We start from the raw sequence: 72,089 nt of genomic DNA on the forward strand, positions 1-72,089 counted from the left end.
AACGTTTTCTTAGAATGAGAGAGAAGAAGGTCATCATATTCTTACCTCACAATTTTTCAATACATCATAGATTTCGCTAGGATCCCATAATCTACTCCTTTTTCCAGGTTCACTGATATTCTCTTCACGAACAATTTGTAAGCCCATTTCCTGTATTAAGTCATGCATCTCAACTTTTCCATTGGTTGTGACAATCAGAGCCTTATCTTTAAGGTTTTGCATGCCAACAGTTGGATGGAATTCATAGCTCTTTAATAGCTCTTCTACAAATGCTTCATTTTCACCCTTTAAGAAACATGCAATGTCTAGGAAAGTTTGCTTCTCTTCATAGGCTAATCCATCATAACTCAATCTCAACACCTTTTGAATTTCGTCATTTGGACTCCTTGCTCGTAGTTTTGTCAACACACCATCCCATAACCTTTTATCTTCAGAGTGAACATATGAACCCAGAACTGTTAAAGCCAAGGGATTGTGCCGAGTATATTCTACAAACCCTTCTATGAGCTGTTCATATCCGTGTTCTGGATAGTCTGATCCAAAGGCCTTGCGGATGAAAAGTTGACGCGAATTGTGATAACTCAATCCCTTGGCCTCAAGTATTTCATAACCTTTTCCCTGAAGCAATTTCCTATTTCTTGTTGTTATAATAACTTTACTGCCTTCTCCTAAGAAATTACATATGTTTTCCTGCAAACCCTCAAATTGGTCAAAACTATCAATATCATCAAGCACAACCATAGCTTTTTGCCTACCGAGCCTTCTGGCAACAAAGGCATTTCTTAAAACATTTGACGTGTTACTTGGCATATCTTGCCCTAGCAGCTCCGAGACAAGAGAGCTACAAACACTTTCCAATCCAAGTTTTTCTGTTTTTCCCCTAATATTTTCCAAGAAGCAGCAATTGTCATACCGAGAAGATAATTTGGCAAATACAGCATTTGCCATTGTGGTCTTCCCTACACCGCCCATCCCCCAAATTCCAACTCTTTGAAATTTTCCTAGTAACTCTTCAATGGGTTCGATCATTTCATCCATTCCAACCACATCTTTTAATGTTTGTCCACGATTATGTATTTGTTCTAGTTTCGTGCTAATATCAGTGATAATTTCTTGAATTAAATTGGATTCATCCCTGTTAAACAAAGCAAAAAAAAAAAAGAAATAAACTGAGTAAACCATCTATTTTACACAGCAAGCTGCGACTTTGGGTGGGATACCCAGGGAATCCTTACAATTTGGTTGGATGACTTTGATAGGGACATACTTACGTGAAGTCATGGTAGTGCCTGCCGCTTAAATAGCCAGCTTCAGAAAGAGCTGCTTTCCATCTATTCACCCTTTCTGGGTTATTCATGAAATCTTTCTCATGTTGTTCAAATGCCTTCTCATAAACTCCGGTCTGCTTTCGAACATGTGAGGGGTCAACTTTGTAGAAGATGGGGATAACAAACTGGCCCTCATCCTTTCTGCACTGCATGATTTGGGCGAGTTCATCCAGGCACCATCTTGAGGAAGCATAGTCTTTTGAGAAGACTATTATAGATACGCTGGAATCCTTGATTGCTTGGATCAGCGATGGTGTGATTTCATTACCTTTCTCTATTTGCTTATCGTCACGAAAGGACAAAATGAATTCTCGTTTGAGAGCAGCATGAAGATGGCTGGTGATGTTGTTGCGGGTATCGCCTCTAAAACTTACAAATACATCATACTTTCTCGGAGCATTTGGCCTAGAGCCAGATCTTGAGGAAGCAGAAACCACCGTAGTTTTTTTCAGGGTGCAGTTCATACGCTCTCTCTACCCCCCTTTCAATAGACTTGAAGCTGCAGCACCCGTGGGACTCTGATTAATCTCCCGAATCTCTCTCTGTCTTCTTTGCTGAGAAATGGCAAAAAGCATGGATGATAGAGTATATGGCAGCCAATAGACTTGACTCAGTTTTAGGTCTTCAGAGCTGAATGACACGGCAACTGATACTCTTTTTATTTGTTTGGTTTGCCAACGACACTTTTTACTCTGTTCACATTGGAATACATTTCCGATTCTTACCCCCTTTCTTTAATTTCTTTTTTGGCCAGACCCCTTTCTTTTATTTCTGGCCTTGGAAAATTTGGACATGCGAATGAAGTAGATACATATTATAGATAATAATTTGAGGAGGATCCAACTGAAAACATCACTATTTTAACATACTTTGAGTAGTATTATTTATGACTCACAAATAGTATTGCTTATGAAGTCTAAGTCTTTGCGGAAGTTGCAAAAGGTTGTACGCAATCAAGGTCCAACAAAATGTGTGGCCTACCTTTAGAAGTTGATATTGATGCTTCAAGCCAATTGCTCTGTTACTTCTCTGCAACTTCTTGTCTTATTAACGTGGCCAGGGGAAATAATAATTAGTCCTTTCATTTTGATTCATATTTCTTTTTCAAAAATTAAAGGAGTGTCCAATTTTATCATTATTTAAACTCATTTGATGTAACCTTTAAAAAATGAATTAACATTAAATAAATACTCTTCCGGTCCTTAATATAAAACCTCTTTAACTAATTTAATTAGATTAAGAAAGTTAGATAAGTTAGTTAATTAAAAGAAATATGACATATTTTTTTCTAAAACACCATAATCATCTTCCTTAATATCCTTCTCCCTCTTCTACTTGATTATAGTCGAGGAAGTATCCATAGGGATAATTTAGGAAAAATTGATAAATATGAGAAATAGGTCTTATATTTAGGACCAAAATCAACTCAACAATTAGATTCTATATTAAGGACCGGAGGAGTAAAATATAAAGAAAAGACTAAAATTTCTTATTTTATAAAAGGGATCAGAGGCAGTGCTTTGAACTTATTCGCCTTTTCATTTAGATGCAAAAAAAAAAAAAACCAAAGAGTCAGGATATGGGATGTTCCCCGGCACAATCAATCTAGCGGTAACTTTGAATCAAAGTTCAATTGCTAAGCTTTCCATGCAACTCTCACCAACTAACGGTAGGGTTATAGTTGTTAGTTATTCCTGTACTTAATACAAAAGTTATTTTATTAATTTAAGTAGAGAGAAAACCAAATAAATTAGTTAATTATAACAAAGATGATATGATTTTTCTAAAATATCTTTATATAATATTAGATTATATGTTAGTTTATAAGTCAGATAAATTAGTTCAAGGAAAATAATAAATAGGATCAAATTTAAGATTTTACATCTAAAATCAAATCTAACTCCTAACTAATTCTTATATAGGAAAGGGAGAGTAATTGTGAGCGATAATTGGGTCAATTGTGTTTGAAGATGTGTTAAATAATAGGTTCTAATATTTGTTATTTTTTGGACCAAATTAATATCTATTATTTAGAAGTCAAGTTTTTGGTGGAATTGCATGCATTGGCTTCCATTTGAAACTGGTCCATATCCTCACCCGAAAAGTTGTGCATAGAGGGAGAAATAATACTAAAAGAAAAAGCTTTAGAAAGATAGCAAATTTTTTTGTAGTCACATCCAAACTAACCCCTCATTGTTACATTAGACCAGGCAGAAACACACATTATACAAAGATATAAGAACTTGTAGGAAGTTGGAAACACCTTCGAACCATTTCGGGTTTACTCTAAATAGAAAATTTTGTTTTTCTAATCATCAGTAATCTTGAACAGAAGACAGAGTTTTTTTGAAGGAGAAAAAACTCTTAATTCGCATATCTTAAATATACATAAATGCTATGTATTGCATGTTTGCAAACTCAATTTTTTTCTCAAAGTATAATTTGATGCTACATGTACTGTAATATGCAAGAGACCTTATTGCCAAATTAAAATACATAAGGTTTAAGAACTGTTACACAGGATAATAATGCAAAAGCCCCACTAACACCTAGTGGTAATCTACAAATTAAAGTTGGGTTGGCAAAGTTATAGCTCATTTCGTTCATGCTCTGTTTTCAAGTCTTCACTTAATTTTCATCTTCAAACATCAATATACAAATCAGAGTCAATGTAATTATATTCAAAACTTTAATCTACTAAAACTCACTTTGAAGGAGTAAGAGCTCACGCTCTGTTTTGTTTACTCTGTTTTCATCCACAGACACCAACATGCTCACCCGTTAAAAGCAACTTGCCTTTTTCAACATGGGACGGGACGGATCCGGGACGGGACCGGGACGTCCCGAAATATATTTTTTTTTAATTTTTTTTAATTTTTTAAAAAAATCTGATTTTTTAATTATATTTTTTTGAGCTTAAATCTTATAAAAAACATCTTTTTTATTTGTTTGGGCACTCTTAAACAAAAGCTCAAAATATTACATATAATAGTTATTAAAAACTCTAAACAAAAGCTTTTAACACAATAAAAACTTGCTAAAAATCCTAATCATCAACAATCTCAAATCATTAACAAATATAAAAACTTTAAATAAATATATCCATAGTTCCATACAATAGTCTCAAATCTTAAAAAAATATGAAAAAAATGATATTATATAAAAAAATTAAAAAAATTAATTTTTTTTTAAAAAAGGAACCGGGACGGGACCGGGACAGGACGACCCCGTCCCGTGTCCCGTCCCGTCCCGGTCCTTTTTTTGTCCCGTCCCGGCTTGTCCGTCCCGTCCCAATAAGACCGGGACCGGAAGGGCCTGACCGGAATGGGCCGGCCTTGAACACCCCTATCTGTTCCTGATAAATAACATATGAAATAACATGTGAATCAATAAAGAATAACAATAATCTATCTGAGAATAACAAGTTCTGATTGTAAAATTATAAATCTCAATTTAGGATTAACAATACTTTTTTTTTAGTACATAACATGTGAATCAATTAATAATAACAACAATTTATTTGAAAATAATAAGTCTTGATTATGAAATTATAAGTCTTGATTTGGGATTAACAACACAGTTTTTCAATAAAATTACCAAAGAGATGTTTTGTCATTTCTCTTAAATTTTAAAATTTTAATTTGGATTTATTTCATTCTCTGTTTTTTTTTGAAGTGTTATATACTTGAATTGAAAAATACTAATTTCAACTTTTTTCCCTCAAATTTTTCTTATTTTATATATTATACATAGCATATTAGTCGAAAAGCCTAAGGTTGTACCTTCAATTGTAGGGTCCATTGCGTCTAGATGCGTGCTGCTTCATGCCAACTGCACTGTTACTTCTCGGCAACTCCCCCCCACTTAACGTAGCTAAGTCGAACGTTTCATCAAAATTCAATTGCTGTCAACTTCCACCCTTGGATGGCAGGGTCATTGTTTTTAGTAACTTATATTCTTTAATATATATATATAATATAAAAACTACTTAATTAATTTAAACATATTTAAAAAAAATTAATTAATTACAATAAATATGACATAATTTTTTAAAATATTTTTATAGAGCATTAGATTATATATTAATTTATAGTATAAATAATTAGTTTGAGAAAAATGATAAATATGATAAACAGATTAAGATTTTATATTTAAAACCAAATTTCACCCTCAATGAGTCAATTAGTTCTTATATCAAGAATTGAACAGATTAATTGTTAGTGATGATAGGCTCAATTTTATTTGAAAGCAAGTTAATTGATGGGCTCTAATATTTGTTATTTTTTGGACCAAATGAATACATATTATTTAGAAGTCTTTGGCAGCATTGCTTGCATTGGCCTTCATATTAAATTGATCCATATCCTCACCACAAAAGTTGTGCATAGAAGGAGGAATAAATGACCCTTAAAACTTTAGCTTAGTTTGGATGTGAAGGAAAATAAAAAGAAAAGAATATTACGAAGGGAAATCCCAAAAAAGAAGAAGTAATTTTCTAATTATTTTTAGAAGTTTTTTTCATAGTATTTTCTTCCCTTATTAGTTATTTTTAACCATTTTTTCCTTCATACAAACCAAACCTGTGTTATAGTAGACTAGATAATATAAACTATATAAGGACATAGGAACTTGTAGGAAGTTGAGAACTCCTCAGAACCATGTCAGATTTCCTCTAAGTAGAAAAATTAAAGTGTTCTTCTAATTATCAGCAATCACGAAAACAAGACACAGTTTTTTCTTAAACTCTCAAATTTACATAAATGCTATTATGAATCAAGTATTTATACTCATTTGAAATTAAGCTGTAGCGTTGGGCCCTGACTTATCAATGAATTGCGCAGTCATTGCCAATTCATGACTTGATCTGTAATTATGTTTATTGTGATTCATTATTCAGTTATTACTAGTATGCTGTTTGCTATTATCTGCAGCTGAGGTCACATTAATTGAGAACAATGTCGTTATATACGAGTTTGTACAAGACTTGCATTTCTTCGTCACCGGTGGTGATGATGAAAATGAGCTCATTTTGGCTTCGGTTCTTCAGGGTTTCTTTGATGCAGTCACCTATTTGTTGAGGTATTATAGGTTATATTTTGCTTTCAACAATTGAAATAAGAGTGCCTTGTTGCTCATGTTATTCAAGATTTAAAATGAGCTCTTTTTTAAATTTCAAATTTCAGGAGCAACGTTGACAAAAGGGAGCCGCTTGAGAACTTGGATCTAATTCTTTTATGTCTTGATGAGATTGTTGATGGAGGGTATGCTTGTGTTTCTTAGTTAGAATTTTTCGTTCTCATTAAAATTCTAATTATTTTCTGATTACCCTGTTACCGTCTTCCTTTAAGGATGATACTTGAAACAAATGGATCTATTATTGCCGAAAAGGTTACCTCTCATAGCATTGATGCTGACGCTCCCTTATCTGAGCAGATAACGTGATTGCAGTTTAGTTTTTGTCCTTGCTTCCTATTTCATTTTACTCCGCAAAGTCACATGAGTCGCCATATAGACTGGAGGTTGCTAAATTATTACACTTTGGTGTTACGCAATTCTCAAACTGCCTTTTTTTTTTTTTTTTTTTTTAATTGAATTCACATTTTGGCGAGCTATGTTTCATTGTGCACTAGTCATTCTTGACTTGTGATGTGCTGAAAAATCTTGGATGTTGATGACCGAATATCTTTGATCTTCAATCTAATGGTGAGATTCTGATATTGCAGACATTAACTCAAGCATGGGCTACAGCTAGAGAACATTTGACAAGAACCCTTCTGAAATGATGTTTACAAGAACAGGAGTGGGTTTATCCATATTTGGATTGTCTTAGTTTTTCTTTGTTAGCGATAGTTTTTTTGTCCAATTTGTTGAGCTTGAGACTGGAGGATCATACCATTCCGGCGACTCCACTGATCGAAGATTCTCGAGAAGTGATTTATTACTTTTCTCTAAAATATGTTTAAAATTATGTGCTTATTTGAGAGCATAATCAATTTTATGATGAAAGAAACCCGGTTCGTGATTGCATGTAGTTTAAAGGATTCTACGTGTCAATTTCACTTCGTAGTCTTTGATCGAATATAATATTGTATTATGATGCATATGCCTGAAATTTGTACCAAGGATTTCTAATTTGATTATGGAGTATGTGAAGCTGAAATATTTCCAGATTGATATGTGATGGCAAATACTAAGAGCTAAGAAAGCAGTTAATATCTAAAGGATATGCACGTTGTCGTTACATGATCTTTGTCTTGAGGAGAATAAAACTGGCGACATTTTATTGTGGTCCAATATGATTTCGTGTTGCCGGTTTAACAAATGGAATCGTTGAGGATCGACTGAGTTCATTTATTTTGCCGCTTGGTTGGTAGTTAGGGAATGAAAGAATGATGTTTGTTTTAGATTCTTTTCTCTGGAGAAGGTGAGGACAAGGAATGCAAGTTTGTTAAGTGGAGGTCCATATTCTTGCCATAAAAGAATGTTGATTGGCCTTGAATGGAAATATCAAGAATCGTTCATCCACTTGCCCGCCACGTCCCAAATACAAAATGTAAACTTATTGGAGACTCAAACTGCAATATGCGGCGATTAGGTTCCATCTAGTTACTATTGTTATTGGGAGAATTGCACGCAATTAGGTTTTCAGCAAGAGATTTAATTATTTTAAAGTCCTAATGACAAGTGAACAACAAAAACTAGTTTATCAACAAAATTTAGGATAATTAAATCACTTTTTGAAATTTGATTGCAATCCCGCCCTTGTTATTTTGGTTAGTAGTTTTATAAAACTGATTTGTAGCTAGCGTGAACAACTGCCTCTTGTCTTAACTCCAGTAAATCAAAATCCATTAAGAATCGTCCTTAGCCTGGAAAGGTATGATTGAAGAATCTTTTCTTTTGGTTGTCGCTTTGGCAATTATTTTCTATAAATTATTTAGTGTGAATAGTGTTGTAAATGATCAAATCATAATAATTCAATATTTGATCGACATTGTATAACAGTCACTCCAATCTTGAAAATCAACTATCATCAAACTATCAACTATTAATTATCAATAATTAACTATCAACTATCAACTATCAACTATCAACTATATTCTTGAAAACTTGTAATACCTGATTCATTTGAAAAGATTTAAATTCAAATTAATTTTGAATATGAATAATTTAATTGGAATTTGAATATATTAAATTAAAGATTAAAGAATACATTTGGTCTTTTAATTTATATAAGGTTTTGATTTAATTTCTTACTTTAAAAAGCATACACTTGGTCCTTTAACCCTAGAGTTGTTAGGTTTAAATGATAATTTTTCATCACAATCATTGTTATTTCAAAAATTAAAACTAATCTATTAGCATTTGAGAATATTTTATCAGGAATTAAGATATCAATATCATCATTTTTTTTAATAATTTTAGAATTAAAAGAATAAAAGTATATTTTTTTTAAAGTTAAGAGATCACATTGAAACTCCTTATAAAGTTAAAGGACTAAATTCATACGTTAACATAATTGAATAGGGAGTATCATTATTAAATGAAATTTAAATTGGAGACTCAAATGAAGAAACTAATAATTAATTTTGGTTTTAAATAATATCTTAATTGGGATTTAAATATGTTAAATTAAATGAGGAGTATCATAATTAAATAGTAAGTCAATTGGAGTCTTAAATAAAAAAATAAAAAAATAATTTTACATTTTCATCTATTCCCCTTAAACTTCTCATATCTAATTCAAATTCCATTTGAATAAATAAAAAAATTGATACTGTGAGAAGTAAATCTTGAGCTACTTTAAATAATACAATTTATTAAAATTTCAAATATATTAGTATGTGGGGGAGAAATTTTTAGTTAGTTTAAGAAATATGTTAAAATTAGTTAAAACCAATAAATACGTAAGAAATAAACACTTTTTTTTTAAAAAATATGTCTTTATTTATAAAAGGGTCAAGGCTGAAAAAGATAAAAGTGAACAAAAAAGAGAGAGAATGTATGAAAAGAAAAGATAACAAGAGATAATAGAATTAATTAGGAATAAATTTGTCAAAAAATACATTTAATGTTCATGCAATCTCAAGGCCAAAAAAATGTTCATACAATTCCAGACTGCATTTTATAAATAAATAAAAAAAAGACCAAACCAACTCAAAAATTAAGACTAATCATATTAATTAATTATTTTCTCACGCATAACAAAGCAGTATAACCTGTAATCCTTATAACAAACGGGAATTTAAAATTTACAACAATTACACACACCACATGCTTGTCATAAAATACCTCTGAATAGAATTTCTCAGGTCAGGCTACATTCTCCAGCATGTTATTGACCATTTAATAAATATGACCGACTTTTAACGAAATGTGAGAAACAGTAACTTGTTACTTCTGGTCTCTGCCTATTTTCCGTATTGTTTTAATAACTGGACATCACAATCAGTGTCTCTTGTATCAAGATCTGCAATTTAACGTAATAACAAATTGAAGATCATTTTCAAATTACAAACTCACACACACACATCCTGGTTTCAGTGCATTACTTCCTAAAAGCAGAGAGAAAGAGAAAGCAAGCATAACAAAGTGAAGAAAGCAATTATTTTGACCGAAAACAGGAGAAATTCCAACTCACTAGACTTAACCTTCTTAATGTCTGACATCACTTTTCTTTTATGTCCAACAACAGTATGAATACGTTTTCACATTAAGCAGCAGCATCCGTCGGTTTTTACTGTCAGCTTTTCTTGGCCGAGAATGATGACTAAATACATATAACATGTCAAACTGCAAAGATGAAAGAATATGACACTATCAGTTAATAAACTTTTTTGGGTATAACATTAGTGATATTAATGATTGAATATAAGGTTTGCATCAGAAAGAAGATATGCAACTAAAACTCAATTTCAGGAATTTAATTTTCTTGGTTACCCTCCAATCTCGGCTTGCAGCAATCTGCATTTGATGTGATAGTAATCAGCACATTGCCCATCATTTGATCGGTACTTGGTTTTGAAATCCAGAGGAAATGAAAGCTTCACTGCTTCACCACAATTTACACCTACAAATACGAGGGGCTAAATCATGAAGAATCTTTCCTTAGCCTCTGTTGACTGTCGCAGAAGTTGAATTATTTTGTAAATAGACAGAAATCTAGGAAAATAGAAGGATTCTGGAAAATAGTTTCGTTCTTAAATATAATCATCTTAAGATTTGGTTGGTTATTTCACTTCAACGCTTTTTTTATTTTTAGTTACGGTATCTAACGAAACTAGGCTAAGCATACCAAGTTTCCTATTATGTTATGCTTTACTGGACTTCTGCATCAAGAAACATGTCAGCGTAGTTGTTTGACATGATACATACTCATTGTAAGAAGCCAAGAAAGTAAAATCCCAATTTCGGAAATAACAGGATATAAACACATCAATAAAATTAAATATATTGCAAAGCAACACGTGTTTATTTAAAACATCATCTATATTTGCCTGGGGTAGCTATGGTATACCAATGTCAAACTTAATTAACGAAATGTAAAAGAGAGATACATACCAATCAAGTAATGGATTGTTGGTAGTTTATTTATGATGAGTATGTTTCTCTGTAGATTCCAAATTCAATTGGGACAGCAAAAGTAGCAACTCATGAGTAGCATAATGAGACGTCTTGGACATGGGGAATAGATTGAACGATACCTAAGAGTCCTTCAATTTCTTTGTTGAAGGGAGTTGATGTTGGTCATCATCAATATTCTGATGCCTCTTTTTTGGCATACTCACCTCCCCTTTCTTTTGTTGGAGGAAGTTTGTGTACTCTGAGACATATATCGGCCGAACTCCACATTCTTTGATCAAGCAATTACCAACATAAAACCCATTGATCAAAACATCATAAAGATTAAAGACAAATCGAAGCCACTTGTTATAACCTTTTCCCAGTTTTAGTATGTGTTCACAATAGAGGGGATCATACCATAGAAACACATCATCATATGAATTCAATTTTTCCATTGAATAGTGCCATCCTCTTGAGGTAAACGAATAGCATCGACATGATGAGTGACATTGATCCCTTTCTTTTGAGGAGAAGTGAGGTATGACAAAGCAGAAAATGAAACCTATTAAGTTTTCAAAATCTGGAGCAACCTGAACACACACACTCAAATCTCTGTACCCTGTCATTGAACTTTTGTAAGTAAACCACTCTGGAATAGTACTTCCTTCAAAATTGCCACATTCTCCTTGCTTTAATGAGAATCTAACATATTGGAGCATTTTATGAAATGAATTCTCATCAGCATAATGATAGGACTCTTTTTGGGTACCTAAGTTTGGCTGGCATCCCATTTGTTGAATGAAGTCGTGATATTTCGAGGCATATATTGGGCAGACTCCACATGCTTCAATCACAGAATGAACGAGCTTCTGTGTAGATTTGGCAACAGAGAATTCAAATGACACCTTTGGCCTGTAATTGGTGTTTTGGTTGTTCGTTGCTTTGGGGAAGTTTATGAATTCGTTAGGATCACACCACAAAAAAACATGACGTGATTCCGAATTTTCATCATCATAAAATTCTGAATGTAGATTCGCATAAAGACCAAAACTTGAGAATCCGCACCGCTTACCATCATAATGAATTTGGCATTGCACGTCATCCTTATAGGAATGCCGAGAAAGAATACAGCAAAAGATGAAGCCGATTAGGTCGTTTGTGGCTGAAGGAGACTCAATAGTTATACAGTTGGAAGCCTCTGTTCTCTCATTAGATCCAAACCACTTTGGAACTTTTATTCCAGGGTAACAGACAGCAGCGCGTTGGTTTGTGTACACCAATCGCTTCAATAAGAAATAAGTAGTTTCCGTCACATGAGACAGAAAGCAGTTCTCCAATTTCAAGCAATCTCTCAGAAGTAGCAACTTCAATTGTAGTGCAAAAGGCATTGAAATAGGTACAATCTTCAATGATATGCAACCACTAGCGAAGACGGTTTCTGTGGATGGCGGCAGTTCTGGCAGAGAACGAAGTCTTGTACAATTGGTCAAGCGTATTTCTTTTAGATTTGAGAGATACTTGATACTAGCAGGCAAGCTCGCTACAATACTTCCACTCAAATCCAGTGAAGATAATGAAGATAAGGAGCCGATGTTTTCAAGCAATTCATACACCTGTTCACAACCACCAAGACTAAGCTTTCGAAGGTTTTGGAGATAACTAACTGAGGAGCTAACTGAGGAATGGAGGGTTGAACCCAACATTATTTCATCTGCCAATGATGGAGATTCAATATGAGAAGTGAATTGTAGCGTCTTTAATGATGTGCAGCCGTAGGCATGTAATTCGTCAATGGATGGAGGAAGTTCTGGTAAAGATTGAAGGTCCCTGCAATAGCTTACATCAAGAGACTGTAGCCTCGAGAGATGCTTGATATTGTCTGGAAGTTCCGTTAATGTGCATGACCCTCTCAAAGAAAGTGATACGAGATATCGCAAAGCATCAAATAAGCTATGGAGCTTTGATTTGTCAATCACTCCCGTGCAATAATTAAGATGAAGCCCCAAAAGAGATCTCATGCAACAAATGTCATTAATCGGAAGATTCTTTAGTTCGGAACCATCAAGAGAGAGACACTGAAGTTCCTCCATATGCCCACCTAAAAAGTCTATATTCTCGACTTTTAAGAGAACTAACCCTAAAGAAATTAGTTTGTCCGAAGAGAATGAAAATTCCTTGAGACTAGAGCAATGATAAAGACGTAGTATTGAGAGCGATTTTGATTGACTCTCTGCTTTCAAACTCTTTAAGTTTTTGCAACTCCCAAGATTCACATCCTTCAATCTCGGAAGAGATAAAATATATGGATGAAGATGGCATAAACTATCACACCATTCAAGATTTAGCTGTTCAAGTGTTTCAGCGGTGGACAAATCTGGCAACTCCATCAATTTTCTAGATCCCCAAAGGTCTATATTCCTTAAATTCACCAAGTCCTGCAACAATTAAAAAGAGAAATATTACATAGGAAACAAGAGTCTTAAATTTGAACCAAATTGTAAAAAAGAGAAAAATTATAAGACTCATATTTGTATGTCATACCTGCTTGCCATCCCATAGTTTTTGAAGGCGGCTACGAGGCATGCGAAGTTCAACTAGCTTCTCGGCACAGAATGACAACGGTAAGGACTTTAAAGGAAAATTGTCCCATCGAAGATACCGTAATAAATTAGGAAATGATTCAAGCATTGGAGGAAGATTCACAATACACGACCTCTTAGATGAATAGACTTCCAAAAACCTTAAATTTGTCATCTTTCCAAAGGCATCAGCACTGAACTGTAATTCCTTTATTTGAGACAAATCTAAACTTATGCCTTGAATTGCATCACTTCCCTGAACAACACAAAAGCCCAAAAGAAAATAAATAAATAGCTTTATATTAACAATTTCTTTTCATTCGTTTTCAAATGTTTAATTAGAAAGGTAAATATTTTTCTTACTAGATTATGTTTTAGAACGTCGAAGATCTCATCGGAATTCCATAGTCGACTACGCCCTCCAGGATTGTTACACTCTTTGCGAACAATTTCGAAAGCCATTGATTGAATTAAATCATGCATCCATACCGCATTATGACTAAGACTTATCAACGCCCTATCCACAAGAATTCCCAAACCAATGCTTGCGTGAAAGCCAAAGCTCTTTAGCATTGCTTCTACATATTGTCCAGATCTACCTTTAAAAAAACAAGCAATGTCTAAAAATATCTCCCTCACTTCGTCATCGAGTCCATCATAGCTCAATTTTAACACATTTTGAATATCTTCATGGGCCATACTTTCTAATTTACTCAACGCATCTTCCCATTGATCTGCAGGTCTGGAATGTAGAAACGAACCCAAAACGGTTAAGGCCAATGGGATGCCTTTGGCATAAGCAAGTGCTCTTTTAACTGGTTGTTCATATTCACTTTCATAACCATCTTTGTGGAAGGCTTTGAGCTTGAAAAGCTCAAGTGAATTGTTGTTGCTCAATGCCTTGGCCTCATGTATTTTATCAACTCTTCCAACAATAAGCACATGCTTATCTCGACTTGTTATGATGACTTTACTGCCAGGACCCAAAGGAGGAGCTTCACTTTTCAACTCATCTAACTGCTTTGTGTTGCTAACATCATCAAGTACAATCAAAACTCTTCTACGATTGAGCCTCCTAATAGATGTATCCTTTGATAATTGTCGGAAAAGTTCATCACGTACATATTTTAACCCATGCCTTTTTGACTCTTCCCTAAAATTTTCTAAGAAGCAGCAACTATCAAATTGAGAGCGGAGCTTGGCAAACACAACCTTAGCCATTGTTGTCTTGCCTATCCCGCCCATCCCCCAAATCCCAATTGTCGAGGATTCTTCGAGCAATTGCTCAATATGATCCAAATTCTCATCAATTCCAACGATATTTTCTAATACACTTCCTGAGTACCTATGGTTCAGTTTGTTGATGATGTCATTGACAATATTTTGAATGAGTTTTGCTTCATCCCTGACATAAGAAAAAGAATTGTGGAAGAAAATATTAATGTATCACATGAAAATTATTTAATAAATAATATATTAAATAAAGTGACAAATAATTGATGATGATTTTTTGCATCACAAGATTATTATTTTTAAAAAAAAAGAAAATTTTCTTCATAGTTTATCAAATTTGTGTGGATATTTTTCCTCCATTTTCAAAATTATTAAGAAGGATTAATTCAAACATAAGAAATGTATACATAATTTACTCTACTATATGAGTTATTCGTAGAGTGACAATTAATTCAAAAAAAAGGTTACGTTGAAGATTTAAAAAATCAACTTTCATCTGATAGGCGAAAAAAGGGGGAAAAAATCAACTTTCAGAGCTAAGGTATCCAATTTTGAGATGACACCATTTAAATAACGTTTTTTTCATGTAAACCCAACAATGAAAAGAAATTAAGTTTATATGTCATGTATACATGAGTATTGCAGAACATGATCCAACATCATTATTCACTGCCAGTTAATTAGTTGTCGGATAAGCTAAAATGGAAAGAAAAAAGCAATTTATGTGAATATGAAGACCAATCACAGTAATAAGTAGAAGTATGAAACTCTGATTCAGATACTTGGAGTTAGAGAATGGAGAGTGACCTGTAGTTGCAGGAGTCCCATCCTGCTAGATTTGCAATCTCAAAAAGTGCTTGTCTCCACTTCTCCACCTTCTCTGAGTTTTTCTCCAAATGTTCTGCGAATGCTTTCTCATAAGCTCCCTTTTGTTTGCGTACATCAGATGGGTCGATTTCGTAGAAGATAGGAACAACAATTTGTTCCTGATGTTGTTTGCAGCAAAGGATCTCAAGGAGCTCATTCAAACACCATTTTGAAGTGGCATAGTTTTGAGAGAAGACCACCACAGAGATGAATGAATCATGAATTGCTTCAATGAGTGATTGGGAGATGTCATCGCCTTTTGGGAGCTTATAATCAATGTATGTCTCAATATCTCTGAGGCACAAGGCAGTATGGAGATGGCTGGTAAAGGATCTGCGAGTGTCCTCTCCTCTGAAACTCAGAAACACATCATATTTCTTGGAAGAAGAAGAAGATGATGGGGAAGCTATGGGAAACATGGTATTCTGATTACACTCTCGGATCTCTCTCTGTCTTCTTTGCTGAGAAATGGCAAAAGTGAACTGGTGATGGAGTATGTATGGCAGCGGCCAGACTTTATTCACTTTTTCAAGTCTCCAAAGCCAAATGACATACTTTTACCCTTTTCATATTGGAATTAATAACAAATTTCATTTCCATCCTAACCCCACCACCTTTCTTTTGGCGACAAAAAGCAGGGTCCATTGCTTGTGAATTACGTTGTCCGTCCCTCATACGATGAATTAGAGGGAAAGGTCCTACCCTTAATGGTAGGGTCCATTGTGTGTGAATGAGTGTAAGTTGTGTAACTTTTTCGCATGTGAATGGTTTGTACGTTAAAAGATGATGTTGGTGCTTCAAGCCAATCAAAATTCAATTGCTCTCAACTTTCACATATTAGTGTTAGGGACATTATTGTTGTTACTGACTTCTATTTTTCAATATAAAAAGTATTTACTAATTTAAATATATTAAAAATAAATAAATTATTTAATTATAATAAACATGACATGATCTTCTTAAAATATATTTTATAGAGTATTAGATTATATATATATCAATTTATAATATAAATAAATTAGTTTGAAAAAAAATGATAAATATGACAACCATATTAAGATCTTATATATAATATTAAATTTAACTCCCAACTAGTTCTTATGTCAAAAACTGAATAGAAAAATTATTAGTAATGATAGGGTCAATGATCTGTTTGAAATTGTGTTAAATGATGAGTTCTAATATTTGTTAGTGATGATAGGGTCAATTAAAATGATGGGTTCCAGTACATTTCGATGCTGCTTGCACTGTAACAAAATAAATTGGAATATGTAAGAGGCCCAGTTGCCAAATTAAAATGCACAAGATGTGAGAACCAATACACAGAGCAATAATGCAAAAGCCCCACCAACACCAACTGATCATCTACAAGAATAATTACCACAGTTACTATAATTAATTTGAAGGTTGAAAGCGTAAAAATACCCATAAACTTTTATTTAAAGTGCATCCATCACCATAACCTTTGTGGAGGTGCAAAAGCATAATAGTATAATAAAATTTAATTTTTTTAAAAAATAGAATAATTAATTTATTTATACGTTTGCGGGTATTTTTGTAGAGTCATCCTTTAAATTCATTTTTTTGGGGCCAAAAATCCTTTAAATTCATTGAGTAAGCATTTTCTGTTAATGTGACCTATGATGTTAACATTTAGTAACTAAAAATATACTTTGCGTATTTAAGAGACTAAATTAAAACTTAATGTAAATTTAAAAGACTGAACATATATATTAATCATAAAATTATTGGCATTATCATAGTATAATAAAATTTAATAGCGTTTATCTGTTAAAACTGGAAGAATTAATTTATTTGTATGGTCATTGGCACTTTTACAAACGTGAAAAAACATATGAGATTTGGCACACTTTGATTAAAAGTTTATAAGTATTTTTGTATCTTTGCCTTTTCTTTTTTTTTGAATTAGCAGCATTTTGATACTTTCATAGCATTAGCGTGGGTGAAATCATTTTTTCTCTGGTCTTGCAAGTTTTTATGTATTTTTGCACTTATGAAAAGATTATAATGATGAGTATACTTTGAGTAAAAATTTATAGGTATCTTGGCACGTTCACCATTTTAAGTATAATATAATATTATGACTTTTGTGAATTTTTGAAACACACTCTTTTATTTTTGACCTTTTCTCAATCTGTTTTCAGATTTTACATAGAGTGACTTCTATTTGTTTGTTTTTGCTCATTACTTATCTTGACTTTATGTTCTTTTTTGTTGGTTTAATTTAACTTGAAATGGGTTTGCGTGCTAAACGGATTGATAGAAACTAATGATTTACTAGATCGGTCTAAATCTAATTTGAATTGGAAGAATATTTTAATTTTAAATATAAAAATTCAGTTTACATTATCTTTGAAATTTATAATTAAAGGAGGAGATTTCTATTAATGTGGTGGTTTTTAATATAAATTATTAAAGGAGTATTTAGGTAAACCCACAAATATTTTTTGGAAATAATTAATAAAATTACCTAACTCCTATATTGAAAATTGGAGGGAGTATATGTTATTTTTTGGGGCACATTAATTATGAAGTCAAGTCTTTGGGAGCATTACATTTTCATGAAAGCTTCTTCCGGTTTTTTTAAAAAAAAAACAGAGAGAGAGAAGAAAGCTTCTCCGTAACTAAGGTCCAACAAAATGTGTGGCCTACGCTGAAAAGTTGATGCTGACGCGCTCATACCAACTGCTTTCCTATTTCACTGCAACTTTCACCAATTAATAGTAGGGTCAGAATTTTAGCTGTTAGAGATGATAGTATGATCAATTGTGTTTGAAAGCGTGTTAAATACCCCCGTCCCTTTTTATAAATAACATTAAAACTCATCACGAAAATCAAAATATTGGTTAAAATTAATTAAAAACAATAAATATGTAGAAATTAAAAATTCTTTCACTAAAATGCCCTTATTTATGGGAAGAGAGAGTATAAAAGAGAGAATAAGAAAATTATTATAATAAAGAGAATTAGGAAAGAGAGAGAATGTGTGATGAAAAGATAATGGTTTAGGAAATGAGATTATAAATATATTGAGTATTAAAATGAGTAATTAATGAGGACAAAATGAAAGATTCACTACAAAAATTTAAAACAACTCGTAAAAATTGCATATATTTAGAAACAAAAGGCAGATAGTAATTGTTGCTTATAAAATGGGACAGAGAAAGTAATGTTATAATTGATTTCTATTACTTTTTGAGCCAAAACAATGTCTGTTATTTAGAACTCAAGTCTTTGGCAGAATTGCATGGTTGGCTTCCATATTAAAGTGGTGCATATCCTAATTGGAAAAGTTGTGAAGAGAGGGAAGAATAAATGAACCGTCACGTACTATTAGACCAAGTAATTGGACTAATGGTATACACTATACAATAATGTATAAACCTGTGGGAAGTTGAAAACTCCTTGAAACTATTTTGGGCTTACTTTAAATGTAAAATTAAAGTGTGTTTTTAATTGTCAGCAATCCTAAAAATAAGACACAGTCTCGTTGGGGAAAAAAACAACTCATAATTCACATGTATTAAATTTACATAAATACTATGCATTGCAAGTTTGAAAACTCCTTTACATAAATTTACATAAAGTTTGAGAACCGACACACCGACCAATAATGCAAGAGCCCGAGCCTGAAGAAGTAGAAGCCATTGCTGTTTGTTTCAAAGTGCAGAAAAAACAGTTTACGCACAATGGTGATGACGGAAATAGTCTTTGTGGAATCGCCCGTTTAGTATGCCAGTTAAATTCAGTTCTGTGAAAAAGCGGAGTATCCAATGTACACAATTATTAAAAGTGACAGAATATCGTTGGATAAAAACCAAAACATAATTTTAAAAATATTTTTATAATTTACAAAATAAATATATGAAGGAATTTGCTTCGTTTTACAGAAAAATGCTTTTTAAAAGCATTTTTAACAGTTGCCAAACACCTCCTAATACACTGAACAAAGCAACTTTAATTCGGTGGAAATTTTGAATCAAAATTTAATGGCACTGTTCTTCCCCTCACTGCTAACTCATGGTGGGGTCACGTTGTTAATGTTAGTGACGCTACTTCTACTCATGGTAGGTACAAACAACGGAGTAATGGACCCAATTTGGTGCTCCATGACCACGCGAGGTTTGTACGGTTTAAATATAATTTCATTAGCCAGTATTTAGAATGTTTAACTCATAATTTTTAAATAAAAAGCTGTTTTTTTATAAAACTGAGAGTTAAAAAAATATCTTTATTTTTAATTCTGTATAAATTAAAATATTTTTAAAAAAATAAAAGTTAAAAGAAATGGATCTGGCAGTCCAGATCACCCAAACTCATTTCTAGGGTCAATTGCATATGAAAGTGAAAGCTTGCTAAAGAACACCCTTTCCTTTCTTTTTATACGAGACAACTGCCACTTCTATCTTGTTTTATTTATATGAACCAATAAAATGTATTGTTTTCTACAAGTCAAATATTGTTAAAATCTATTATAAAGTATATGAATCAGATCTGATTTTAGATTTAGTAATTTCAATCTTCTTTTTGTAACATTCTTCCCAATAATTACTCTTTCGATTTTTTATAGTCATTTTCATCATTAACATTGAAATTAAGAAAAGCTTAAAATTCTTTTTTTTGGGGGGGGAATCGAAGAAGCATCCAATTTTATCATTATTACTCATTTGGTGTAATTTAGAAAAAATAACTAATTTTAAATTAAAGATAATATGAGAATAACATAATAAATACCTTAAGCTTATTAATGCTTTAATCTAGACACAAAAATCACGACATAACATATTCCCTCGTACAATCAATTCATGTCTTGTTTGAATTTTGGAAGGGGATGGGATACTTTAAAAACAGTTGTTCAATCTTAATTTATAAAATAAGTATGTAAAGAAATTTTGTCTTGATTTATATAAACATTTTTATGAGTATTTATCATAAGTGAAAAAATTGTCACAACTTTAAAACAATAAACAACTTAACTAATTTTTTTTAATATTTACAAATAAGTTATTTAAACCAAAATTGTCAAACTCGTAAGTCTAAAGAAACTCATGATAAAAGATAGAAACTTGAATAGTAAGAGTTTACCTTTATTAATAAATTAATATTTAAAATATATAATTAAATAATTAACATATAAAAAATAACAACAATTCTCTTTAAATATATTTTGAATCCAAATAAGTAAAATTCAATTCATCAAACTCCAAAAGTCCACTTGCGAGTTTAACAACAATAATTTAACTCTTATATTAAGAATCGAATATAGTAATATTTTGACTGAAACTTTTTTAATATTTCATTCATTCTTTAATATAAAACCTACTTTATACTATAATTTTTATTACAAAACACGTTTTATATTAATAATAGGAGGAGTGGTATTTTTTTCCTATTATTTTTCTCCAATATTTTCTCCATCCAATACCGGCTCATCATCTACAAGAACAAATTCCCACAGCAACCGGACAACCGAAACAGCCAACTGTACTCCTTCACGTGGCAGACCAAAGATGCTCCCCCCCTTCCCTGCACTCTTGCCGCGCGCAAGCATTGTGAAGGCTGAAGAGGCCTTACCCACCTTTGTCCCCACCCGGTAAGTCTGTAACGGCTATGTTTTATTGCGTCCACTTGGGGTTAAAAAAAAAAATTGTGCTAGATGGTATAATCATTTTAGTTATGTTGGACATTCTAGTTATAAGACTTATTATTTTCAAATAAATTATTATTTTTAACTTATTCATATGTTATTTTACGTTATGTATTAGAAAAAAAACGTTTTGTTAATCTCAATTTTAGATTTTTTTTTATTTTCCAGTCAAGACTTGTTATTTTTAGATAAATTATTGTGAAACCAGAATAAAAGAGTTAATTTATATTATTTTTTGTATTATAATATTAAGAAATCATTTGTGGCCCAATAGACACTTTTTTTTATTGGCTCAAATATTTATGAGGTAGTGAGATCAAATCTCACCCCACCGCTTTCTTCAAATAATTTCTCATCCCACCGCTTTCTTCAAATAATTTCTCATGGCAAAAAAAAAAAAATCTTTTTGTTTGTTTCCGGTTATTACTTATGTTCAATTTAACGTGAAATGGTTGCTTGGTAAATATCAAGAACTCATGATTTATTAGACGCCCTCTAGATCTAATTTGAATTGAAGGAGTATTTTAGTTCTGTGATTTTGGCTACCGCGCCCGAACTCGGGGTTGAGGGGTGAAAGCAAATTGCTTTGACCATCGAGCCGCGAGTTCGACTGGTAGCTGAATGCGTTAATTCAATCTATTTTATTGTTTAAATTCATAATTTTCTTTTTACACTATTACTGTTATAGTACATGGGGATTTCTATTAATATGGTAGTTTTGATACAATTATTAAAGGAGGATTCAGGTAAGTCAAACACATATTTTTTTTAAATAATAAACTTAATTTCATAAGTTAGTTACGTAACACCTATATTTAAAATTGGAGGGAGTATAATTTTTGGGGGGCCGGGGCACAGTAATTATGAAGTCAAGTCAATGGGAGAATTACATTTGCATGTGACAGCTTCTGCTTAACTGAGGTCCAATAAAATGTGTGGCCTACGCTGAAAAGATGATGTTGATGCTTTCATATACCCATTTCTTTGCTCTTTCAACGCAACTTCCTCTGACTTAATTTTGGGGTTTGGAGGAATAATAATTACTCTGTTTCTTCCCTGCAAATTTATAATTTTTTGTCCAAATTATTTTTATTGTTTACAAATATTAAGAGAGTTCGTAGTTTCACAAATTAGTTGTGTTAAGAGTTGGAGGTAGTATTATTTAGAACTTAAGACTTACGGTGGAATTGCATGCGTCGGCCTCCATATTGAACTCGGCCATATCCTCAACCGAGAAGTTGTGCATAGAGGATTGAAAATTCCCCTTGTTGTTTGGATGTGAAAAATATAGAGAGAAAAGAATACTCAAAAAGAATCGGATGTCTAGATCTAATTTGAATTGAAAGAGTATTTTAATTCCAAGTATAAAAGTTTAATGTATTTTATCCGTCAGATTTATAATTTTCTTGTTACGCTATTAATGTGATAGTTTTCAATACAATTATTATAAAGGAGTATTTAGGTAAATCAAACACATATTTCTTTTAAATAATAAACTTAATTCCATAAATTACTTACATAACTGTTATATTTAAAATTGGAGGGAGTATATGCTACTTTTCTGGGGCAAAGTAATTATGAAGTCAAGTCTTTGGGAGAATTACATCTGCATGTGAAAGCTTCTATGTAACTAAGGTCCAACAAAATGCGCGGCCTACGCTGAAAAAATTGACGATGATGCTCTCATGCCAATTGCTTTGCTATTTCACTGCAACCTCCCCTGAAGGAATAATAATTACTCTGTTACTTCCCTGCAGCTTTCACCAAGCAATGGTAGGGTCAGAGTTTTAGTTGTTAGAGACGGTAGGGTCAATTGTCTTTGAAAACGTGTTAAAGTTTTGATTAATATGTGTTACTTTTTGGACCGAAACAGTATCTGTTGTTTAGAACTCAAGTCTCTGGCAGAATTGTAGGATTTGCATTAGGTGCTCATTAGTTTGGTACTCATCAGATCTGGACCGATCTGGACAGTCCAGATCTGATTTTTTTTTAAAATAATTATTTTAATAGATATAGGATAAAAAATAAAGATAATCTCTTAACTATCATTCTTTAAAAATATAATTTTTTATATTTTAAAATAATTATTTAAAAATATTAAATCTGAACTGTCCAGATTATTATCTGAATGGTCCAGATTGCTCATCAGGTGATGAGCACCAAGTGGGGATCCCAGAATTGTATGGTTGGCTTCCATATCAAAACAGTGCATATCCTCATTGGAAAAGTTGTGAATGGATGGAAGAATAGATGACCAGTCATGTACTATTGAGAGCTGCATGGAGATGGCTGGTAAAGTTGTGGTGGGTTTGCCTCTAAAAATAACAGACATATCCTTTCTTGGAGCATTCGGCCTAGAACATCACTTGTGACAGAAATTTTAAAACATGAAATTGGATGGATGGAACCGAAAGTGAATATGGCCAGCTGTTAAGAACAAGATAAAATTATTAGTCAATTGATATGAAGTCAAAAGTCACTTTTTTTGTTATGGAAAAACCATAAAGTCACTTTGATAAAGGTAAACTTACATACGTTAAGGCCGGCACTCTGACAGCCTCCAGGAAGGGGATGGTTTTGCATCTAACCATTTGATGAGCGAAAGTGGGTGATATAACTCAGTGAATTAGAACAGTAACTTGGTGATATGTGATTTGAATATTAAAAAAATTATTTAAATTAGTTATTTATTAAAAGATGTATGTTAGTTTTTCTCAAATACCTCATCTAATTAATAATATATATGCATTGAAACCATCACAACGCACAGAAACTTCCTTTATATGTGCAATCAATAAAGATATATAGTTAATTTGGGGAAGAATTATGTGAGAAAAAAATTGAATTAAGGTCTTATGTTTAAAATCAAAATAAATTTATTAACTAGTTTCAGATTAGAATGGTTATTTCTTAGAAAGATGAATGTATTTGAGGAACTGTATCACTGTTTTGTAAGAATGGATCCCTTTTTAATAACCACAAATCTAAATATCCCATCTAAGCTTTAATCTGTAACTGTTTAACATTTCTAAACATTATTGCTTGTAAGAGTTTTATATAGTATATATAAAAATAAATTTAAAAATAATCCTTGACATGATGGCTTATGTTTTATGAGGGAAACATTGGCAAGTTGCTATGAAACTTCACGTAAGTTTCACGAACTATTTAAATTAATAACTTTTTTGTTAATATGACAAATCACGCGGTTTATTGTGATGAACAAAAAGTTAGCCCCCATGTGAATTGGCTCACTTATGCTTAATAGGTAGAAGATTGACCAGCGATCTAACTTTTGTGCTTTGGGCTAGGTTGACATGTGAAGAAAATAAAAAACCTGTTTTTGAAGAACTAGTATGAGTTCCAACTCCCGATTTGAGAGCTTTGTTAATGAGTGATTTGTAAAATTTTCTATAAACACTCTTCAAATTTAGAAGCATGTCCTTATTGTAATAAGCTCCTGAAACCTGAATTAGTGTCTTTTTGAGCTTAAAATTATCATAATTAGTTATTAATTATATTTAATTGAATTTTAGGACAATTAATGCTTCAAATTATTGCTTGTCATTGCAGAATACTCAAGGATTAGAGCTAAGATTAGGGACCAAAAGATTACACAACACAAGATCAAGAGCATTGGAGCATTTCGCCACAACTTCAAAATCTCACTAGTGATCTCTCAGGAAATCAATTCGTCGCGACAAAAGTCTCTATTCGCCAAAACCAAAACGCCTCGTATCAGCAACGTTAGATTCGGGTCAGAATGCGAAAATAGAACATCTACTCATAAAATCCGACCCAGATTAACCCTTTAAACCCTTAGAAATCCTATTTCTGTCTGATCATCCCATTCTCTCATCTCCAACACCTCTATTCTCCCATCCTCTTGCCTCTCCATCTCCATCTTCTTCTCCTTCCATTGCCTTCACTTTTTTTTCATCCCACCTTATTTCCTTCATCTCCTCACTGTAATGGCTAAAGATTTAACTCTAGTTGGAGCTATTTCCAAGGCTATGGTGAGATAGGGTTTTCCAATTCTTGAAGGTGGTGGAGTGGCTTGAGTTTCAAAGCTTCAAAGGGGAGTTTCGGTTTCAATCTGTAATTTTTGGCTATGTTCTTATGGTTTCGTAGGTGTAGGGATTGTAATTCTTAATTGGACACTTGGATTGCTGTTGTAATCATTGTTTAATGATTTATATATGTAGTTTGAATTGATTAATATTGAATTCTGTACTTCAATATATGTAGTTGCATATATGTCTCATGTAATGTGTAACGTAAAAAAAAAAGGTATTAAATTAAGTTAAATAATATTTTATTATTAAAAAAAAACCCGGCTTTCCACCGACTTCGGTGGAAAGGCTGGGCAGTTAGTGAGGAACAAAGAAAACAAGGGGAGCAAGTATTAATTGATGGAAAAAATAAGGGGGGTGGCATTAAATTGAAGGAGAAAAAAATGGGGGATGGTGTAGTTAGATGGTGAAGGAAAATATGATAAAAGAGGGGGAGAGGAGACGGAAGAGGAAGAGGAAGAGAGAGCGAATGAAGAGAAAAGGGAGTGGGAAGCAAAGAGGAAAGGAGAGAGAAAGCTAAGTTGCAGAGTACCTGACGGTTTTGGGGATCATTTAGATACACAAAACTACTTCTTTTTATCATATTTTCTTTATGAATATTTTCTATATATTTAGAGATTTATATTATTAGTTTCATTATCATTGGGTATAGTGTAAATATAGAGTTTTGACAATGTATGACCGTAGAAATGTAAAGATGCATTATTAAGAAATTTTAATCATTTTATATTTACTCAAATGACTATTTTGAGAATTTTAAATTAATATTTTAGTTGCAAAATTTGTTATTCGAAGATATAGAATATTTTTACCGATTAAATTCAATCTAAATAATTTATGAGTTATTTAATATATTATTAAAGTTTTAATCGGTTTAAATATTGAGTAAGTTAAAGATATATTTTTAAAATTGTAAACTGAGAATTTTATGAAATTAGATAAAATTATAGTTTGTTTATAATTCAACGAAATTGTTTGGTTTGAGAAAAATTTTAAATGAGATTCTAATAAGTAATTGAGAATTTTAAATATTTATATATATATATCGGGTAATAAAGGTATATTTAATTAAGTTATTAAATTTAAATAGTCTTATATGAAAATTTTATTGTCAAAATAATATCATATTTACTATAAGTAGCAAAATTTGGGAGAGTTAATATATTTATGTAATTCTAGTTTAGAGGGTAGTTTTAGAATTTTAGAGTAGTTTTGAATTTTGTATTAATAAATACTTATATGCTATTTTGTAGACTCTTGAGAATTTTGGACTAATCTTTATGTGATTATTTGTAAGGTAAAGAGTACCAGATAACTCTGAAAATTCTTTCTTGTACATGTGAATTGTGTATGATTATATTGTGGATTTACTAATTTTTATATTATTGAAATATAATATTATGATTTTTTTAAATGTTTTGGTATGTTACCTGATTTTATTAAGATTTGTTACTAGTAATTATGATCAATATTTAAATATATATAATAGTTATGAAATTATCATGAGTTGCTGTTAAATAGTACTCCTCCGGTCCTTAATATAGGACCCAATTCTTGAGTTGGTTTTGGTCCTAAATATAAGACCCATTTCTCATATTTATCAATTTTCTCTAAATTACCCCTATGGTCACTCCCTCAACTATAATCAAGTAGAAGAGGGAGAGGTGGTATTAAGAAAGATGATTATGGTGTTTTAGGAAAAATGTGTCACTTTTTTTATAATTAACTAACTTACCTAACTTCCTTAATCTAATCAAATTAGTTAAATGAGTCTTATATCAAGGACCGGAGGAGTATATGAATTTTATTGCTATCTTATTTTTAATAATATATTTGAGAATATATTTATAATGTACCATTATTTGCATATGACATGCATTGTTGGGTTAAGGATATAAGGAGATTGTATGGATATAAAATTACCACGTGGTATGCTATCACTCGATGCACAGTGGATAGCACTTGTTAGGGCCCCTTCTTCCATGTTTTCCTTTGGCCGAGAATTTCATGGAGGTGTGGGACATGTGACACCTTCTTATTTTATTTGCAAAGGAGGGGAGCCATAGTCCGAGTTTGAGCTCTATATCTTTGGCTGAATATATCTCTAGTATCGGTGAGTTTGGAATAATTCAGTAAAATGGATTAGTTCCTATCAGACTATGTGTTAGCCTATGGCTCCAGTCAGCAGTATAAGGATGGATGGTGATATAAGGGAGGCAGCATATTGCATTATTTTGATATATTGGAAAAATGATATTGGTGTATTATTGAATCAAAAAATGAAATTGACTTGAATGTATCAAATTCGTAATTTATATATATATACATATATATAAATAGATTTTTAGGTTTATCATATATGGTTTACTTGTATATGTTAGAATTTCAGTAGTTACTGAGATGTTTGATCTCACCCCCTATATTGACAATTTTTAGGCGAAGGATCTAGTAGGAATCAAGGAAAGGCACCAATGAAGTGAGCCGTAAAGGCTTTTGTGTTTCTCAAGCACATGCTATATTATATTTTTATTTGCTATGACTATAAGACTTTAATAGTTTATTTTGTTGTTATGTTAGAAATATTTTGAAATTATGACTTATTTGAAGTATTAGAAATATGTATGGACTTTTAAAATAAATATTTTGTTACGTATATTAATATAATTATGTGAGGTGTTACATAATGCTATTGCTTCTCTCGTATCTTGCATGGTTATGTCTTGATTTTGAGTTGATTTTGGGTTGCAATGAACTAATCGTATTGATCATTATCAAATTGCATATTAGAAGAGCTTAACAATGTTTTCGTTAATGAAGTTCATTGATTTAAACATTGGAATCAATTGGTGATTGAGGTTGTTAGTCTAGAAAACCTAATGATTTTGTGGAATTCCCAATATCTCAAGTAAAATATAATTGCCATTAAAACCATTTTCAAAAGGCTTCCTATCATCCATTTCCATTCCATCAAAACCTTATCCAAAAATACCAAAAATACAGTAGCTTAGATTTATTTTCATTGCATATACTTTGGTCACAATTCAATCTAAATCTTTAAAACCCAAACCCCTTTTCAATTACATGTTTTCATTGTATTTAGCTAGCTTAGACTATCAATAAAGACTTTCAAAAGTAAAACAATCCGAGTTTTGTACTATATTACATGCTTGGATTTATTATTATATTTGATCCCAAGGCATAACGACATGGTTGAATCACTCCCGTGCCAATTGCTTTGCTATTTCACTGCAACTTTCTCTGAAGGAATAATAATTACTCCATTACTTCCCTGCAAGCTTTCACCCAGTGATGGTAGGGTCAGAGTTTTAGTTGTTAGAGACAGTAGGGTCAGTTGTGTTTGATAGCGTGTTAAAGTTTTGATTAATATGTGTCACTTTTTGGACCAAAACAGTCTCTGTGTTTAGAGCTCAAGTCTCCAAAAAATTTGCATGGTTGGCTTCCATAAAGCGGTGCATATCCTCATTGGAAAGGTTGTGAATGGATGGAAGAATAAATGACCAGTCATGTACTATTGAGAGCTGCAGCAAGAAGATGGCTGATGAAGTTGTTGCGGGTTTCGCCTCTAAAACTAACGAACATATCGTACTTTCTCGGAGCATTCGGCCTAGAACCAGAGCTTGAGGAAGCAGAAACCATTGCCGTTTGTTTCAAAGTGCAGAAAGAACAGTTTACACACATTCTCAGGAAAAAGTGATGAGATGATGGGTTATAGCAGCAAAAGACTTGACTTACCTTTAATTCTTCAGACCCAAATGAACATCACTTGTGACATGACTTTTAATATATGAAATTGGATGGATGGAACAGAAAGTGAACATGGCCAGCTGTTAAGAAAAAGATAAAATTATTAGTCAATTGATATGAAGTCAAAAGTCACTTTTTGTTATGGAAAAACCATAAAGTCACTCTGACAAAGGAAAACTCGCGTACGTGAAGGGCTGGCACTCTGACAGCTTCCCGGAGGGGATGGTTTTGCATCTAACCATTTGATGAGCAAAAGTGGGTGCTATAATTATTGAATTATTAAAGTTTTATATTTAAAATCAAAAAAAACTTTTCAACTAGTTTCGGATTAGAATGATTATTTCTTAGAAAAATGAATGTATTTGAGGAACTGTATCACTGTTTTGTAAGAATGGATCCCTTTTTAACAACCACAAATCTAAATATCCCATACAAGCTTTTATCTGTAACTCTTTAACAATCGTAAACATTATTGCTTGTAAGAGTTTTATATATTATATATAAAAATAAATTTAAAAATAATCCTTGACATGATGGCTTTTGTTTTATGAGGGAACCGTTGGCAAGTTGCTGTGAAACTTCACGTAAGTTTCACGAACTACGTAAATTGATAACTTTTCTGTTAAGAAAATAAAAAAAACTGTTTTTGAAGAACTAGTATGAGTTCCTACTCCCGATTTGAGAGCTTTGTTAATAAGTGATTTGTAAAAAATTTTATAAACGCTCTTTAAATTTAGAAGCACGTCCTTGTTGTAATAAGCTCCTGAAACCTGAATGGCGATTCCAAAAAGAATATCAGCAAGATTAAAGAATAAGGAGAATGCCTCGCTTTCCGATTTTATTTCAATAATAAATAGTTATTTGTTAGTTGTTACTTGTTGCCCCCTCTAATCTCAAATATAAATTCTAGTTAATTAATTTACACAAATTATTAATTAAGTTAGTAATTTGTTATTATATAAAAATTATGGACCGCTTTTTCTAAAATTATGTGAGAGACAGAGAGAAAAACTTGTGAAATTAATGAAAATAATACTGAAAAATACTTGGCGGTAAAATTTACTATGTGATTTTAGCAATTGATATATTATATTTGGCGCTAAAAGGGTAATCTAGCTCTTTCATGCCCGCAGCCAAAAGAACCAGACTAGGGGGTGTTTGGCAAAACCAAAACCTAAGTTTCAGAAGCACTTTTCCGCAAAACGAGATAACCTCCTTCACATATTTACTTCGTAATCCGTAAAAGCACTTCTGAAACCATTGTTTGGTTTCTATTCAAACACCCCTCGGTAACGTCACGAAAATAAAAGAAGGTATTAAAAAACTTAAATAAAATAATATCTTGGGCTGGGTTGTAAGTTTGGCTTGCCATTCTACTATTATTTTTATTTTAAATATAAAAGTTAGATAATTAATTTATAAATATTAAAAAAATTATTTGCAGATTTCATCTAACCAATAATTTGCAATACAAATTATCATAGTTGACGAAAATTCTTTTTACATGCACAGCCAAATAAGGATAATTAATCTAGAGAAGAATTATAAATTTAAAAAATAAAGTAAATTGATGTCTTATATTTAGAATTCAAGGTATATTTAAAGTCAGAGTAATTATTTCCTAGATGAATGTATTTGAGGAACATTTACTGTTTTGTAAGAATAATTATTTTAATGACCATAAGTCTAAATATCCCATATAAGTGTTAATCTGAAGCTGTTTAACATTTGTAAACATTATTGCTTGCAAGAGTTTTTATAGTTTTCAATACAAATTATTAAAGGAGTATTTAGGTAAATCAAACACATATTTTTTAAAATAATTAAATTGGCTAATTTTATTAATTTCTTAAATTAGTTACATAACTCCAATATTTAAAATGGGAGGGATTATATGTTATTTTTTTGGGGCATAGAATTATGACGTTAAGTCTTTGGGAGAATTACATTTGCATGTGACAGGTTTTACGTAACTGAGGTCCAACAAAATGTGTGGCCTACGCTGAAAAGATGACGTTGATGCTTTCATATACCCAATGCTTTGCTATTTCACTGCAACTTTTGGAGGAATAATATGCTAATTACTCTGTTACTTCCCTGCAAATTTATAATTTCCTGCCAAATTATTTTTATTATCTACATATTAAGAGATTTGATAGTTTCACAAATTAGTTGGAGGTAGTATTATACAAAAGAAAAATACTTAGGTCTAGTTGCTTATGTTCATCATGTCAAGTTTTCTAATCATATATGACCATATATTTTATATTTTTCCATATACATTTATAATTAAATGATATTAAATACTAATAATTAAAAAATAAAACAAATGGTTATATGTGATTTAAAAAAAACATAATATTATTATATAAGTAACTTGACCTTTATTTAGAACTAAGTCTTACGGTAGGAATTGCATGCATGGGCCTCCATATTGAACTGGGCCACATCCTCAACCCGAAGTGTCGTGCGTAGAAGGGAGAATAAATGATCCTTGAAAATTCCTCTCAGTTTTTTTTTGGTCAAAAAATTCCTCAGTTTGGATGTGAAAAATATAGAGAGAAGAATACTAAAAAAGAAAACTTCAAAAAATAATAAATCTTTTTAGGATTCCAAAAATTTTTCCTTCATACTATTTTCTCCCATTACTTTTCCTTCTATTTTTTCTGCCATTCAAACCTAGCCTTTATGTTATCTTCTTTAAATGCTATGCATTGCATGTTTAAAAACTCCATTTTTTATGCCTGAAGTATATTCCGATGCTGCATGAACCGCAACAAATTGGAATGTGAGAGATCATTTTGCCAAACCGAAATATTGCAATAGCCCCACCAACACTAACTGATCATTTTTTTCCCCATGTTATGGCACGTTTCGTTCATACTTTGTTTTCAGATCTTAACTTTGTTCTCATCTACAAATATCAATATGCCAATCAGAATCAGTTCAATGATATTCAATAACTTTCATCAAAAACTCACTTTGAAGGAGCCATAGCCTATGCTCTGTTTTTCTTCACCCTGTTTACCTGCGAAAATTTTCATTGATATGTTGTTTATAAGATTATCATTTCCCTGGAATGGAATCACTGACCTGATGGAAAAAAAAAACCTTAAAATTCAACCATGAGTGCAATAATTATTACAAAAAAAGGGCATCAAATAGTTTTTTTTTTTTTCCTGGAACCTATATAGGTGACAATCGTTAGCATGTAATAATTGTCAAAGCAGTTAGGAGAATTCAAAATATCATGGTCAAGTATGAATACTTGCTCTTAATTTGCTAATTTAAGAAGGAGATAATACCTATTCAATCATTATGGCCTTGAGTTTTCGGGAATTCAAGTTGAACTCCGCCGATTTCCCTTGTTGATCAACATTGTAATATTCTGAGGCATATATGGGGTAGACTCCACACTCTTCCATGGGAATTAAATTACCAACACATGCAAGACGGAATTGGAACAAAAGATTTTGGTCATAAGTGGTGGTTTCATGATTTCTTTTGTTCCCTTCAATTTTCTCGAGTATCAATTCTGATAGCTCTGGATTGGAAACCAGCGAAACATTTCCAGGACTGAAATACTTGCCCGGTGGAAGTAGTTGAAATTCAGTCATTTTCGTCATTTCATCCAATTTAAAGCCGAAGAAAAGTTCAACGTCCGGTAGGGAGACATCAGGAACGACGACGCAAAAAACAAAACCCGCTAAATTATGAGAAGCTGGAGGTAGTTCGACGATGCGCGAATCATTTTGGGTCCTATTATTCCCAAACCACTTCGGAACCTTCCTCCCCGGGTAACAAACTGTAACAACATTCTTCTCGTGAACTGCTTTCTCTAACAACAACATGGCCTGTTCTTCAATGGCGCCCAGATCTAAGTTCACACAGTTGATGAATGAAAATAACTTTTCACCATAATTCTCAGATGTGCTTGAAATCGTTGAAGCAGACACCGTCTCCGGCGATTTGCAGTCCGTGGCAATCAACTTCCTAAGGGATGCAGGAAGTTTCGGTAAACCCCGCAGCCTGCTGCAGCCTTCTATAGAGAGGTATTGTAGCTCAGAAAGATGCCGAATATTGTCGGGGAGTTCAATTAGGTGGGGCCACTTCTGCAAAGACAGCACTTCTAAAGATGGCAATGCATAAAATAGAACTGCCAGCTCCGCGTCTCCCTCTCTCTGCCTGAAATTTTGAATACGAAGCTCCACGAGTTTAAAATAACAAAGCAGGGTCCGTGGAAGATGCCAAAGACTTGAAGCATTGAGCCGGAGACAATTGAGATTGCTAAGGTGATGAACAAAGGAAAGGTCGAACGAGAGTGCTGTGCAATCAGTGGCATCTATTAATTTAAGGGAGCGGGGAAGCTCTGGCAAATATTGAAGATTCCAACAACCAGTTAAATGAAGCTCTTGCAGACTCAAGAGGTGTCTGATGTTATCTGGGAGTTCAGTTAATTTGTGGCACTCCTTGAGAGTTAGTGATTGGAGACTGCGTAAGCCATCAAATAGCACACGTAGGTCGACATTGCCAATCATCTGCCCGGAAACACGGAGTACCTCCAGAGATGTAAGGCAACTTAACTCTATATTCTTCAATTTTGTATGACCGAGATTGAGTCTTCTGAGCTTTGAACAACGCCCAATTGATGGGCTCAATTCTTCTATCCCAGTTCCACTTAAATCTAAGGATGTTAGCTCTGATGATGACATTGAAAACTCCTTAAGACAGAGGCAGCTACTTATATTGACTTCTTTGAGAGATTTTAGATGAACCGTACTTTGGAGACTCTCAAGTCTATGGCAGTCGCTTACATCCAAATAAATGAGACTGTGCAGGGATAGGAGAGATGGATGCACTTGAGGCAAACACCAACAAGATCTTAGGTTACGTTTGGTAGAAAGCATTGAAAATGAGGGATTGGGATTGGGATTACAATTGAAAAAATCTATTAAGAGAGTGTTTAGTATAAGAGATTGTTTGATATATGGGATTAGTTAAAGCCATGTATGTGGGATTAGAGAATACCATGGGGGAAGTGGTATTCTCCAATCCCACCTTTATGGGCATACCTAATCCCATATAACAAACAATTATTCATACTAAGTACTATGTTAATGATTTTTTCAATTGCAATCCCAATCCCAATCCCTCATTTTCAATGCTTCGTACCAAACGGGACCTTAGATCTACGCTTTCAAGACGATGAGCCTTGGAAAAATCGGGTAACTTCATCAGCATAAAACAACCACGAAGTTTTACTCTTCTTAAATTCGCTAAATCCTGGAAACCATTAGGAAATACCAAAAAACAAATGAATAGAGGCATTACATCGGAAATCAAAGATCTCAAATATTGATTAATATTTAAAACTAAAAATGATATATAATACCTGTACTCCGTCCCAAAGTGTTGCAACGCAGCTGTCTTCCAAGTTAAGTTCAAGAAGGAGCTCGGCACAAAATTTTTTTGGCAAGGACGACCACGGGTATCCAACCCAGTGGAAGTACCTTATTTTGGCAGAAATTGACTCAAGACCTGCTGGGCTAGACCAGGAAAAGGGCTCAAACTGATCAAGATGATTAAATTTGAGAAATTTTATTCTCGACATTTTATTAAAGGTCTTCGCAGTCAAATCCAAAGTTCTATTGATCTCATTCATATTGAACATTATACCTTCAACCTCTTTTTCTCCCTGAAAATTACAAGGTTTAGACTTTAGAGAAATAGTAAGAAAAATAAAGAACATTTTCTGGCATTGGTGACAAATAACGTTTTCTTAGAGTGAGAGAGGAGAAGATCATCGTATTCTTACCTCACAGTTTTTCAATACATCATATATTTCATGGGGATCCCATAATCTACTCCTCTTTCCAGGTTCATTGACATTCTCTTCACGAACAATTTGCAGACCCATTTCCTGTATTAAGTCATGCATCTCAACCTTCCCATTGTTCTTGACTATTAAAGCCTTATCCATAAGGATTGGTATGCCAACAGTTGGATGGAATCCATAGCTCTCTAATAGCTCTTCTACAAATCCTTCACTTTCACCTTTTAAAAAACATGCAATGTCTAGAAAAATTTTCTTCTCTTCATCAGCTAACTTATCATAACTCAATCTTAACACCTCTTGAATTTTGTCATTTGGAGACCCTCCTTGTAGTTTTCTCAACAAACCATCCCATAAACTTTTATTTTCACAGTGAACATATGAACCCAAAACTTTTAAAGCCAAGGGATTGTGTCGGGTATAACGTATAAATCCTTCTATGAGCTGTTCATATTCGTGTCTTGGATGGTCTGATCCAAAGGCCTTGCGGATGAAAAGTTGACGCGAATTTTGATAACTCAGTCCCTTGGCCTCATGTATTTCATAACCTTCTCCTCGAAGCAATTTCCTATTTCTTGTTGTTGTAATAACTTTACTACCTTCTCCTAAGAAATTGCATATGTTATCCTGCAAACCCTCTAATTGGTCAGAACGATCAACATCATCAAGCACAACTAAAGCTATTTTCTTACCAAGCCTTCTGGCAACAAAGGCATTTCTTAAACCATTTGATGGGTTACGTGACATATCTTGCCCTAGCAGCTCCGAGACAAGATAGCTACAAACACTTTCCAATCCATTTTTTTCTGTTTTTTCCCTAATGTTTTCCAAGAAGCAGCAAGAGTCATACTGAGAAGATAATTTGGCAAATATAGCATTTGCCATTGTGGTCTTACCCACACCGCCCATCCCCCAAATTCCAACTCTGTGAGATTTTCCCAGTAACTCTTCAATGGGTTTGATCATTTCATCCATTCCAATCACATCTTTTAATGTTTGTCGACAATTATGTATTTGTTCCAGTTTTGTGTTGACATCAGTGACAATTTCTTGAATTAAATTGGATTCATCCCTGTCAAACAAAGCAAAAAAACAAATAAACAGAGTAAACCATCAATTTTACACAGCAAGCTGCCACATTAGGTGGGATACCCGGGCAATACTTACATTTTGGATGAATCACTTTGATCGAGGAATACTTACGTGAAGTCTTGGCAGTGCCTGCCGCTTAAAGAGCCAGCTTTAGAAAGAGCTGCTTTCCACCTGTTCACTCTTTCTGGATCATGCATGAAATCTTTCTCATGTTGTTCAAATGCCTTCTCATGAGCTCCAGTCTGATTTCGAATATGTGAGGGGTCAACTTTGTAGAAGATGGGTAAAACAAACTGGCCCTCATCCTTTCTGCACCGCATGATTTGGGCGAGTTCATCCAGGCACCATCTTGAGGAAGCGTAGTCTTTTGAGAAGACTATGATAGATACACTGGAATCCTTGATTGTGTGGATGAGTGATGGCGTGATTTCATCACCTTTCTCTATCTGCTTATCGTCACGAAAGGACAAAACAAAGTCTCGGTTGAGGGCAGCATGAAGATGGCTGGTGAAGTTGTTGCGGGTTTCGCCTCTAAAACTTACAAACACATCATACTTTCTTGGAGCATTCAGCCTAGAGCCAGAGCTTGAGGAAGCAGAAACCATTGCAGTTTGTTTCAAGGTGCGGGAAGAACAGTTTACACACTCTTTCTGCTGCCGCTTCAATAGACTTGACTCAGTCTTTAAGTCTTCTGAGCTAAATGACACGGCAAGTCGGCAATTGATACTCCCCCCCAATGATACTTTTTAGTCTTTTCGCGTTGGAATACAATGCCGATCCCCCCCCCCAAAAAAAAAATCTTACCTTCGTTTCTGGCCCTGGATAATTTGGACGTGTGAATAAAGTAGATGCATTTTATAGATAATAATTTGAGCAGGATCCTGATGAAAACACCACTATTTTAACACAGTTTGATTGATACAGCATTATTTATGACTTACAAATAGTAATGCTTATGAAGTCTAAGTCTTTGGGGAAATTGCAAAAGGTTGTGCGTAATTAAGGTCCAACAAAATGTGTGGCCTACCTTTAAAAGTTGACATTGATGCTTCACGCCAATTGCTCTGTTACTTCTCTGCAATTTCCTGTCTGATTAACATGGCCGGGTGGAATAATAATACTCCTTTCATTTTGATTCATAATTCTTTTTCAAAAATTACAGAAGTGTCCAATTTTATCATTATTTAAAATCATTTGATGTAACTTTTTAAAAAAATGAATTAACATTAACAAAATATAATATAAAGCATATTCAAAAACTTTAATGTAAAACTCACTTTGAAGGAGTAAGAGCTCACACTCTGTTTTCTTTGCTTTGTAAGAGCTCACTCTCTGTTTTCTTTGCTTTGTTTTCATCCACAGACACCAACGTGTTCACCCGTCAAAAGCAAACTTATCTTGTTCACTTGCCAAAATTTTCACTGACATGGAGTTTATAAAATCATCATTTCCCCTGCAATGGACTTACTCAGCTGATGAAAAAGAAAAAGAAAATCCAAAGTTCACTTCCTTATGACAAATAGAAACACCGACCGATCATCTACAAGAATGTTTACCACATCCGCTTAGAGTTTAAAAAAATGATACTGTCTCTTGTTTTAAATATAAAAGATAGATAATTAATTTTAAAATATTAAGAAAATTAGTTAAGTTTGTGTTGACTTTTGTAAACTATTCTATTTAATCATATATTGGAACTATCCTTAATGAAAATCCTTTATCATCAATAGAAATATTTTGGAGAAAAACTATAAACTTGAAAAACAAAGTGGATTGAGATTTTAAATTTAAGATCAAACAAAATAGATATAATAATTTAATGATGATTTTCAGTAATATTTTATAGAAAAGATTTTAGAAAAAGAACTCTAAAATTATTAGAGTTTTAATTTTAATTGTTAGAGATCGTAGGGTCAATTGTGTTTGAAAGCGTGTTAAAGTTCTGATTAATATGTATTACTTTTTGGACCAAAACAATATTTGTTATTTAAAACTCAAGTCTTTGCCAGAATTGGATGGTTAGCTTCCATATTAAAGTGGTGCATGTCCTCATTGGAAAAAGGTGTAAATGGCGGGAAGAATAAATGACCCGTCATTTACGGTTAATTTGTGAAATTGGATGGATGGAATAGAAAGTAAATATGGCCAGCTTTTAAGAACAAAAGATAAAATTATTAGTCAATTGATATGAAGTCAAAAGTCACTCTTTGTTATGGAAAAACCATAAAGTCACTTTGATAAAGGAACACTTGCATACGTGAAGGGCTGGCGCTCCGGCAGCTTCCGGGAAAGGAAGGTTTTGCATCTGGCCATTTGATGAGTGAAAGTGGGTGCTATAATTTAGTGAATTACTATAGCAACTTGGTGATTTCTGATTTAAATATGTTTCATTTTTTAAATCTCCACGGCTAATTGAGTGCTAATTATTTTTGTCGGCCACAGAAGATAATGTGTGAGTAGGAGGCGCAAATGATGGGTAGGTTACACATTTAAAATGCATTATTTGATGCTCCTCCTTTAGTGGTTATTTCATCGGGCTTTTCTCACTGCAAACGAATAGCAGTTGCTTTAACATAAACGTTCATTTAGCTTAATAAACCCCCCCCCCCAAAAAAAAGTCAATCCAAACACAAATAACATGGGTCTTCCATGATTTTCCATTAAAAAGCCACTCAATTGGGATGGCTGAAAATTCATTCCAAACACAACTTAGACCCCCCCTGCGCGGGGATACAAGCAACTTCAATTTTATTTACATAACAAATGACCAAAACTCCATTTTGCTGACCATAAACTTAAAAAAACTAAAACAAGTAATGAAATACTAACATACTCATGTGATATCCATTATTACTACTACTACAGATATAGTCATTAATAGGCAAATAAATTATTTATTCTTTAAAAAATTTTACAGGACTAAAATCTTGGAATAGATATCTTTCTTGTAAATTGCATAATTTTCAACACTTAATTGAAATTTTAAGTTGCAATTTTGGGTGAGGTTGTACTTTTGAGCAGGCATATATACTACCTTGATCTTAAATATAAAAATTAGATAGCTAATTTTTAAATATTAAAAACTTCTTTAAGTTAGTTGTTTATAGAAAAAAAAATGTATGTTATTTTTCCTCGAATATCTCATCTAATTAGTTATATATGCATTATATAATTAATTTGGAGAAGAATTATACCGAAAAAATATAGATTAAGGTGTCATATTTAAAATCAAAATAAATTTCTCAACTAGTTTCAGATTAGAGTGATTATTTCTTAGAAAGATGACTGTGTTTGAGGAACTATATCACTGTTTTGTAAGAATGGATCTTTTTTCTAATAACCACAAATCTAATTATCCCATATAAACTTTAATCTGAACTGTTTAATATTTGTAAACATTATTGCTTGTAATTAGAGTTTTAATAGTACTCAAAACCTAACTCATACAAACTTTTATGTATAAAAAACAAAATCATAACAAATTCAAGCGATCAATATTACGCAACTTACAGATTTGGAATCACCATTCAGGTTTCGGTTCCCCCACCCCCAAACAAAAACACACGCTGGCAAGGATTAAAGAATAAGGAGAATGCTTCAATTTCTGATTTTGTTTCAATTACAAATAGGTATTTGTTAGTTGTTACTTGTTACCCCTCTAATCTTGAATGTAAATTCTTATTAATTAATTTACACAAATCATTAATTAAGTTAGTAATTTGTCATTATATAAAAATTATGGATCACTTTTTCTACAAATTATGTGAGAGATAGAGAGGAAAACATGTGAAATTAATGAAAATAATACTGAAAAATACTCGGGGATAAAGTTTTATTACGTAATTTTGGCAACTGCTATATTACACTTGGCGCTAAAAAGGTAATCTACTTCTTTCATGGCCACAGCCATAAAGAACAACACTAGTTCTTCCATGTAAAGTCACGAAAATAAAAAGCAGCATGGCTTGGCATTTTCCTATTATTTCCCTTTTAAATATAAAATTTAGATAGTTAATTTGTAAGTATTAAGAATTAAATAAATCATTTGTAAAAGCATATATGTTAGTTTTTCAAAAGTATTTCACCTAATCAATCATTTAATTACAATAAACTATCATAATTGACGAAAATTCTTTTTACATGCACAACCAAATAAGGATAATTAATTTGGGAAAAAAATTATAAATTTAGGAACAAAAGCAAATTAATGTCTTGTATTTGGAATTCAAAGTAAACCTATCAATTAGCTCTTATATTTAAAATCAGAATAATTATTTTCTAGATAAACGTATTTGAGGAACATTTACTGTTTTGTAAGAATGATTTTTTTTAATAACCATAAATCTAAATATCCGATATAAGTCTCAATCTGAAACGGTTTTACATTTGTAAACATCACTGCTTGCAAGTGCTTTTATAGTATATATAAATTTTTTTTTTTTGGAAAAAAAATCCTTCACATGATGGCTTTTGTCTTATGAGGGAACCGTTGGCAAATTGCTCTGAAACTTCATGCAAGTTTCATGGACTATTTGATGAACAAAAATGTAAATTTCACTTACCAAGAAACTGTTGGTTGAAATGATAAGTGGCTTCATCTCCATAAAGAAAAGAAAAAAAGAACACAAATTCGTATCTTAGGAAGCACATTTATTGGGAGGACTTTAACTTAAATACTCTCAAGCTAACAGAAATTAGTCTCAAGCCTAAAAGGACTTGAAGATACTCTTGAGTTTAAAAAAAAAATGCAAGTTCTACTTTCATTAAAAAAAAAAGAACACAAATTCGTATCTTGGGAAGCACATTTATTGGGAGGACTTTAACTTAAATACTCTCAAGCTATCAGAAATTAGTCTCAAGCCTAAAAGGACTTGAAGATATTCTTGAGTTTAAAAAAAAAAATGCAAGTTCTACTTTCATTAATTGAAAAAAAAAAATCAAAAGTCACTTTGATAAAGGAAAACTTATGTTGAAGGGCTAGCAGCTTCCAGGAAGGGAAGATTTTGCGTCTAACCATTTGATTAGGGAAAGTGGGTGTTATAATTTAATGAATTACAAAAGCGACTTAGTGATGGTTGATTTAAATATGGTTTTCATTTTTAAATCATCACGGCCAACTGAGTGCTTGTTTTTGTCGGCCGCAGAGAAGATGAAATGATGGGTAGGTTAAAATTTAAAATGCATTTTGATGCTCCTTTAACGATTCTTCATGTTTATTGGAAGCCGACGAAGATGAAGAAGCTGCAACAACCATGGTGCTATTCAAGGTTTTCTTTTTTGCAGTAAGGATGGAGTATGGCAATGAACAGGCTTCTTTCGAGCCAAATATAAGGCTCAGTTAATTACCACAATTACCATATACTATTTCGGTTCCTTAGTATAATTTCAGCCCCAGCTAACTAATTTCAAAAGATTAAAAAAGTTAAATGAATTGCTTTAAAGTGTTATATTTATAGTGTTTTTCCAGACTAATGTGTCGGGTTATAAACTAATATATACAGTCTGATGGGATATACAAGTATTTTTTTAGAGAAATCATATAACATATACTATAATTAAATACTAATATTTTAACTTTCTTAATTTTCTCAAATTAATCAATTGAGTTTTATATTAAGGAGTTAAATTGGCTTGTGAAAGTTATGACAAAATTTCGTTCATGTTCTCCTTTCAAGTCTCTACTTCGTTTTCATTTACAAACATCTTTATGCGAATCAGAATAAGTTTAATCATAGTATTCAACAACTTTGTGAAATACTACAACCTTTCGAGGTAACACTTCAATGGATTTGATCATTTCATCAATTCCAATTACATGTTGGCAATTATATATATGTTCCAGTTTTGTGTCGACATAAGACCACATACCAAATTCCATAATAATATCTTTCATTCTAATTATAAGATCTTATTTATAAAGGACTGGCATTCTGGCAGCTTCCAAGAAGGGACGGTTTTGGATCTAACCCTTGATTAGCGAAAGTGGGTGCTATAATTTAGTGAAATACAACACCGACTTTGCGACGTCTGATTTACTTTAATTATTAAATCTTCACAGCTAAAGTGCTTGCTTTTGTCGGCCACAGAGAAGATAAAACGTGAGGAGGGGCAAATGATGGTACATTAAGACTTAAAAAATTTGAAATGCATTTAATGCTCCTTTAACGGTTATTTCCTTTAAGCTTAATAAAAGCTTCTTCTTCCTCTTCTTCTTTTGAAAATGCAAATCCAAAAATAAGTGAGATGGCTCTATCATGCTTTTCCATTAAAAAATTAAAAATTTGAATTACACGATTTTTTAGGCCTTTCGGTCTCATTTTTCTGACCAAAGACTTAAAAAATAAAACTAAGTAATTAAATACTAACATAATTAGGGTTGCATTATGATATCCATTGCTACTGCCATAGATAAAATTATCAATGCGTTGGCAAAAAAAAAAATTGTCAATAAGCAAAGACTTAATTTATTCTTCTAGAAAAATTTTGTGGAACAAAAAGTCATGGAATATATATCTTTTTGGAAATCGTGCATTCAATGTAACAAAAATGAAATTTTAGGCAGGCTAGTATCTTGGATTAGGTGAATTTTAGCTTGACATGTACACTCTGTTCCTAAATACTATTATATTATGTCTCTTATTATAAGGTCATTTTAACTAAATTGCACGATTTAAAAAAAACAGTTAGAATTAGTTAAAAACAATTAATGTGTAACAAATATAATTTTTTTCAAATATACCCTTATATATAAATGAGTCAATATGATAGAGTAATAGTAAGATAAATGAAGAAAGAGAATATATTAAATACAATAAACTAGAAATAAAATAAATAATAATTTATTAAATGTTTATACAAACTAAAACAAGATCTTATAAAAAGGGACAAAACTATTCAAAATATTGGACCTTATAATAAGAAACGGAAGGAATATGTAATTATTTCCAATGCGATTAGTTAATTTCTGCTTTTCAAGATAACTTTAAACATAGCTTGTCAACCACCAAAATCAAGCATACTTGAAGGGATAAATTATTAAAGAGGAGAGAGATTCTGCCGAGTGCTTTCCTCTTAGCATGCACACAAAGGAAATTTTAACACAGTGGGTTTAACTTGTCTTGCATCATGAGTGAATTTTAACACTGCTTGAATATCTTGATGAACCGTCCTTTCTAATTTTCTCAATGTACTCTCCCATTCCTCTGCAGTTTTGGAACGAGGAAATGAACCCAAAGTGGTAAAGATCAGTTTACTGGGTTGCCTTTGGCATAAACGCCTGGTATTTGAACTAGTTCTTTATGTTCACTTTTGTAACCATCTGTGTAGAAAGCTTTGGGTCTTCAGGAGCCAAATGAACGCCAACTGAAAGAAAATTTACCATTTTCACATTGGAATACGTTTCATTTCCATTCTAACCACTATCCCTTTATTTTCCTTTATTCTTCGCATTGGAAAACTTGAGCACGCGTTCACTATGGTTGTCGTGAATGAACTGGACCTATTTTATAGACACCAAAACTATTGCAAGATTCAAACTAAATAATGCTACTTCCATCCACTGATGACGGAAAAATGGTGTGGTAGGATCAATTGCGCCTAAACCGACGTTATGGATCATCTAGAAGAATGATTACCACAATTACTATAATAAAACAGGTTGGCTTTCCCAAGTTATGGCACGTTTCGTTTATGCCCTGTTTTCAGGTCTGCTTGGTTCTCATCTACAAACTTCAGTACGTGAATCAGAATCAGTTCAATGATATTCAACAACTTTCGTCGAAATCTCACTTGGAAGGAGCAATAGTTCATGCTCTGTTTTCATCTACAAACACCAACACGCTCATTCGTTAAAAGCAACTGAGTTTATTCACCTGCGAAAATTTTCATTAATGATTTTATATAATTATTATTTCCCCGGAATTGAATTACCCAACTGATAAAATAAAAAAAACCTCGAAATTCACTTCATTAAATATTATAACAAACAGACATTTTACAACATTCATACACACCACATGCTCTGTTTTGAGTCTCTACTTTATTTTCATCCACAAACATCAATATGCGAATCAGAATCAGTTTAATTATATTCAACAACTTTGTGAAGTTTTTCCAGTAACTATTCAACGGGTTTAGTCATTTCGTCAATTCCATTTACGTCTTTTAATGTTTACTGACAATATTATACATACCTTCCGGTTTTGTGGCGGCATTAGGGACAATTTCCTGAATTAAACTATTCAATTCATCCCTATTGGATGAAGCAAAAAGGAAAAAAAAAATTGCAAGCAAAAAGAAAACTAAGCATAGTTTTTATCACCTTTTTTTATTTTTATGGAAAAGTCAAAAGTAACTTTGATGAAGGAGTGGCTTTGGTGAGTCACAATGGCACTTTTGTGGGGTTGTTTGGATATATACATATCATAGTTTGGAAAATAATTTCTGAGAAAAAATAATTTTACGAATAGAATTTTAAAAGAATAGATTTTTTTTAAAAAAATATTTTTAATAAAGTGAAAGTGTTTAGATAGTTAATATCAGAAGTATTTTTTTATATACAAATTATCAAAAAATATATAAGTTAATATGATAATTACATAAAGATAAATTTTAATTTATATTTTCATTTGAAGTGATAAATTTGCTAATAATTTAAATTTGTGAATACAATAAATGAAACATAAAAAATATAATTAACTGTTAATATGTGTATATGTATTTATAAAATATAAATTAAAAATATTTTTCACAAGAGCAAAGACAAAGAAATTTTCCGGAAAGATGTGAAGTTTGTGATTCAATTTGGTGAGTGTTTTTATCATATACTATTGGCTGTATTGTGACAGGACATAATTATTAGGGAAAAAGACAATAAAATACTCCTAAAATTACTAAATGACAAATTAGGGTAGGTAAATTTCAAAATCCCAATTCAGACCCCAGGTACCATTTTGGAATTTTCAAATCTTGTAAAATGACAACATTGTCCTTACTGTCAGTGACTACTTTCTTATAGCTATTAACTACTCTATTTTAACTATTGACAACTTTTGTTTTCAAAGTTCCGATGAATATTTTTATATAGCTATTGACTACACAAGAGTAGTAAATCGCATTACTAGAGTAGTCAATAGCTTAGCAAGAGTAGTCATCAGAATTTAAAAATAAATGTAGTCAATAGCTAAAAAAAAGTAGTCAATACATAAGAAAGAGTAGTCACTAGAGTCCCCCCGGCCAGTCACTGGAGTTCTGGTAATGTGTATCAGAGTTTAAAAATAAATGTAGTCAACAGCTAAAAAAGAGTAGTCAATATATAAGAAAGAGTAGTCATTAGAACTCCGGCAATCGGTCACCGGAACCCCGGTCATCGGTTGCCGGAGCTCTGGTGGTTGGTCGCCGGTAGGGTCACTGGCGTCGGAGCTCCGGCGGCCGGAATTGCTGATGTGGTAGTATTTAAAAAAAAGGTAAAAAAAAAGTAAAGGGTATTTGTGTAATTTTACAACATTTGAAAATTTCAAAATGGTACTTGGGGTCTGAATTGAGATTTTAAAATTTATCTACCCTCTTTTGTCATTTAGCAATTTTAAGGGTATTTTACTATCTTTTTCCCTAAGTATTACTCCAATAACCCAAAATTTACTTCCAAAAACAAAAATTTCCTATTTCTTCACAAACCTAGATTTTGGGCTCCAAAACTTTAGTTTTGGGCCAAACCAAGGTTTTCTAAAAAATTTGGGTATTTGGCAATTATCTGACTCAAACTATAGTTTAGGGTGCTTTTTTTAAAATTGCTAAACACCCTCTTAATTAATTTACTAACAAATATTCAAAACCCAATGAATAAGACCATTCTTTCTGACATAAAATTTAAAAAATAAATCCTAGTAATTAGATACAAACACAACCGCGCTTGGATCACGATATCCATCTCCACTGCTATTGAGATAATTATTACTCCCTCCTCACTTTATTATAAACTTCTAATGATAATTTTGTATAAATTAATAAAGTTGGCTAAAATTAATTATTTAATGTAACTATCAAAATTACCTTCATAAAAAAATTAATTACATAAATTTGATTAATTAATTAGAAAGTTTTATAGTTAGTTAAGGATGTTATGTGAAAAAAAATCAATACTTTAAACAAAATATGTTATATTAAGGACTCTGTCATTTCGACCAATAAAAAAAAAAAAGGAATGTCGTTTGTTAAACGAGTTGATCGTGGTTGCTGGAAGCTTCTGTCAAGTGTTGATGTCCGTATAATTATGCCTCTGCAAGAAACAAATAGTTCTTCTATTCTTATTATTAGCCTGAGCATCAAAGTCACATAGTTTTTGTAATCTTATATTTTTTAATGTCATTACTTCAAACAACAGGAAAGCACCCTGCAATAAAAGAAAGAGCAAAGTAGAATAAAAGAAAGAGCAAAGTAGAATCAAATTCTCAATATTAATCCGGTGATAAAACACCAACTATGCTTATCTGTAACTTGCATTCAAATTTTGTCAAAAATGATTTGGAAAGTATCCTATGAAGAAGAAAGCAAACAAAACAATATTATATTTTCACTCTAGAACTCTACTATTCATATATACAAATTAAAGTTATGATAAAAGAAATAATTCTAAATACTTACTATTTTCAAACCAGCAAGTTAATCTGCTCAGAGTCCTATATGCATCACTTTAGTACTCTGCTTCTTACGTGGGATGCTGTTTGTTTGAGCTGTCAAGATGAAGCAGATAGAAAAGAATCAAAGATATACAACAATTTCCTCTTTTGCTTTGGGCTGTTAAAGCCTTTGAATCTTGCAAAGGAAACACAATTAAGGAAAGGAACTTTTAATGAACAAAAAAGAAATACAGCTCATTCGTATAAAAGAGGCATAATTCCAGGCCTGTACTATTAAATCAGAACGAATTACAAGAGGTGGAAGAGAGACCAATAAAACTTTCCTACTTGAAACAGTGGTTCCAGCAGGGGTGAACTAATGAAGAAACCAAGAAGGGCATTTGTGAAGGTCAACAGCTTAAGCACAGATAAAGTTGTGCTGGAAATAGCATAAATCCTACAAAGAAGGACTTGTGAAAAGGAGTTCTTAAAATAGAGAAAACTGTGAAAAGAGAAGCTATTCTGAGCTACAAACTTGATCATGTCACGTTTTGTTTGATTATTTTTCAAATGGCTTTTGATGACTGAATATGTTATCCAATGAAGTAAGACTACATACCAAGTATCATGTTATCCCTTAATCCAACTCAACTGCATATTGCTTATTGCTACACACTGCATCAAGGAAAATGCCAAAGATGTTAGCTTGAGAAGAAACTTGGTAATGTAATAAGCCAACAATAAATCAAAGCTTAACTTAAGTAATAAGGCAGTCCAAGTATATCAACAGAACGAAATATATTAGAAAGTAATAGCTTTTTTACTTAAAAACAAAACAGATATTTAATTTAAAAAATATCCACTTTTACTCACTTATTCATTGGGATGAGACGAGGACGAGTCTGTCCCGTCCCATCCTGTGAACAGCTCTACTTGATTCACATACACAAGATTAATAAAAAAAATTTTAAAAACAAAAGAATAGGAGCTACTCTAGAGTTATGACTCTTAACACAAGATAAAAGTGAAAAAAAGTCTTTCCAAATTGGATCAACAAAAGGAGGAGGTTTAGATAGAATCGTGATGAAATGTTTTTGCACACAGCTCACAATCAATATTTGTAGTCCCTGATGCACAAATCCTCCAAAAGTTTTAATCCAAAAAACAGAAGCTTTGAGGCATAGCCAAAGAAAGATATGACGCTTGTAATTTATGTTTCTTCATAGAAATTCTTGTCATGATGTTCCATTGAAGCATATAGTTCTGTGACAGTGAGGAGTTCTCTGTTTCTTGGCTTTATATATGAGAGTAGCAATTAAAGATATCTTCTTCCCAAGATGCAGGATTAAATTTCATTTTTGCCAAATAGCATTCAAAATACAGATGATTCTGCAAGCAACATTCACATATCCATCCTTGACCAAAGTAGAGAGAGCATGCTTTAGCCAATCAATAAACTGTTGAAAGCTATCATGTTGCAATTTTATGTTTAAGACATCCAAACCATAGAACTCTAGAGAAAGGGCAGGAAATGAAGAGGTATTATAAAGTCTCCTCCACTTGACAACCAAAAGAGCAAAGGTCAGAAATATTAAGGTGATGAGTCCTCAATACATCACAAGAAGGCATAGCATATCTAATGCATTTCCAAGTAAAAAGCAACATCTTTTGAGGCAAAGGAAATTTCCAAATGAACTTCCAAAAATCATCAATAACAGCAGTATCAACATTAATTAAAATGGAAGCTTCATTTTTTACATTAGAGATGCCTAAAAAATTTCCTTTCCACGCCAGTTTATTGGAAGTATCTCTGAATGAGAGGAGAAAAGACAGAACGGTTGTAATGACTTTCCCACCCATATTTCTATATCTTTATTACAAACTGAGAAACTACAAACTTTCCTACTTTGACGCGAGTAAGTATGGCCAACAAAAATAAAACGAAATCATATGTTGATTGACAAAAAATATTTATACGCATGGAATATAGCTACTGATCATATAAATGAATCACGTATTTGAAAAAGTCTATCAAACCTGGCGTGACAAAGTCGTATGTGGTTGGCCAAAAAAAAAAAAAAAGACAACGCCATATGTGACAAAATCAACTATTTGGGACTGTTCCGAAAATGATACTGTTGGAAGACAACAGAAACGGAGCCAGCGTGAGCTTCTTTTTTTTTTTAAAAAAAAATTAGATTTACTTAATATGTAAAAGTAAAAAGGAAAAAAAAATCCAAGCTACTCAGAAGATGAACGGTATACCAATTACACAACCTAATTTGGTTGCTATTATTAGTGAGCAGAAAAGAATAAATAAATCTCTTCTCGCCCAAATATGATAATGATGGGTTTAGTTTGAGATCAAATCTCAATCGTTACAGGCCCGCATGGAACTCAATTGCATGGTCTCTACGCGCACATGTTTTGAACGTAGAGGGCCAAGCGACATTACAAAACACGTGAGATCAAAAAACAAACCATCTAGGCCAGTTCAGCGATGGGGACCCCGTACTCGTGGCCCGGTATATGGGATCTAGGCGAGTCATCCTAGAATTTGATTCTACGGAAGCCATCCAATTGATTTTGGAGGGAAGACATGAAGAGCCGGCAGACCATGAACCCAGTTTCAATGCTAATCGTTTTGATGAGTACTATAAATTCATCAGATCTGAATCATTCATATTTTATTTGAATACTTCAAATTTGATTTCTTTTTTATTTTTATTTATTTAAAATAATTATTTTAACTATGTATAGAATCTAAAATAGAAATAAGTTCTTAACTGTCATTCTTTCAAAAAATAGGCTTTTCCATTTAAAAATAATTAATTAAAAATTTTAAATCTAAACCATTCAAATCAGATATAGACAGTCCAAATCTAATAAGCTTAAGATGCTCGTCAAGGTGAGTATTGAAACTGGTGGTGTCATCAAGGAAGCTAGAAGCGTGATTAATCGCGAATGGGAAGTACGCCTTTGCCATGTGAGTCTAAAGGGTAACCTTGGCAGCTGACCTCCTGGCTAAACGGGGTCTCTCAGCAGGCTTCGGGTTGCACATCATTACGCAGGGCCCTTTGGAACTTGCCCAGATCACTGACATGGATCGAAGCAGCTGAGTCTGATTTCTTTCTGTTAAAAAAAAAAAAAAAACCAAAGAAACAAGGACCAAGTTATGAGAGATCTTCTCTCATATGTGCCTCGCGGCCAAGACAGATCAGCGCGCATTAAACATACAAAATACAGACCAATAAGGATTTCAGGAGTGAAGGAGGGGTTCCAGCTGCAGTGAATAAATAAAGAACAAAGCACATAAAAAAACCTCTTGTCGATATGTAGACAAAGAGCTTCATATAAAAATACTCATGTCAATATGTAGCCAAACAGCTTAAGCAAGTGGATCGGCGATGTCTGAATAACTGCGTCTACTACAACAAATATTTCTTCATATTATCTGATAGAAATTAATAACAGAATGATGGGTTTGCATCAGAAAGAAGATATGTTACTACAAGTTAATTCCAGAAGTTTCCTTAGTTAGCCTCTAATCAGAGCACCATCCCACATTAGATCAAATACTTACCCACAGTCGGCCAGGTAATGAAGAAGTTCTCCCAGCCTTCGCTATAGAAGTTGAACTCCCTTGTAAAAAAACGCAAGAATCCTTTTGAAAAAAAAAAAAGGAAACAAAGAAGAAGAACTTGTGAAAAATAGTTGATAAAATCACGACAAGGGAAGTAAATTTAATCCAAAAACTGATCATCACAGGGATACGCACCACATGTATCCTGTTATGTCATGCTTTTATCTGATTCCTTTGCATACTAGCAATTGCTAAATGACTTGGCTTCTGCACCAATATAATTATTAGTTATAGTGCAAAGTGACGATATTTTATTAAAAAACCGAATGGACATTTGTTTAGAGAGAGAGAGAGATACCCGTCAAGTAATGAATAATAGGTAATTTATTTCTGATGAGTGTGATTCTTTGTAGATTCCAAATTTAATTGGGACAGCATAAGTAGCAACTCATTGACATCATCAGTTGTGTTGGACTCAGAATTCAGGGGAATAGGTTGAATTTCTTTGTTGAAGTGAGTTGATGTTGGTCATCATCAATATTCCGATGCCTCTTTGTCTGCGTACTCACCTTCAATTTTTTTTTGTTGGAGGAAGTTTGTGTACTCTGAGACATATACTGGGCGAACTCCAAATCCTTTGATCAAGCACTCACCAATCTGAAATTTCGAATTAACCAAACCATCACCAAGCCTAAATCTAAATTCAAGCTCCCCATCATAAGATTTTCTCCTTCTCTGAAGTTCCCGCAGTATGCATCCACACAAGAGGGGATCATACCATTGAAAAACATTATCTGAATTCAATCTTATCATTGAATAGTGCCATCCTATTGGACCTTCCAAAGGCAACCTTTTTGTCCAATCATTACTCCAATCTTCAATAAGGTATGTACATGACGACTGACATTGATCCCTTTCTTTTGAGGAGAAATGAGGCATGACAAAGCAGAAAATGAAACCCATTAAGTTTTCAAAATCTGGAGCAAGTTGAACACTCACCCGTAAACCTCCATCTTTTATCGTTGAACTTTTGTAAGTAAACCACTCTGGAATGACACTTCCTTCAAAATTGCCATATTTTCCTTGCTCCAATGAGAAATTCACATATTTTAATATCCCACGAAATGAATTCTCATCAACATCATGACAAGTCTTGTTTTGAGTACTCAAGTTTGACTTCGATTCCATTTGTTGAATGAAGTTATGATAATCCGAGGCATATATTGGGCAGACTCCACATGCTTCAACCAAACCATCGACTCACTTGTTATCCCTTGTAACAACAGAGAACTCAAATGACAGCTTTGGCTTGTAATTGGTGTTTTGATCATCTATTGTTTCACCCAACTTTATGAGTGTGGAAGGATCACAACATAGAATAACATGACGTGAATCAAAATTTTCTATGAGCATAGGAAATGGTAAGCATTTGCACCACTTACTATCATAATAAAGTTGGCATTGTGAGCTATAATGAGAGTCATGAGAACAGAAATGAGAAAGAACAGAGCAGAAAATGAAGCCAATTAGGTCGTTAGTGGTTGAAGGAAGCTCAATAGTTACATAGTTCGAAGCCTTTGTTCCCTGATTAAACATAAACCACTCTGGAACCTTTCTTCCTGGGTAAACAACACCTCCTCTTTGTTTTGTGTATACTAATCGCTTCAATGAGAAATATGCCCATTCAATGTCACGGGATGAAGAACAGTTCTCCAATTTCGAGCAATCTTTCAGATGTAGGAAACTCAGTTGTCGTGCAGAAGTTATTACAGTGGGTACAATCTCCAGTGACATGCAACCACTAGCATCAACAGTTTCGAGGAATGGCGGCAATTCTGGCAGAGAACGGAGCCTTCTACAATCCCGCAAGAAAATTTGTTCTAGATTTGAAAGATGCTTAATGCTGGCAGGCAAGCTCTCCACATTACTTTCACTCAAGTCCAATGAAGATAATGAAGATAAGGAGTCCATGAATTCAGGGAGTTCATACAACTGTTCACAACCTTTAAGAGTAAGCCGTTGAAGATTTCTAAGATAACTAACTGAGAAACAGAGTGTTGGACCCAACAATTTTTTATCTGCCAACGATGAAGGTTCAAAATGAGAAGTAAGTTGTAGTGTCCTCAATGATGAGCATTCGTAGGCACCTGACTTTTCGATGGATGGTGGAAGCTCTGGTAAAGATTGAAGGCTTGTACAATTGCTTACGCAAAGACATCGTAGCCTTAAGAGATGTTCGGTATTGTTTGGAAGATCAGTTAATTTGAATGCTCCATCCAAATGAATTACTTTTAGAGATAGCAAAGCATCAAATAAGCTATGGAGCTTTGATTTGTCAATTAATCCTCCAATATCATAAAGAGCAAGACTCTGAAGGCGTCTCATGCAACAAATGTCATTAATTGGAAGATATTTCAGTCTTGAGCAGTTGAGAACGAGGTACTGGAGTTTCTCCATACAACCAGTTGAAAAGTCCAATATCTCGACACTTGTGGGCCGTAAATCTAAATAAGTTATTTTGTCTGAAGAGAATGAAAATTCCTTGAGACCATTGCAACCGACGACAATTAGCTTTGCGAGAGATTTTGACTGATTCTCAGATTTCAAACTCTTTATGTTTCTGCAATTGATGAGTATTACGCTAATCAATCTCGGGAGAGATAAAATTGATGGATGAAGATGGCATAAACTTTTACACCCACAAAGATCAACATGTTTAATATTTTGAGCCGCTGAGAAATCTGGTAACTCCGTCAATTGTTTAGATTCAGCAAGGTTTATCTCCCTTAAATTCCCAAAGTTCTGCAACAATTAAAATGATAAATATTACATAGGAAACTAGAGTCTTAAATTTGAACTAAACTGCAACATTAAAAAAAAAACTCATATTTGTATGTTTACCTTTACTCCGTTCCATAATATTTTAAGGTGGCTGTAAGGCATGTGAAATTCAACTAACTTCTCAGTACAAAATGACAATGGTAGGGACTCTAAGGGAAAATTGACCCATTCAAGATACCTTAATGAATTGGAAAATGACTCAAGCCCTGAAGGGAGTTTTACACTACAAGATCTTTTAACCCCGACAGAATAGAATTTCAGAAACATTAAATTAGGCATCTTTCTAAAGACATCAGCACTCAACTGTAAATCTCCAACTTGAGACAAATCTAAACTTATGCCTTGAATCGCATCACTTCCCTGAACAACACAAAAATCCAAAAAGAAAGTAAATAAATTACTTTATATTAACAATTTCTATTCAGTGATTGTCAAATGTCTAATTAGAAAGGCAAGTATTTTTCCTACCTGATTATTTTCAAGCACCTCACAGATCTCCTCAGGATTACATGGTCGACTACGTCCTTCAGGATTTTTCACACACTCTTGACGAACAATTTCGAAAGCCATTGATTGAATTAAATCATGCATCCATACCCCATAATCAATACTTATCAGCGCCTTATCCACAAGTGTTCTCAAACCAATGCATGCTTGAAAGCCACAGCTCTCTAGCGTTGTCATTACACATCTTCTAGATTCACCTTTCAAAAAGAAAGCAACGTGTAAAAATATCTCTCTCTCTTCATAATCAAGTCCATCATAGCTCAATTTTAACACAGCTTGAATATCTTGATGGATCGTGTTTTCTAATTTTCTCAATGGACTTTCCCATTCCTCTGCGGTTTTGGCATGTAGAAATGAACCCAAAATGGTTAAGGCTAACGGATTTCCTCCAGCATAAGCAACTGCTCTTTTAACGAGGTCTTTATATTCACTTCTACAACCAGCTTTGCGGAAGGCTTTGAGGTTGAAAAGCTTAAGCCCATTGTCATAGCCCAGTGCCTCGGCCTTGTGTATTTTATCAACTCTTCCCTCAAGTACGTTTTTATCTCTCCTTGTTATGATGACTTTACTGCCAGAGGAGGAGCTTCACTTTCCAAATAATCTAACTGCTTTGTGTTGCTAACATCACCAGGTACAATCAAAACTTTTCTACGATTGAGCCTTCCAAGAGATGTATCCTTTAATAGTTTTCGGAAAAATTCGTCACGTACATATTTTAACCCATGCCTTTCTGACTCTTCCCTAAAATTTTCTAAGAAGCAGCAACTATCAAATTGAGAGCGGAGCTTGGCAAACACAACCTTAGCCGTTGTTGTTTTGCCTATCCCGCCTATCCCCTAAATCCCAATTGTTGAGGATTCTTCTAGCAATGACTCAATATGATCCAAATTCTCATTAATTCCAACAATATTTTCTAATAGATTTCCTGAGTACTCATGGTTCAATTTGTTGATGACGTCATTGATAATATTTTGAATGAGTTCTACATCATCCCTAATATAAGAAAAAGAGTTATAGAAGAAAATATTAATGTATCACGTGAAAATTAATTAAGAAATAATATATCAATAAAGTGATAACTAATTGATGACGGCTTTTTTACATCACAAGATTATTATTTTTTTAAAAAAATGACAAATTTCTCTATGGTTTTATCAAATTTGTGTGGATATTTTCCTCCATTTTCAAAATTATTAAGCAGGATTCATTCAAACGTAAGAAATGTATACATAATTTACTCTACTATATGAGTTATTTGTGGTGGCAATTAATTGTAAGAAGGGTTACATTGAAGAGTTAAAAAATAAACTTTAATCTGATAGGGGAAAAAAGGAGGGAAAAATTAACTTTCAGAGTTAAAGTATCCAATTTTCAGATGACACCATTTAAATAATGTTTTTCTCATATAAACCCAACAATGCAAAGAAATTAAGTTTATATGTCATATATACACGAGTATTGCAATGAACATGATCCAACATCATTACTGATCACTACCAGTTAATTAGTTGTCAGATAAGCTAATATGAAAAGAAAAGCCCTTGATATGAATATGAAGACCAATCACAAGAATAAGTATGAAACTTTGATTTAGATACTTGGAGTTAGAGAATGAAGAGTGACCTACAGTTGCGGGAGTCCAATCCTGCTAAATTTGCAATCTCAAAAAGTGCTTGTCTCCACTCCCCCGCCTTCTTTGGGTTTTTCTCCAAATGTTCTGCGAATGCTTGCTCATAAGCTCCCCTTTGTTTGAGCACATGAGATGGGTCAATTTCGTAGAAGATAGGAACAAAAATTTGTGCTTGTTGTTGTTTGCAGCAAAGGATCTGAAGGAGCTCATTCAAACACCATTTGGAAGTGGCATAGTTTTGAGAGAAGACCACCATAGAGATGGATGAATCCTGAATTGCTTCAATGAGTGACTGGGAGATGTCATCGCCTTCTGGGAGCTTATAATCAATGTATGTCTCAATATCTCTGAGGCATAAGGCAGTATGGAGATGGCTAGTGAAGGTTCTGCAAGTGTCCTTTCCTCTGAAACTTAGAAACACATCATATTTCCTAGAAGAAGAAGATGATGATGGGTAAGCTATGGGAAACATGGTATTCTGATTACTCTCTTGGATCTCTGTCTGTCTTCTTTGCTGAGAAATGACAAAAGCGAACCGATGATAGAGTATGGATGGCAGCGGATAGAGTTTATTCACTTTTTCAAGTCTTCAGAACCAAATGACACAGCAACTGATACTTTTACTCCTTTTACATTGGAATCAATAACATATTTCATTCCCATCCTAACCCCCACCTTTCTTTTAGCGACAAAAAGTATAGATAAATAATGCTATAATAATTATTCTTTTCGGTTTTTTTTTTTAATTTAGACAAAATATCATGACAACATTGTCCCTCATATGTACCATGAATTAAACGGAAAGGTTGCACCTTCAGTTGTAGGGTCCGTTGCGACTGAATGGGTGTTACTTTTTTTTTTTTTTTTGGCATGTGAATGGTTGGCACGTAAAAGATGATGTTGATGCTTCATGCCAATTTGCTCTGTTACTTCCCCGCAACTTCCCGCCAGTTAAAGTATGATGGTAGGGTAATTGCTGTTAGTATTTTTTTATTCTTAATATAAGGGTTACTTAGATAATTTTGATATATTAAAAAATTTAAATAAATTATTTAATTATAATATAGCATGGCATGATTTTTTAAAAATATTTTTATAAATTATCAGATTATGGACTAATTTATAATATAGATAAATTATTCTGAGAAAAAAATGATAAATATAATAGACAAAGTAAATTAAAATCTTATATTTAAAATCAAATTTAACCCTTTTACTTCAGAGAACTTAGGAGAGTAATTGTTAGTGATTATGTGGTCAATTTTGTTTGCAAGTGTGTTCAATGATAGGTTCTAATATTTGTTATTTTTGGGACCAAACTAAAATATAGTATTATTCAGAATTCAAGTCTTTGACAGAATTGCATGCATCGGCCTTCATATTAAATTGGCCCATTTCCTCACCAGAAAAGTTGTGCATAAGGGGAAGAATAAATGACCTTAAAACTTTAGTTTAGTTTGGATGTGAAAGAAAATAAAAAGAAAAGAATATCGCGAAGGGAAATTCCCCAAAAAAAAGAAAGTAATTTTCTAATTATTTTTAGAACTTTTGTTCATAATATTTTCTCCCCTTATTTTTAACAGTTGTTTCCTCCATCCAAACCAAGCCTGTGTTATATTTGACCAGATAGCATACACTACACAAGAACATAGGAACTTGCACTGCAAAAAAAAAAACAGAGAGAGAGATTAGTGACGGATTTAATGACGGAAAATTTCTGTTGCTAAATTAGCGACAGATTAGTAACATAATTTTATTCCATCACTAAATTAGCGACGAATTAGTGATGGAATTTTATTCCCTCACTAAATTCTAGGACTTGAACTCAATACCCAAAAAGACTCTATTAGACCAACTCTTTGTTAGCAACTTTATATTTCTCTTTGTTAGTTCAGTTTAACCTGAAATGGGTTTGGGTACTAAATGGATTAATAAATATCAAGAATTAGTCATGATTCACTAGATGATATCTGGATCTAATTTGAATTGAAGGAGTATTTTAATTCTAAATATAAGAATTTAATATATTTTATCCGTCAAATTTATAATTTTCTTTTTATGCTATTAATGTGGTAGTTTTCAATACAATTATTAGATGAGTATTTAGGTAAATCAAACAGATATTTTGTTAAATAATAAACTTAATTTCATAAATTAGTTATATAATTTTTATATTTAAAATTAGAGGGAGTATATGTTATTTTTCTAGGGCAAAGTAATTATGAAGTCAAATCTTTGGGAGAATTACATTTGCATGTGAAAGCTTCTACGTAACCAAGGTCCAACAAAATGTGTGGCCTGCGCTGAAAAGTTGATGTTGATGCTCTCATGCCAATTGCTTTGCTATTTCACTGCAACTTTCTCTGAAGGATTAATAATTACTCTGTTACTTCCCCGCAGCCTTCGCCAAGTGGTAGGGTTAGAGTTTTAATTGTTAGAGATGGTAGGGTCAATTGTGTTTGAAAGTGTGTTAAAGTTCAGATTACTATGTGTTACTTTTTGGACCAAAACAATATCTGTTATTTAGCACTCAAGTCTTTGGCAGAATTGCATGGTTGGCTTCCATATTAAAGTGGTGCATATCCTCATTGGACGAGTTGTGAATGGGGTGAAGAATCAATGGCCCGTCATGTACGGTTAATACGTGAAATTGGACGGATGGAACAGAAAGTGAATATGGCCGGCTGTCAAGAATGAAGGATAAAATTATTAGTCAATTGATATGAAATGAAAAGTCACTTTTTGTTATGGAAAAACCATAGAATCACTTTGATAAAGGAAAACTTACATACGTAAAGGGCTGGCACTTTGTTAATCTCAGGTTTAAACTCATCATTTTCTAATCAAGACTTGTAATAAATTGTTGTCAAGCCAAAGTAAAAGAGTTAACATACATTATTTTTTGCATTATAATGTTAAGAAATCATTTGTGGCCCAGTACTCACATTTTTTTTTTGGTTGTTTCAAATAATCATGGGATGGTGGAAACAAATCCCACCCCACCACTTCCCTCAAATAATTTCTCATGGCAAAAAAAAAAAGGCTTAATTTTTTTCTGCCAATTACTTATGTTCAATTTAACCTGAAATGGGTGATTGATAAATATTAAGAACTCATGATTTATTAGACATCCTCTAGATCTAATTTGAATTGAAGGAGTATTTTAATTCTAAATATATGAATTCAATCTATTTTATTTTTCAAATTTATAATTTTCGTTTTACACTATTACTGTTATAGTACACATTGATGGGATTTCTATTAATGTAGTAGTTTTCAATACAATTATTAAAGGAGTATTTAGGTAAATCAAACACCTATTTTTTTTAAATAATAAACTTAACTCTATAAATTAGTTACATAACTCCTATATTTAAAATTGGAGGGAGTATGCGTTATTTTTTTTTTTTTGGGCCACAGTAATTATGAAGTCAAGTCATCCGGGGAATTACACTTGTATGTGAAAGCTTTTGCTTAACTAAGGTCCAACAAATGTGTGGCCTACACTGAAAAGATGATATTGATGCTTTCATATACCAATTGCTTTGCTACTTAATGGGGTTTGGAGGAATAATAATTACCCTGTTACTTCCGTGCAAATTTATAATTTTTTGCCCAAATTATTTTTATTGTTTACATATATTAAGAGATTTCGTAGTTTCACAAATTAGTTATATACATATATATTTCTCCGGTTCTAAATATAAGACCTATGTTAAAGTGTAAATTATAATACAAAATAGATATTATATTTAGGACCAGAGGAAATATAAATATACATATTATATTAAGAGTTGGAAGTAGTATCATATAGAACTCAAGTCTTACGGTGGAATTGCATGCATCGGCCTCTATATTGAACTCGTCCATAGCCGAAAAGTTGTGCATGGAAGGATTGCAAATTCCCCTCTTTGTTTGGATGTGAAAAATATAGAGAGAAAAGAATACTCAAAAAGAAAACTTTAAAAAATAATAAATCTTTTTAGTATTGCAAAAAATTTTCCTTCATAATATTTTCTCCCATAATTTTTCTCTCATTTTTTCTTTTCTGTCATTATTTTTCTCTTATTTTTTCTTCCATCCAAACCTAGCATTCATTTTATATTAGATCACACGATACATCCACTATACAAGGATATATAGGAACTTGTAGGAAGTTGGAAACACCTTCGAACCATTTTCAGTTTACTCTAAATAGAAAATTAAAGTGTTCTTTTAATTATCAGCAACAAGACACGGTTTTGTTGAAGAAAACAACTCTTAATTCACATATCTTAAATATACATAAATGCTATGTATTGCATGTTTGAAAGCTCCATTTTTTGGGATTTGCATTGGGTGCTCATCACCCATTTGGACTGTCCAGATCTGATCTGGACAGTCTAGATTTATTTTTATTTTTTAAAAATAATTATTTTAATAGGTATAGGATAAAAAATAAAAATAATCTCTTAACTATCATTCTTTAAAAATATAATTTTTTCTATTTTAAAATAATTATTTAATAATATTAAATCTGGACCGTCCAGATTAAATTTGGATAGCCCAGATTACTCATCAACTTTAATTATCAACTATACACTTGAAAACTTATAATACTTGATTTGTTTGAAAAGATTTAAATTAAATTAATTTTGAATGTGAATAATTTAATTGGAATTTGAATATATTAAATTAAAGGTTAAATCATACATTTTAATTTAATTTCTTACTTTTAAAAAGCATACATTTGGTCCTTTAACCCTAGAGTTGTTAGGTTTAAATGATAGTTTTTCATCACAATCATGGTTATTTCAAAAATTAAAACTAATCTATTAGCATTTGAGAATATTTTATCAAGAATTAAGATCTCAATATCATCATTTGAAAAAAAAAATTTTAAAGTTAAGGGACCAAATTAAAAATTCTTATAAAGTTAAAGGAGTAAATTCATACGTTAACATAATTGAATAGGGAGTATCATTATTAAATGAAATTTAAATTGGAGACTCAAATGAAGAAACTAATAATTAATTTTGAATTTGAATAATATTTTAATTGGGATTTAAATATGTTAAATTAAATGAGGAGTATCATAATTAAATAGTAAGTCAACTGGAGTCTTAAATAAAAAATAAATAAATAATTTTAAATTTTCATTTATTCCCCTTAAACTTTGCATATCTAATTCAAATTCCATTTGAATAAATAAAAAAATTGATACGGTGAGAAGCAAATGTTGAGCTACTCTAGATAATACAATTTATTAAAATTTCAAATATATTAATCTGTGGGGGAGAAATTTTTAGTTAGTTTAAGAAATCTATTAAAATTAGTTGAAACCAATAAATACATAAAAAATAAAAACTTTTTTTTTCCAAATATGTCTTTATTTATAAAAGGGTCAAGGATGAAAAAGAGAAAAAGTAAACAAAAAGAGAGAGAGAATGCATGAAAAGAAAAGATAACAAGAGATAATAGAATTAATTAGGAATAAAATTTGTCAAAAAATACATTTAATGTTCATGCAATCTCAAGGCCAAAAAAATGGTCATACAATTTCAGACTGCATTTTATTAAAAAAAGACCAAACCAACTCAAAAATTAAGACTAATCATATTAATTAATTATTTTCTCACGCATAACAAAGCAGTATAACCTGTAATCCTTATAACAAACGGGAATTTAAAATTTACAACAATTACACACACCACATGCTTGTCATAAAATACCCCTGAATAGAATTTCTCAGGTCAGGCTACATTCTCCAGCATGTTATTGACCATTTAATAAATATGACCGACCTTTAACGAAATGTGAGAAACAGTAACTTGTTACTTCTGGTCTCTGCCTATTTTCCGTATTGTTTTAATAACTGGACATCACAATCAGTGTCTCTTGTATCAAGATCTGCAATTTAACTTAATAACAAATTGAAGATCATTTTCAAATTACAAACTCACACGCACGCATCCTGGTTTCGGTACATAACATCCTAAAAGCAGAGAGAAAAAGAAAGCAAGCATAACAAAGTGAAGAAAGCAATTATTTTGACGGAAAACAGAAGAAATTCCAACTCATCAGACTTAACCTTTTTAATGTCTAACATCACTTTTCTTTTATGTCCAACAACAGTATGAATACGTTTTCACATTAAGCAGCAGCATCCGTCGGTTTTTACTGTCAGCTTTTCTTGGCCGAGAATGATGACTAAATACATATAACATGTCAAACTGCAAAGATGAAAGAATATGACACTATCAGCTAATAAACTTTTTTGGGTATAACATTAGTGATATTAATGATTGAATATAGGGTTTGCATCAGAAAGAAGATATGCAACTAAAAATCAATTTCAGGAATTTGATTTTCTTGGTTACCCTCAAATCTCGGCTTGCAGCAATCTGCATTTGATGTGATAGTAATCAGCACATTGCCCATCATTTGATCAGCACTTGGTTTTGAAATCCAGAGGAAATGAAAGCTTCACTGCCTCACCACAATTTACACCTACAAATACGAGGGGCTAAATCATGAAGACTCTTTCCTTAGCCTCTATTGACTGTCGCAGAAGTTGAATTATTTTGTAAGTAGTCAGAAATCTAGGAAAATAGAAGGATTCTGAAAAATAGTTTCGTTCTTAAATATAAGCATCTTAAGATTTGGTTGGTTATTCCATTCAACGCTTTTTTTATTTTTAATTACGGTATCTAATGAAACTAGGCCATGCATATATTGCAAAGCAACACGTGTTTATTTAAAAGCATCATCTATATTTTCCTGGGGTAGCTACGGTATACCAATGTCAAACCTAATTAACGAAATGTAAAAGAGAGATACATACCGATCAAGTAATGGATTGTAGGTAGTTTATTTGTGATGAGTGTGCTTCTCTGTAGATTCCAAATTCAATTGGGACAGCATAAGTAGCAACTCATCAGCATAATGATATATCTTGGACTCAGAATTCAGGGGAATAGATTGAATGACATCTATATAAGAGTCCTTCAATTTCTTTGTTGAAGGGAGTCGATTTTGGTCATCATCAATATTTCGATGCCTCTTTTTTGGCATACTTACCTCCACTTTCTTTTGTTGCAGGAAGTTTGTATACTCTGAGACATATATAGGCTGTACTCCACATTCTTTGATCAAGCAATCACGAATATAAAGCCCCCATTCATGGATCTCGCCATCACCAAACTCAAATTTAAATTCAAGCTCCTCATTATAACCTTTTCCCTTTGTTCGCAGTTTGTGTAGTATGTGTTCACAATAGAGGGGATCATACCATAGAAACACATTATCATATGAATTCAATTTTTCCATTGAATAGTGCCATCCTGTTGGACCTTGCAAAGAGAAGCGAAATTCTTCCCCGTCAAAACAATTGCATCCACATGATGAGTGACATTGATCCCTTTCTTTTGAGGAGAAGTGAGGTATGACAAAGCAGAAAATGAAACCTATTAAGTTTTTAAAATCTGGAGCAACCTGAACACTCACACTCCGAATACTGCGCTCTGTCATTGAACTTTTGTAAGTAAACCACTCTGGAATAGTACTTCCTTCAAAATTGCCACATTCCCCTTGCTTTAATGAGAATCTAACATATTGGAGCATTTCATGAAATGAATTCTCATCAGCATAGTGACAGGACTCTTTTTGGGTACCCAAGTTTGGCTCCCGTCCCATTTGTTGAATGAAGTCGTGATATTTCGAGGCATATATTGGGCAGACTCCACATGCTTCAATCACACAATCAACAAGCTCCTCTTCAAAGTTGGCAACAGAGAATTCAAATGACACCTTTGGCCTGTAATTGGCGTTTTGGTTGTCCGTTGCTTTGTGGAACTTTATGAATCGGCGAGGATCACACCACAAAAAAACATGACGTGATTCCGAATTTTCACCACCACAAAAGTCCAAAATTTCACGTGCACAAGAATCAAACTCTGAGTTGTCGCACCGCTTACCATCATAATAAATTTGCAATTGCACGCCAACGTTATAGGAATGTCGAGAAAGAATACAGCAAAAGATGAAGCCGATCAGGTCATTTGTGGCTGAAGGAGACTCAATAGTTATACAGTTGGAAGCCTCTGTTCTCCCATTAGATCCAAACCACTTTGGAACTTTTATTCCAGGGTAACAGACAGCACCGCCTTGGTTTGTGTACACCAATCGCTTCAATGAGAAATAAGTACTTTCCGCCACATGAGACAGAAAGCAGTTCTCCAATTTCAAGCACTCTCTCAGATGTAGCAACTTCAATTGTGGTGCAAAAGGTATTGAAATGGGTACAATCTCCAATGATATGCAACCACGAGCGACGACGGTTTCTATGGATGGCGGCAGTTCTGGCAGAGAACGAAGTCTTGTACAATTGGTCAAGCGTATTTTTACTAGATTTGAGAGACACTTGATACTAGCAGGCAAGCTCGCTACAATACTTCGACTCAAATCCAGTGAAGACAATGAAGATAAGGAGCCAATGCTTTCAGGGAGTTCACACAACTGTTCATAACCACAAAGAAAAAGAACTCGAAGATTTTGGAGATAACTAGCTGAGGAACCGAATGCTGAACCCAACATTTTTTCATCTGCCAACAATGGAGATCGAAGGAATTGTAGCGTCTTTAATGATGTGCAGCTGGTGGCATATAATTCTTCAATGGATGGAGGAAGCTCTGGTAAAGATTGAAGGTGTCTGCAACCGCTTACATCAAGAGAGTGTAGCCTCGAGAGATGCTTGATATTGTCTGGAAGTTCCGTTAATGTGAATGACTCTCTCAAAGAAAGTGATACCAGATATCGCAAAGCATCAAATAAGCTATGGAGCTTTGATTTGTCAATCATTCCCGTGCAACGTTCAAGACGAAGGTGGTTAAGAGATCTCATGCAACAAATGTCGTTAGTTGGAAGATTCTTTAGTTTCAAACCATTAAGAGAGAGACGCCGAAGGTTCTCCATATGCCCCATTGAAAAGTCTATATTCTCGACTGTTGAGGTCCATAAATCTAAATAAGTAAGTTTGTCCGAAGAGAATGAAAATTCCTTGAGACCATAGCAACCAGCCACCTGTAGTTTCAAGAGCGATTTTGATTGACTCTCTGTTTTCAAACTCTTTAGGTTTTGGCAAAGCTCAAGATCCACATACTTCAATCTCGAAAGAGATAAAATGGATGGATGAAGATGGCATAAACTTTTACAGCGTCCAAGATCAACCCGTTCAAGTGTTTTAGCTGTTGACAAATCTGGCAACTCTATCAATTTTTTGGATTCCCGAAGGTTTATCTCCCTTAAATTCACCAAGTCCTGCAACAATTAAAAAGAGAAATATTACACAGGAATCAAGAGTCTTAAATTTGAATCAAATTGTAAAAAAGAGAAAAGTTATAAGACTCATATTTGTATGTTATACCTGCTTGCCATCCCATAGTTTTTGAAGGCTGCTGTTAGGCATGTGAAGTTGAACTAGCTTCTCGGCACAGAATGACAATGGTAAAGACTTTAAAGGAAAATTGTCCCATCGAAGATACCGTAATAAATTAGGAAATGATTCAAACGTTGGAGGAAGATTCACAATACACGACCTCCCATGGTTGGATGAATAGAGTTCCAAAGGGGTTAAATTTGTCCTCACATGGTTGGATGAATAGAGTTCCAAAAACCTTAAATTTGTCATCTTTCCAAAGGCATCAGCACAGAATTGTAATTCCTTAATTTGAGACAAATCTAAACTTATGCCTTGAATTGCATCACTTCCCTGGACAACATAAAAGCCCAAAAGAAAATAAATAAATTGCTTTATATTAACAATTTCTTTTCATTCGTTTTCAAATGTTTAATTAGAAAAAGGTAAATATTTTTCTTACTCGATTATTTTTTAGGACGTCGATGATCTCATCAGAATTCCGTAGTCGACTACGTCCTCCTGGATTCTTGCACTCTTTGCGAACAATTTCGAAGGCCATTGATTGAATTAAATCATGCATCCATACCGCATCATGACTAAGACTTATCAACGCCCTATCCACAAGAATTCCCAAACCAATGCTTGCGTGAAAGCCAAAGCTCTTTAGCATTGCTTCTACATATTGTCCAGATCTACCTTTAAAAAAAAAAGCAATGTCTAAAAATATCTCCTTCACTTCGTCATCGAGTCCATCATAGCTCAATTTTAACACATCTTGAATATCTTCATTGGCCATCCTTTCTAATTTACTCAACTCATCTTCCCATTGATCTGCAGGTCTGGAATGCAGAAGCGAACCCAAAACGGTTAAGGCCAGTGGGATGCCTTTGGCATAAGCAAGTGCTCTTTTAACTGGTTGTTCATATTCACTTTCATAACCATCTTTGTGGAAGGCTTTGAGGTTGAAAAGCTCAAGTGAATTGTTGTCGCTCAATGCCTTGGCCTCATGTATTTTATCAACTCTTCCAACAATAAGCACATGCTTATCTCTACTTGTTATGATGATTTTACTACCAGGTCCGAAATGAGGAACTTCACTCTTCAACTCCTCTAACTGCTTTGTCTTGCTAACATCATCAAGTACAATCAAAACTTTTCTACGATTGAGCCTCCCAAGAGATGTATCCTTTGATAGTTCTCGAAAAAGTTCGTCATGTACATATTCTAACCCATGCTTTTTGTACTTTTCTATAAAATTTTTCAAGAAGCAGCAACTATCAAATTGAGAGCGGAGCTTGGCAAACACAACCTTAGCCATTGTTGTTTTGCCTATCCCGCCCATCCCCCAAATCCCAATTGTTGAGGATTCTTCTAACAACCACTCAATATGATCTAAATTCTCATCAATTCCAATAATATTTTCTAATACAGTTGTTGGGGACCCACGGTTTAGTTTTTTGTTGATGTCCGTGACAATATTTTGAATGAGTTCTGCTTCATGCCTGATATAAGAAAAAGAATTGTGGAAGAAAGTATTAATGCATCAAATGAAAATTAATTAAAAAAATGTATTAAATAAAGTGACAACTAATTGATGGTAGTTCATTTTACATGACAATATTATTATTTTGAAAAAAATGATAAATTTCTTCAAAGTTTTATCGAAATTGTGTGGATATTTTTCCTCCATTTTCAAAATTAGTGAGAAGGATTCATTCCAACGTAAGAAATGTATACATAATTTACTCTACCATATGAGTTATTCGTAGTGACAATTAATTCAAAGAAAGGTTACATTGAACAGTTTTTTTTTTTAAAAAAAAAAACTTTCATCTGATAGGGGAAAAGAAGAAAAATATTTAAAAAAATCAACTTTCAGAGCTCAAGTATCCAAGTTTGAGATGACACCATTTAAATAATGTTTTTTCCCATGTAAACACAATAATTTAAAGAAATTAAGCTTATATGTCATATATACACAAGTATTGCAGAACATGATCCAACATCATTATTCACTGCCAGTTAATTAGTTGTCGGATAAGCTAATATGGAAAGAAAAAGGCAATTTATATGAATATGAAGACTGATCACAATAATAAGAAAAAGTATGAACTCTGATACAGATATTTGGAGTTAGAGAATGAAGAGTGACCTATACTTGCAGGAGTCCCATCCTGCTAGATTTGCAATCTCAAAAAGTGCTTGTCTCCACTCCTCCACCTTCTCTGAGTTTTTCTCCAAATGTTCTGCGAATGCTTTCTCATAAGTTGCCTTTTGTTGCGTACATTAGATGGGTCAATTTTGTAGAAGATAGGAACAACAATTTGTGCCTGATGTTGTTTGCAGCGAAGGATCTCAAGGAGCTCATTCAAACACCATTTTGAAGTGGCATAGTTTTTAGATAAAACCACCACAGAGATGGATGAATCATGAATTGCTTCAATGAGTGATTGGGAGATGTCATCGCCCTTTCGGAGCTCATAATCAATGTATGTCTCAATATCTCTGAGGCACAAGGCAGTATGGAGATGGCTGGTGAAGGATCTGCGAGTGTCCTCTCCTCTGAAACTCAAAAACACATCATATTTCTTGGAAGAAGAAGATGATGATGGGGAAGCTATGGCAAACATGGTATTTTGATTACTCTCTCGAATCTCTTTCTGTATTCTTTGCTGAGAAATAGCAAAAGTGAACTGGTGATAGAGTATGTATGGCATAGGCTAGACTTTATTCACTTTTTCAAGTCTCCAAAGCCAAATGACATGGTAACTTATACTTTTACCCTTTTCACATTGGAATTAATAACAAATTTCATTTCCATCCTAACCCCGATACCTTTCTTTTGGCGACAAAAAGCAGGGTCCATTGCGTGTGAATTACGTTGTCCGTCCCTCATACGATGAATTACAGGGAAAGGTCGTACCCTCAATGGTAGGGTCCATTGCGTGTGAATGAGTGTAAGTTGCGTAACTTTTTCGCATGTGAATGGTTTGTACGTAAAAGATGATGTTGGTGCTTCAAGCCAATTGCTCTGTTGCTTTTCGGCAGCTTCCCCCTACTTAACGGAGCTAGGCAGAACGCAATTGCTCTCAACTTTCACATGTTCGTGTTAGGGACATTGTTGTTACTGACTTCTATTTTTCAATATAAAAACTACTTACTAATTTAAATATATTAAAAATAAAAAATTATTTAATTATAATAAACATGACATGATCTTCTTAAAATATATTTTACAGAGTATTAGATTATATATATCAATTTATAATATAAATAACTTAGTTTTAAAAAAATGATAAATATGATAAACATATTAAGATCTTATATATAATACTAAATTTAACTCCCAACTAATTCTTATATCAAGAATTAAATAAAGTAATTGTTAGTAATGGTCAATTCTGTTTGAAATTGTGTTAAATGATGGGTTCTAATATTTGTTAGTGATTATAGGGTCAATTAAAATGATGGGCTCTAGTACATTTCGATGCTGCTTGTACTGTAACAAAATAAATTGGAATATGTAAGAGGCCCAGTTGCCAAATTAAAATGCACAAGATTTGAGAACCAATACACAGAGCAATAATGCAAAAGCCCCACCAACACCAACTGATCATCTACGAGAATAATTACCACAGTTACTATAATTAATTTGAAGGTTGAAAGCGTAAAAATATCCATAAACTTTTATCTAAAGTGCATCCATCACCATAACCTTTGTGGAGGTGCAAAAGTATAATAGTATAATAAATTTTAATTTTTTTAAAAAATAGAATAATTAATTTATGGGTATTTTGGTAAAGTCATCCTTTAAATTCATTTTTTTTTTGGCCAAAAATCCTTTAAATTCATTGAGTAAGCATTTTCTGTTAATGTGACCTATGATGTTAACATTTAGTAACTAAAAATATACTTTGCGTATTTAAGAGACTAAATTAAAACTTAATGTAAATTTAAAAGACTGAACATATATATTAATCATAAAATTATTGGCATTATCATAGTATAATAAAATTTAATAGCGTTTATCTGTTAAAACTGGAAGAATTAATTTATTTGTATGGTCATTGGCACTTTTACAAACGTGAAAAAACATATGAGATTTGGCACACTTTGATTAAAAGTTTATAAGTATTTTTGTATCTTTGCCTTTTCTTTTTTTTTGAATTAGCAGCATTTTGATACTTTCATAGCATTAGCGTGGGTGAAATCATTTTTTCTCTGGTCTTGCAAGTTTTTATGTATTTTTGCACTTATGAAAAGATTATAATGATGAGTATACTTTGAGTAAAAATTTATAGGTATCTTGGCACGTTCACCATTTTAAGTATAATATAATATTATGACTTTTGTGAATTTTTGAAACACACTCTTTTATTTTTGACCTTTTCTCAATCTGTTTTCAGATTTTACATAGAGTGACTTCTATTTGTTTGTTTTTGCTCATTACTTATCTTGACTTTATGTTCTTTTTTGTTGGTTTAATTTAACTTGAAATGGGTTTGCGTGCTAAACGGATTGATAGAAACTAATGATTTACTAGATCGGTCTAAATCTAATTTGAATTGGAAGAATATTTTAATTTTAAATATAAAAATTCAGTTTACATTATCTTTGAAATTTATAATTAAAGGAGGAGATTTCTATTAATGTGGTGGTTTTTAATATAAATTATTAAAGGAGTATTTAGGTAAACCCACAAATATTTTTTGGAAATAATTAATAAAATTACCTAACTCCTATATTGAAAATTGGAGGGAGTATATGTTATTTTTTGGGGCACATTAATTATGAAGTCAAGTCTTTGGGAGCATTACATTTTCATGAAAGCTTCTTCCGGTTGTAAAAAAAAAAAAAAAAACAGAGAGAGAGAAGAAAGCTTCTCCGTAACTAAGGTCCAACAAAATGTGTGGCCTACGCTGAAAAGTTGATGCTGATGCGCTCATACCAACTGCTTTCCTCTTTCACTGCAACTTTCACCAATTAATAGTAGGGTCAGAATTTTAGCTGTTAGAGATGATAGTAGGATCAATTGTGTTTGAAAGCGTGTTAAATACCCCCATCCCTTTTTATAAATAACATTAGAACTCATCACGAAGATTAAAATATTGGTTAAAATTAATTAAAAACAATAAATATGTAGGAATTAAATTTTTTTTTACTAAAGGCCCTTATTTATGGGAAGAGAGAGTATAAAAGAGAGAATAAGAAAATTATTATAATAAAGAGAATTATGAAAGAGAGAGAATGTGTGATGAAAAGATAATGGTTTAGGAAATGAGATTATAAATATATTGAGTATTAAACTAAGTAATTAATGAGGACAAAATGAAAGATTCACTACAAAAATTTAAAACAACTTGTAAAAGTTGCATATATTTAGAAACAAAAGGCAAATAGTAATTGTTGCTTATAAAATGGGACACAGAGAGTAATGTTATAATTGATTTCTGTTACTTTTTGAGCCAAAACAATATCTGTTATTTAGAACTCAAGTCTTTGGCAGAATTGCATGGTTGGCTTCCATATTAAAGTGGTGCATATCCTAATTGGAAAAGTTGTGAAGAGAGGGAAGAATAAATGAACCGTCACGTACTATTAGACCAAGTAATTGGACTAATGGTATACACTATACAATAATGTACAAACCTGTGGGAAGTTGAAAACTCCTTGAAACTATTTTGGGCTTACTTTAAATGTAAAATTAAAGTGTGTTTTTAATTGTCAGCAATCCTAAAAATAAGACACAGTCTCGTTGGGGAGAAAAACAACTCATAATTCACATGTATTAAATATACAATAAATACTATGCATTGCAAGTTTGAAAACTCCTTTTTTTTTTTGGTCCTTGAAGTGTATTCTGATGCTGCATATACCGTAACGAATTGGAATATGTAGGGTATGTTTGGATTGGCGTTGGGCAAAACTGACTTCTAGCTCAACTGACTTTTGTAACTGAAGTTAGAGTAAAAGTCAGTTAGAGTATGTTTGGATAGGTGCTTTTGAAAAGTCAGTTGAAAAAGCTGAAAGTTGTTTGGATGATGAATGAAAAAGTTAGTTTAGTTGTAAAATGACTAAAAAGGGCATGAACTTTATTAAATAGTAGTTTTTAATTTTTTATGTTTTTAATGTGATAATAGGTTAAAAAAACATATAAAATTATTATGATAAAATATAAATAGTTTAATTGTGAAATTGTGAAATAAAAATATTTGTTATGAAGAAAAAGTTGAAAACACATTGTAGATAATTAATTAAATATACATAATAGACAAACATGAATATAAATTAAAATTTATTTGGTCTAAATAAAAACTTATTATGCTAACGAAGGAGATGAGGCAGAGAGAAAAATGTGAGGGTAAATCTGGGATACTCATTTTTAGTAATCACTATTTGAAACTACAGTTTGAAAAGTTAGATTTTTCTCCGTTGAGTCTAACTGAGGTTGAAAGCCAGAAGTTGGTTGGAAAAGTTAGCCCAGCCAAACAACAGTTTTGGTCTAACTCAGTTTGCAACCTCAGTTTCACAGATTCCAAGGCACAACTACAGTTTGCAACTGCAATCCAAACATAGCCGTAAGAGACCCAATGTGTAAGAGACCATTTTGCCAAACTGAAATGCATAAAGTTTGAGAACCGATACACCGACCAATAATGCAAGAGCCTGAGGAAGCAGAAGCCATTGCAGTTTGTTTCAAAGTGCAGAAAAAACAGTTTACGCACAATGGTGATGACGGAAATAGTCTTTGTGGAATCGCCCGTTTAGTATGCCAGCTAAGTTCAGTTCTGTGAAAAATTGTCACAATTTTAAAACAATAAACAACTTAACCAATTTTTTTTAATATTTACAAATTAGTTATTTAAACTAAAATTGTCAAACTCGTGAGTCTAAAAAAACTCTCGTGATAAAGATATAAACCTGAATCGTAAGAGTTTACCTTTATTAATAAATTAATATTTAAAATATATAATTAAATAATTAAAATATAAAAAATAACAACAATTCTCTTTAAATATATTTTCAATCCAAATAAGTAAAATTAAATTTATCAAACTCTAAAAGTCAACTTACGAGTTTAAAAACAATGACTTAACTCTTATATTAAGAATCGAATACAGTAATATTTTGACTGAAAGTTTTTTAATATTTTATTCGGTCTTTAATATAAAACTTATTTTATACTATAATTTTTATTACAAAACAGGTTTTATATTAATAACAGGAGGAGTAGTATTTTTTTTTTTCCTCTTATTTTTCTCCAGCATTTTCTCCATCCAACACCGGCTCATCATCTACAAGAACAAATTCCCACAGCAACCGGACAACCGAAGCAGCCAACTGTACTCCTTCACGTGGCAGACCAAAGATGGCTCTCTCTCTCTCTCTCTCTCTGTGTGCGCGCGCGCGCACTCTTGCCCCGCGCAAGCATTATGATTTTGTGAAGACTGAAGAGGCCTTACCCACCTTTGTCCCCACCCGGTAAGTCTCTAACGGCTATGTTTTACTGCAT

General features: G+C 32.7%; 4 protein-coding genes across 4 annotated transcripts in view; 1 reads left to right on the forward strand and 3 right to left on the reverse strand.

Annotated features, from left to right (window-relative positions):
* Positions 1–1,886, reverse strand: part of LOC114734907 (TMV resistance protein N-like) — a 2,239-nt gene extending 353 nt beyond the window's left edge. The window contains exons 1-2 of the mRNA XM_028922554.1: positions 1,272–1,886; positions 46–1,135 (exon numbers count right to left, since the gene is read on the reverse strand). Coding sequence (XP_028778387.1) covers positions 46–1,135; positions 1,272–1,792 — 1,611 coding nt within the window. The 5' untranslated portion in view covers positions 1,793–1,886. The remainder of the gene's footprint in view (positions 1–45; positions 1,136–1,271) is intronic.
* Positions 1,887–1,889: 3 nt separating this feature from the next.
* On the forward strand, positions 1,890–6,770 carry LOC114734908 (coatomer subunit zeta-1-like). The gene is made up of 4 exons (XM_028922555.1): positions 1,890–1,913; positions 6,226–6,407; positions 6,512–6,589; positions 6,677–6,770. Exons 1-4 carry the CDS (start codon positions 1,890–1,892, stop codon positions 6,768–6,770), a joined length of 378 nt encoding a protein of 125 aa, XP_028778388.1.
* A 4,262-nt stretch (positions 6,771–11,032) lies between these two features.
* Positions 11,033–15,990, reverse strand: LOC114734909 (disease resistance-like protein DSC1). Its single transcript, XM_028922556.1, has 4 exons — positions 15,512–15,990; positions 13,835–14,876; positions 13,434–13,727; positions 11,033–13,327 (listed from the first exon to the last, which is right to left on the reverse strand). Exons 1-4 carry the CDS (start codon positions 15,988–15,990, stop codon positions 11,033–11,035), a joined length of 4,110 nt encoding a protein of 1,369 aa, XP_028778389.1.
* A 16,392-nt stretch (positions 15,991–32,382) lies between these two features.
* Positions 32,383–36,607, reverse strand: LOC114734910 (disease resistance protein RML1A-like). The gene is made up of 5 exons (XM_028922557.1): positions 36,114–36,607; positions 34,893–35,982; positions 34,470–34,772; positions 34,260–34,360; positions 32,383–33,958 (listed from the first exon to the last, which is right to left on the reverse strand). The coding sequence occupies exons 1-5, from the start codon at positions 36,605–36,607 to the stop codon at positions 32,383–32,385; spliced, it is 3,564 nt and encodes a 1,187-aa protein (XP_028778390.1).
* Between the last annotated feature and the right edge of the window lie 35,482 nt (positions 36,608–72,089).

The sequence above is a fragment of the Neltuma alba genome, unplaced genomic scaffold (genome assembly GCF_004799145.2).
Source record: "Neltuma alba isolate B1F8T4 unplaced genomic scaffold, ASM479914v2 tig00013158_pilon, whole genome shotgun sequence".
Taxonomy (NCBI): domain Eukaryota; kingdom Viridiplantae; phylum Streptophyta; class Magnoliopsida; order Fabales; family Fabaceae; genus Neltuma; species Neltuma alba.

Excerpts from the sequence above, each read along its gene's own strand:
- LOC114734908 (XM_028922555.1), top strand. The coding sequence starts at position 1,890 with ATGGCAAAAAGCATGGATGATAGA. Across the intron at positions 1,914-6,225 it reads CAAAAAGCATGGATGATAGA|TTATTACTAGTATGCTGTTT; the intron begins GTATATGGCAGC and ends TTCATTATTCAG. Across the intron at positions 6,408-6,511 it reads GCAGTCACCTATTTGTTGAG|GAGCAACGTTGACAAAAGGG; the intron begins GTATTATAGGTT and ends TTCAAATTTCAG.
- LOC114734909 (XM_028922556.1), bottom strand. The coding sequence starts at position 15,990 with ATGTTTCCCATAGCTTCCCCATCATCTTCTTCTTCTTCCAAGAAATAT. Across the intron at positions 14,877-15,511 it reads TGGGACTCCTGCAACTACAG|GGATGAAGCAAAACTCATTC; the intron begins GTCACTCTCCAT and ends TTCTTATGTCAG. Across the intron at positions 13,328-13,433 it reads AACTATGGGATGGCAAGCAG|GACTTGGTGAATTTAAGGAA; the intron begins GTATGACATACA and ends TAATTGTTGCAG.
- LOC114734910 (XM_028922557.1), bottom strand. The coding sequence starts at position 36,607 with ATGGTTTCTGCTTCCTCAAGCTCTGGCTCTAGGCTGAATGCTCCAAGA. Across the intron at positions 34,773-34,892 it reads ATGTATTGAAAAACTGTGAG|GGAGAAAAAGAGGTTGAAGG; the intron begins GTAAGAATACGA and ends TGTAATTTTCAG. Across the intron at positions 33,959-34,259 it reads CTTGAAAGCGTAGATCTAAG|ATCTTGTTGGTGTTTGCCTC; the intron begins GTCCCGTTTGGT and ends ACGTAACCTAAG.